We start from the raw sequence: 72,089 nt of genomic DNA on the forward strand, positions 1-72,089 counted from the left end.
CTAATCTTAAAAAACAAGTAGATCCCTCACTAGCGACACTCAAATAGTCAATAGTCAATTTACAATAAAAAAAAACTCCCAAAAAAACAAACACCCATAAAATTAAGAAACAACGACAACCACAAAAACCAACTTCATTAAAACTCATTTAGCCCAAAATCCTTAATTTCCCCAAAAAAGATCATCAAAAATCAAAACTTGATCAGAGCCCGATTCTGAAAATTAAAAACCCAGAAAAACCCTAAAATAAAATAATATTAACAAGATTAAACCCTAATTTACAGATATGACTAAAGAAGAAAACAAAAACAAAAATGAATGAAAAACTTAACCTCAAAAAGTGGATTAGCAATCTGGGTTCTTTCAAGAGTATCCATTACAACAGAACCTTTTTCTTTTTCTTCCAATTATTTTCACTTTTTCTTTTACACTAATTTATTTTTATTTTTTTGTGTGGCTAAAAAAATATAATAAGTAGTAAAGAATAGAAATATAGATTTGTTTAAAAAGGAGCGCGGCAACAAAAAATTGTTTTTCCTTTCATTTTAGACAATTTACAGAAATGGTCCTTTGGTTTACATCAAAATTTCATCTATAGTGCTTAACCTTTTAAAACTACATTGAACAACCCTACTTTGGAAACTAGTTGCACACATAGTCCCTCCTTTAAACGTCCGTCTAAAAAGAAAGATAAAACTATACATTTCCAAAACTATACATAACCAAACCCGGTATCTAAAAATCCAAAATCCAATCTCATTTTATCAGGATATTAAAATATCATGGATTCGAATTCAGATTCGGATAGTAACTTTTAAATTTTTTGGATATTTCAAATATCCGAAAATATCTAGAAAGTCCAATTCTATATGTCTACTAAAAGTATTTTAAGAACTTCATATTATAAAATGTTATTTCTAAGATCATAACTCACAAATTTGATAACTTATACAAATATATCTAATTTTATATAAATATAAAACTATAAATCTTAAGATCTTGAGGTAAAAAATAATTAATCATAATAATAATAATAATAATAATAATAATAATAATAATAATAATGTAAGAAGTTTAATAATGATAACAAAATAATGTTCATTAAATGAATGTTATATAACATGATAATAATAATAAATAATAATAATAATAATAACTAGAGGTGTGGGAGCTCAGATAGTATCGCGGCGCTCCACTAATTTCTTGTAAATTCTATAAAAATTTAATAAAAGTGTTATTTTATAATAATAATAATAATAATAATAATAATAATAATAGATGTATTTTTTAGAATATAAAATTTTAAATTTCTGACTATACTTGAAAACTTGATAAGCTAGACGTATAAAATTTTAAGTTCCAAATTTCAATATTTAAATAGATATTAATTGACATTTATTAAATTTAATTTTCAACTAATATGATTAAGATAAGATTAGTTGAAATATATTTAATTGTAAATTATATGAGAATTACTAGAAAATAAGTAATCAAAAATTTTAGTTAGCAAAAAAATAATAATGACATTTTAAATAATATCGGATTAGATATTTAAATAACGTATTTGGATACAAATAATTTTGAACACCCCTATATTTGTGTAGGTGGAAGGACATTAATACCCCTCAAGTGCATCTCACATGGGAAATTTAACGACACAAATTAATGATTTTGTTAGTGAGGGACCGCCGTTGCAACTGAAACATATCTTCAGGGACCACGGTTGCTAAAAAATCAAGAGAGGGACTGTCGTTGCAAAAAGTGACAAACCACGGGGACCATTCTTGTATTTAACTCTAATTGCTTAGAATGAACGCGTTGCTTAAGAATAAACGCGGGATTTGTTTGTTGCTTACAATTTACACCCAAAATCTGGGCGCTAACGCTAAATAAAAACCCGATTGAGCAGTTGTTGCTTAGAATCTCTAAACGACAAAACCCTAAATCTAATCTTCTTATTATTGTTACCTCAACGAAGAAAAAAAACCCCCTAAAACTATCTTTCTGTAGTATTATCATCATCATCATCATCATCAATAAAAAAAAATCAATTATTATTATACATACGTAATATATATAGATGGAGATCATCTTGAGAAAATTACACCCGCGGCGATTAAATGAGGTATATGTTGCAGCAGGGGCACCCTCTGATCATCTTGATGATGATCAGAGTTGTCTTCCTCCTGCTCTTTCACTTTCACCGTTAAGGATACATACTGATGATGATGATGAGGAGGAGCAGCAGCAGCCCACAACTCTCAGGACGAAAACAAGAAGAAGACGACGTCGGATAACATATCAGCCGCGGCCGCCCACTTACGATAAGCGTGAGTGGAAAAAATTGATCCAAACCCTCATGAGTTTCCGTTAATTCAGGGAAGTTTAAACTTTTTTTTTTTTTTTAAGCTATAAGTTTAGATGTCTTCCCATTAAAGTTTGAACCTTTGTATTAAAAAATACTTTTTTTTTTCTCTCAAAAAGTTGGCCTTCTAATTTGTTGTGTATATATATATATATACAAATTACTTTAGTTATTTTAGTTCCTTGTTGTTATTAATTTGTTGTGAGTGTGAGATGTGTGGAATTGCTTTTTTAAGCTTTCTCCATTACATTTGGGAAGTTATTAATTTGTTATTTCAAAGTAATCTGCAAATTTTGGGTGTGATTTTAAGTGATATTAGCTTATGGAAATGGATCGAGTCTGGGTCGGCGGGCAACTTGGGTAAAAAGTAGAAACGGCTAAGGACTATAATTTTCTGTTTGTTTTGCTTTGGTTGAAACTGAAAGTAGATAATGAAACTATGGTTGAAGGTATGATTTGCATAAAACTGCTGGTTGTTCTTGTATTCAGGTTGAAATATATTATGTTTCTCTCTGGATTTTTTAGGTACGTTTTACAGCAAAGGGACAGAGGTTTCCGAGGTTTATATGGATAGTGTGGTTAAAATTTTCGCCGTGGATGAAAATTTTGAGAGGCCGAAGGTTGGTCTAATGACTAATGGTAATGCCTGGTTTTGGAATCGGAGGAAGTGTGATTCAGTGTCGGGTTTACCTGATTGGAAAGTTTAGATCTTTTCATGACTTATGTCTTCCCTGTGTTGTTAATTTAGTTAAAGTTTAGATATCAAAGTTTAGTTAATTTAGGAAGTATAGATATTAAACTTTAGATATTAAAGTTTAGATCTTTTCATGACTTATGTCTTCCTTGTGTTGTTAATTTAGTTAAAGTTTAGGTATTAAAGTTTAGATATCAAAGTTTAGTTAATTTAGGAAGTATAGATATTAAACTTTAGATATTAAAGTTTAGATCTTTTCATGATTTATGTCTTCCTTGTGTTGTTAATTTAGTTAATATAGTTCCTTGTTGTTAAGCATCCCTGTGTTGCATTTTTTCGGTGTTTTAGTATGCAATTACTTGATAAATATTTGTAATGCAATTGCTTTTTTGTTGTTTTTTTTATATGGATACTGTTTCAATGATCATCTTTAGGCACATTATATGTTTTCCTTAGATTATATACCACAAAGCCAATGTGGAGTTAGCCCACTTGGTAGAGGCTCTTGCCTTGTCAGTAGAAGTCCAGGGTGCAGTCCTGGCATAGATGTACTTAGAAATTATTTGGGTTAGTTTAGGAGTAGGGAGTAGAAATGGTGTAACGTTTAGCCATTAAAAAAAAAAATTAGATACGCAAAAGTTGGATATGGAGTTATGGACTATAAATTTCAGGCTACAGTGGAATAAAATTTGAAACACTAGTCAATAGTCATTTTATTAAGCACTGTTAGTGTATGGAGAATACTACTCATTTTTGTAGATTGAACTGGTAGACGAGAATCTGAGACAAAATTTGTTTGCTGGGGCACTGAACATGTTTGATCGCAGTCTCGGGCAAAAGTTTTTAGGCCATGTGTGGTGGTTGCACTTCTTAAATACCCTCTAAGACGCCAGTGATACTTAGTATGTGAATAGAAAATCAGTTGGTAAACCGATTTTTTCTTTTGTTATAGCACGGCTGAGAAAAATGATGTACCATGGTGTCTTATGACAAAGGAAATTTTGGAATCAGATGTTTACAAGGAAATGGGGAGCACTTTGAATCTGTCTATAGTATACCCTGACTGTAAGTTTCTTTTTTCGTTATCTGAGTTTCGTTCTATTCATGTATTGTTTTCATTTTATTGTACATTATGCTTTATGAAAATTTCATGGTATATTAGTGATACCAATTTTTGATTTTTGGAAGAACTATGATACATTTGAGGTTGTTATTTACTGAAATTTTACAGAAGAGTATGGTATATCAGTGAGTCCTCACCATTATTTTAGTACCTTGTACATAATTAATATGTTGCCTATGATTACAAAAAGAATGATATTACAAGTTCAATCTAGATCTTTGGAGGTTGTAGGCATTAAACTTGTATAAATTTCAACCCATTTGACCTATTTGACCTCTTCACCTTGAGACCTGTTTTGTTTGACTTGATTTCGATAAAATAAAACCATGATAAAGTAATCAACACATTCAGAAGTAACTGTGTCAATAGCCATCCTGAACCTGTGGGAGGATTGAATTGTTTTAATGACTCTATGTTATTCATATGTCAACCACGACATTATATATATAACGGTTGCTCTTTTCAAACAGATTATCTCAATCCTCTCCATGCATATGATGAAGGCAATCTGTCTTGGCTGGTAAACATTCTTTTGTAAATCTGCAACTTTTACAACATAAGAAAGTCTTCTCAACGTTGAAATAAGATTTTAGCATTCTTACTATTGGCCCTGTTTATAACAAGTACTTTTGCAAATGTACAAATACTCTGTGGAATACTCATGTAACCAAGAGTTTTCAGGGTTTAATTCTATTTTTGAGATATCAAAGAGTTATTACAAGATTGTTTGTGGAAAAGGAAAGAGAAATCTATCTATAACTATCTACATCGACTAACTAGACCCTTATTTTTTGCAATTTAGGCTGCTGCAGAAGCAGAGGCTGCGACTTTAACAATTGCAAAACGGGCACTACCTGATGCGTCTTCAATCAATGAGGCAATGGAAATTATTCGTGGAAATTGGCTCAATGCTATGGAGCAACATCATCAGCAGTATTCTGGAAACTTAAGCCACCTCCATTTGTTTTTAGATTTGTGAAAGAGAAGACTTGTTCATATCAAGATGTAGAATCAGTTAATAAATGTGGCCGTTATATTTTGCAACTAATTCAGGGAAGTCTTTTAAACTTTTTTTATTTTAGATATTAAAGTTTAGATCTTTTCATGACTCAAGTCTTCCCATTAAAGTTTGAAACTTAATATTAAAAAATACTATTTTTTCTCTCAAAAAGTTAGCCTTCTAATTTGTTGTATAAAATAATAATAAATATTGTAATGCAATTGTTGTGAGTGTGAGATGTGTGGAATTGCTTTTTTAAGCTTTCTCCATTACATGTGGGAAGTTATTAATTTGTTATTTCAAAGTAATCTGCAAATTTTGGGTGTGTTTTTAAGTGATATTAGCTTATGGAAATGGATCGAGTCTGCAAATACGGGTCGGCGGGCAACTTGGCTAAAAAGTAGAAATGGCCAGCACACGCTAAGGACTATAATTTTCTGTTTGGTTTGCTTTGGTTGAAACTGAAAGTAGCTAATGAAAGTACGGTTGAAGGTATGATTTGCATAAAACTGCTGGTTCTTGTATTCAGGTTGAAAAGTATTATGTTTACTGGGCGAATCCAGTTACCAGTCTCTGGATTTATTAGGTACGTTTTACAGCGTCTGATATCTTTATTCTTACTTGCAGTTGGATCATGTATCTAACTTAAAGTCAGCTTACATCCGTCTCCAGTCCGCACATACTCCTTACGACCCTGACAAGATCCAAGCTGCCGATAAGCTTGTCATTTCTGAGCTTAAGAATCTCTCTGAACTCAAACATTTTTACAGAGAGAATAATCCAAGACCCACTTACATATCTCCTCAAGATTCTCGTTTGGCTGCTGAAATTCAAGAGCAACAGAGTCTTTTGAAGACGTATGAAGTCATGGTAAAGAAATTTTAGTCAGAAGTCCACAATAAAGATTCTGAAATAGTTCAGTTACAGCAGCATATTCAAGAGGCAACTCTAAAACGTGCTTAACTCGAAAAGAATTTAAAACTGCGGGGTCTATCGTCATCTTCTAAAGCGTCTGAGGGATCCGTTGATGAAAATGAAGCATGTTCTACAGATTTGACCCCTGAGCTCTGCAAGTCAGCCGTCGAGGTTGCTTCTAAAGTCATTCATGATTTTTCCTAACCATTAATAAACATGATGAAGGCTGCTGGTTGGGACCTTGATGCAGCTGCTAACTCGATCGAACCGGATATTGTTTATGCAAAACGGGCTCACAAGAATTATGCATTCGAATACCATATCTGCCAAAAAATGTTTAGTGGGTTTCAACAAGAATACTTTGGTCTGAAATCAGAAGATGATGCCAAAACAAGTAAAGAAAGCTTTTTTCAGCAGCATCTTTCTCTACGGGAAATGGATCCACTTGATTCTGTTGGGCAAAACCCCGATTCAGATTTTGGAAATTTTGCAGGAGCAAGTACATACTTGTGGTCCATCCAAAAATGGAAGCTTCGTTTTTTGGTAATCTGGATCACAGAAACTACATAATGGGAGGTGGCCATCCAAGGACACCATATTATTAAGCTTTTCTGAAGTTAGCAAAAGCAATCTGGCTTTTGCACCGTTTGGCTCATGCTTTTGAACCCGTAATCAAGGTTTTTCAAGTGTGCAAGGGTAGGCAATTTAAAGGAATATGAAATGCTAAAAGCAGTAAATGAAAAGTTTCATATAAATGTTTGTTTTATCTTTTAAAGTTTTAAAAGTAAATCGTCTTTCCAAAAATGACCAGCTTTACATTCTGAACATGGGACTGTTAACAATCAGAATGTGCTTATCGTGTATCTCTTTTTGTGTTATCTTATTTTCTTATTTTAATATGTATTTGGTGTTTATATTCTTTTTTACAGGTCCCTTTTTTCACATAAATGGATGATGAGCTGTTAGATCTAGGTTCTATAAATTTGTACTTATATGATGATTGAGTATGTTTTCTAAACTTTGTTCTTGAATTAGTCACAACTTATGGGATGATCAGTCTTGAGAGTGTGCTCGCCAATGAGCCTTTTACAGTGAAAAGAGGGAAGAGTAATTGGGTGGGTCAAACCACAGGTATGATTCTGTCCGTGCGTTTGGTTGGCATGTAATGGACTGGAATTGCAATTGGAATGAAGATAATTAGTTATTACTATAAGTACATAACAGTTCCACTCAAAACTCATTGTATATATTATGGCATGCAGGCGGTCAAATACACTGTTTTAAACATGCGACCAGTGGCAAAACGACTACTAACAACGATGCAAGAGAGGAATAATTCTAGATTTTGTGTTGTGCATAGGAGATGACGGTTCACACACACACACACACACACATATATATAAGTGTCAGTTTTAGATGTAAACTCTGATTTTAGAGAAATTAGGTCGGCTATACTTGGGTTAAGGGGCAGAGGAGTTGGTTGCTTCATTGTGGTTTGTGTAAAGTTTTAATCTATGTGTTATGTCATTTGGTTACTCTGATTTCTTTTTAAGTATTGTAACTATGTCTCTTGGCAGGAAGAGCTTTCGATGTTGAAAGAAGAAGCCGAGCATTTGCAATAAAAGGTATTGTGTTTTGGAGGTCAACTCAAGTTCTATCATACATATTGAGATAAAGGTTATTTTCAGTCATATTGATCATTTATATTTATGTACACAACCAGGTGGCAAACAAAAGTGGTCGAGTGGGTTGGGTAATTGATCAAAAAATGAGTTTTAAGTATGTGTCAGAAACAGGAGGGTTGAGTTGACTGTATTCGATGATTTTTACAACAACACATGAGGTTGTAAGGGTTGTTACATATTTCTAACTATACATGTCACATGTGCTTCAACAAAATATATGGTTATAAAAATGTAATCTTTTGTGATAGTTCTGTTGTTATATAAGAATTTTGTAGAAAGGTTTTAATAAAATTCTTTGTAGGAAAACTTTTCTATAGAAAACTTTTAGGTCATAACAGAAATTTATATAAAAATAATCAATACATCATATATGCTTACAAGGTTGTAATGACGTGTTAAGTATCTCTGTGCAGCTTGTCTATGCCCATAATTTATTTGACTTGGTTCTTGGGTTTTTTTTGAAAGAGCAGTGATGGATGATAGACGTGTTTCTGCAAGTGTTTATATAAACCAGGACATTGGTTGAAAGGTAAAACAAATGATGACTTTGAAGATTTGTATCTAATTGTTGGAGGTGATTTTATCCCATTTACTTGTGTATGTATTGATTTGGATTGTATTTATTAAAGGAATTATATAAATAAAAGGAAAAACGTTTGAATCAAGACACAAAGTTGATCGTGTCCGACAACAAAGGTACGAGTCATTAACTGAGCAAGTATTTCAAGGTTGGTGTTCTTTTCTACATAATTAGAGATGGCAAGTGGGTAGGTCATGGAGTGGGTTCCAACAGGTCATTTTTGAGATAGGTTGCTTTAGGTCGGATTTGGGCTGGGGCTGAGTCTGGGTCAGAAACATTATTTGACCCCAAGATTGGTCAAAGTTTACTTCAAAGATTTCACTATTTTGATGGGTTAATAAACATTTTTTATCACTATTTTGATTGGTCAAATTATTACTTCAAAGTCTTCATATATAACCTAAAGGTATGAACTCGACAAGAAGGCATATGAGAGGCTTTAGATAACCCGCTTATATGTGTTATCATACTTGCTCACAAGTCATAACACTTAACAATGGTAACATAGAGCATAAACTTTTCATACCGTGTATGTCACAGAGGTGTTTCATTAAAAGTATAAAAGAGCAGGTAACACACCCAACTTTGGAGGCTAAGCAGTGAACTAACTTAACTTACTGTTAGTTCTATGCTGTTATATTATCATATGTAATTCACTGTTATACTCCGGATTATCCTTCTTATAAACTGTGTCTGGGTTCTGCTACAAAGAGAATTAACATGTCTTTGAGGGCATTAGTATTATTTGTATTTAAAACTTAACTCCCAAATGGGCCCTTAAAGGAGCATATAGTTGTAACATTAAATTAAATTACATATGGAATGAAATGGATACCTATTTTGGATGATTAGCTCAGTCACGAGCTTGGTAGTTCTATGCTATAGCTCTATTTTGAATCTTTAGTTTATTTCAAAGGTGATTCTTTTGACTCTATAAGGTACAAGATGCATACATATTGCTTTTTTCTTCGTTTTTACTTTCTCAAAGTTAGAAGGTTGTGATTAATAAACGTTGGTCATTGGGATTTTCCGCCGACCATCTTGATAGCTTGTTGCTTGGTCTGAAGCTTAATGTAATATTATCTTAGGAGGTTAATTGAGGTGACATATGCTAAGGTCTCAATTGGCTGCGTGACTTGAACCTTTGGTTTGTTAAAGTAAAACTAAGAGTGTATTATTGAGTTTTTTTTAAAAGAAAAGAAAGGAGAAGATTGGATAGAGGAAGAAAGGATAGAAGATTAGATTTATAAAAGACATTCTTGAGTTTGAAAGGAAAGTGAAAGAAAAATAATCGGAACAATCGCCGGAAACCTGCAACCACCGCCGGAAACTTGCAACTACCGCTGGAAACCTCAACCACCGCCGGAAACCACCCTTTTCACCTGCAACCACCCCTTCCACGCAACCACCAACGGAAACCTGCAACCACCACCTGCAACAACCACCGGAAACCTGCAACCACCCTCTGCAACGCAACCACCACTGGAAACCTGCAACCACCACCTGCAACCACCACTTCCACGAGTTTCTTTCCAAATCAGGCCAAAATGGCCAGAAAACTTTTGGGGAAAAAACCCTTGATTTTTCCTTCCTTCACTTTCTTTTCTTTTGGAAAAAAAACTCAAGAATGTAAAAAGGTGATTTTTCTTTGAAAAAAAAAACTCAAGAATGCAGCCTAAGTGAATGAATCTAAAATTTACCGTGTAAATTCTCATAAATCATTTATTAAAAATCTACTTTTAGTTATTTATTTAATTAATGATTGATTATAATGTATTATCATTTCGTATATTAGATCCATAATTTTATGCACATTATATGTTTTAGATATTGGAGCTTAGGAGCGAACGCTTAGCTGCGATGTTTTGATACGAGGGTTTAGATGCGGGGCTTAAATAGGGCTGTAAATGAACCGAACAGTTCATGAACATTTCATGAACCGTTCGACGGGAAGTTCGTTCGTGTTCGTTCGTTTAGTTAAACGAACGAACATGAACACAAAAATTCATTCGTTTAGTTAAACGAACGAATATGAACACAACCTCCGTTCGTTCATTTGTGTTCGTGAACGTTCGATAATATGTTCGTGAACATCCGTTCGTTTATGTTCGTGAACATTTCATTTTGCTATATATATTAATATTAATATTAATATTAACATTAATATCTAATTATTTATATAATTAAAGAAAAATTAAATATAACTCTAATAATGGGTTCAAAGTTGTAGCTTTTAACTTTGTTTTTTTTGGAAATGAGAGGATATAAATCTTTTTTTTAAAAGATAAATGAAGTAGCTTCATATCATAAGTAGGAAAGTTTCGTAAATCTTTTAGCCGATCAAATATTTTGTAACCTTGAATATGAAGTCTAATATTTCTAACTATATGTTTGTAAATATTACTAGTTATATGTTTGTTCATTCGTGTTCGTTTATGTTCGTGAACATTCGTTCATGAACACTAATGAACGAACATGAACAAACCATTATGTTCGTTTATTTGTTCGTGAACACAACATTATGTTCGTTTATCCGTTCGTGAACTGTTCGTTAAGTGAAACGAACGAATATGAACAAGCTCTCGTTTGTGTTCGTTCGGTTCGTTTACAACCCTAGGCTTAGATGGGCGGTTCAGATTCAAGGGCTTAGATGTGGGTGTTGTCTGATATACTTTGTAATTTGATGTGAATTAATAAAATAAGTTGACCTATTTTGCCAATGTAAGATAAAACTCATCTTGAATTGATTTCTTTTAAGTGTTAGGATCAAAGTCGTGACCTCTATTTTAATTATTTAAACTAGATTTTAGGTCTGTGTCTAATACACGGGGCTTACAACGTTATTAATATTGGATGTTAATTTATTATAGTTTAAACTTTAATATAGTAAAAGTAACTTCCAATGCCGTCTTTTACGGGTTGGGTCCCAATATCATCTTCGACGGTGTATGGGGAGGTTGAGATGTAGACAACCTTACCCCTACCAAAAGTAAAGAGATTGCTTTCATGTTCTACCATAAGTAGAAAAGGACCTCCAGCCTTGCTGGGCATGAGGACCGAACCCTTGACCTCTGTCTCCAGAGACAAGATCTCCAACCACGAATCCAACCAAGTTGAATCTTAAATTTTAATATAGTATTTTGAGTATTAAAAAATTGATAATATTTTTTAAAAATATGTTCATCAAAGTTGTTTACTTTGAATATTACAAAATATAATTTGTCTATCAAAGTTGTAAATTATGACATATTTAGCGATATATGAACATTAAAAATATCATAATAAGTCACTATCATCTCTCTATATAACTAAGAGAGGATATGAAAATGCTTATGTGGCAACTTTTTTTGAATGACATGTAGGATTTTTACTTATTTGTCAAATTGTTATAATTTTTGTTTATTTTTAGTTTATTTTGAAATTTAAGTTTAATGTATTTTAATATTAATAATTGAGTTTTCATTTTTATAAAACAGTAATATTTTTTATTCCCTAAAATTTAGTTGAGTTCTTAATTATTCTTCGTGATCTAAGTCGTAACTTTTTTGGTTTCCTGTCATTTGATATGATTTAATACTATAAGTAATTAATAAATTACTCTATTATATCATCCTATTTATTTTTGTATTCACTTTACAAAGCTAACTTTCATTAAATTATCCCAAGTGAGATTGGGTAATTATCAACTATAGTTATCTAATTAATAGTAATAATCTTTTGCATGATTGTTGTTTTTTTATACATTTGTTTAATAATATTACCCATATTACTCGAATATTTGAAGATAATGTTGTCATGGTCCTGTAATTTTCTTGGTTTTAATTTGTGAAGTTTCACTTATAATTATACATTAGTTATTATTTTATTGGATAAATATTAGCTATTATTATATTGGATATATATTAGTTATTATCATTTATTTATTTATCATATTAAAATTATTGGGTCTAAAGTGTAAATTTTTGATGAAAAACAAAAAAATGTAAATTAAAGTCAAAATTGAAAACAAAAGTCAACTTTAAAATTCGAAAATTGTGATTGGTCGATAAGTTATTAGAGCAACTGTGTTTTAGTATAATAAAAGATTGTAGAACGATGCAAAGCTTGATTTGTATATATAAACGTATGATTGTTTCTTTTACTCCAATTAATGGCCATGAACTCTAAAACCAAAATGATAAATGTTTTAATATTTTAAGTTGTTTTGATTTTGCTAAAACAATAAATGTTTTTACTCAAACGTTAACTATTTTTACCTTCTCAAAAATACTAGAACAACTAAAAGTGTCAAACTTTAGATTAAAAAGTACTAATTTTTGTCTCAAAAAGTTAATTGGCCTTCTAATCTAGTTATTTTCACTGGTTGCCATGACCGACTCAACTTATGCAAAATCAGCTGTTCAAACTTTCATAGCTATCTTACACCAATCTTGTATGCCTTAGAAATATGTCCAGGGTTCATAACTTTAAATCAATGTTATGGCATTTATGACATATATACATTAATACATGTAGATAACAAAGACCAATTTGTATAGGTTCAGATTAAATCAGATCTAGACCATGATTTACCTCAACATCATCTTAGCAAATTACAACCGTTATTGGTAAAACCACATGCAAATGAGTTACAACAAACACATGAAATCCGTGAAAGCCAGATGCAAAGAATAAGGTAGAACCATAACTACTATCCAAAACGGGGCTGGTTCTAACAACCCAGATTTCTATAACACTTGAAATCGAATCCTTTCTATCTATAGATACTAGCTTTATGCAGATAGTTTCCAGTAGATAGTTGCAGCATATCATGGCGACTTGGCCCGAACACAAAACTTACTTATGCTGAAACATCGCGAATGGTTGAGCTGACCTACAAACACTTAAGCTTTTTGTTATTGACTTTTGTAGACAAGTAACATGTTAACGTCCTTGATGAAATCTATCCAATTACAACTACTAATATCTAATACATATTAGAACCAAGTCACCAACTTACTTAGATGAGTTGTTGGTCATTGATGTGTTTTAGGGTAGGCCATAAAAGGGTTATACTTGAAACCCAAAGTCTTGAGTTCAAGTCTTGACAAGGAGATTTTTTTACTTCAAAGGGTTAAATAACTGTGGACCAGGTTAAGAAATATATAGAACTTTTGACATTCGCGAGTAAAAGTTCTACTAATTAATGTATGTCAGTAAAGTGTCTCCTGAGATTTTATAATTCAATTTCATTTTAATTAGTCAAGTCTTTAGAGTTTACAAATTTGTCCATTATCAGAGGTATATATAACCCAAGTGGAACTGATTAGCCATTACATGGGTCGAAATTACAACTTATGTGCATGATGTCGTGGGTGAACTTGTATTTCAGCAAGCATACAAAAATTGTTAACATATTCAAAAAGTGTAAGAATTGTAACTGAAAGCGGCCAACATAGTGGCCTCTGAAAATCATGAACTATTTTATTAGCGAAACTATCTGTTTTTATAATTATTATTATTATTATGATAGAATTACACTAACATTTGAACAAGTGGTTCTAGATACACTTTCAAAAATTGAAGTCAAAATACTAGCTAGGCATTATTATTATTATTATTATTATTATTATTATTATTATTATTATTATTATTATTATTATTATTATTATTATTATTATTATTATTGAAACTTTAAAAAAAAAATTTACAAGAAATTATCAAATGAGAATCTGATAACATCTTTAAAAAATTCAAAAATATTATCGATCGAAGAGATAGAATAACTTAAAACAACACCCCCTCGATCAGTTGATGTGATTGTTGTACCGAACATTTGCCAATAATAAACATAGTGAAATTTCTTTGAACTTTTCTTGTCATGGACCATTGGCAGTCCCACTCCTGGGTGTTAGAAAATAACCAAACCCAAATAACCCGATCCAACCCGAATGGGTTTGGGTGAAATGGGTTGGGTTATTCGATTTACGGGTCGTCATTTGGGTTAACCCGAATAACCCAAAGCTTAATCGGTTTGGGTTACGGATAAAAATTCAATAATTTGGGTCAACCCAAATAACCCGAATAAGATGTTTGTTTCTTTTATATATACTAATATATAACACATCAAATTTGTTTAAAGTATATATTCTTGAATATTAACGATAAAACAACTATCTTTTCATTCAAGAATTCAAAAAACGCAAAATTATATGTGTTTCAACCGTTTTGGATATAAAAGTTTGTTAATCTAAATAAATATCAATATTATTTAAGTTTTTGAAATTGAATTTACATTGTTGCAATGTTGCATAACTAACAAATCTTTTTAAGTTACACGTAAATTCATCAATCACGTTTATATGGGTCACCCAAAACCCGACCCAAAAAAACCCGAACCTGAACAACCCAAACCCATATAACCAAAAGCTTATTTGGTTTGGGTTACGGGTTGATTTATAATTTTTCAAAACCCGAATAACCCGACCCAAATAACCCGAAACCCAAATAACCCGACCCATCAACACCCAGGCTGGATAATCTACCAAATTCTACTTAAGTATTATAAAAGGACTATCATTATTGATTATTTTATTTATTTGATAGCGACGAGGTAATAGTAATTGGTAAAAAAATTTTGACTACTATCTACCAATACACATGTCTACACGTACAAGTCTTTGAAGGTGAAGATTAATGTTTATATGGACAGTTTTTAATCATAAAATAAGAATTATCTTTCTTAGAAAACAGTGTTTATTTATACAAGTAATTACAATATGTTGATGCAAAGTTAGCTCACTTGATAGAGGTATTTATTTTTTTGGGTAAAAGCAAAGGTTAGATTTTTGGCAGTAGTTTAGTATTATTTGATCTAATTTAATGGAATATTTGTCTTTAACAAAAAGTAACTACAATATGTTCTGTATTAAACATGTATTAGTACAAAAGTCATAGACATGAAGTAGTGTTATTATCTATGTAAAAAATATTTATTTAAACATACATTTTATCTCGACAACACACTTAATTATTATAAAGACAAATGGGCCTTTTGTTAATTAAGATAAATGAATCGAACGAAAGTACTAAAAAGTTCACCAAAATAGATATGAATCTAAAAAAGTGTTCATATGTCAATTATATGTTTGATTACTTAATCACCATGACATCTACACAAATAATTTAATCTTTGATGATTTGTCATACACAAGAAAGACTTTCAAAGAAATTTCACAAGTAGACTTTTGGTAACCGTTATGTAAGTTATAATATATTCAACCATCCTTCCTTTCCTTTTATATATTCTTTCATACATACATACAAGAATACAAGATACATATAAACTCCACTTATTCAAAGCAAAGTATATAGTAACTAACCAAAATACAAAAAGGTGCATGAAGATCGCTATAGTTCCTAAACTTCTATCACTCTTTGCTTACATTTCGTTCCAAAGTCATCAAGAAAAACTTGAGCTCTTTCCAAAACCTACAAATGAGATAAAACATGACTACGTTTTGTTAATGCTTTTTGCAATTACCTTATTCATTGTGGCCGTATTCTTGAGAGGGTCTTCAAAGCAATATTCAAATGATCAAGGTAAAGATTGTCATTATTGTCATTCCATTACCTCTATATTAGAAGAACTATACCCGTTATCTTATAACGTTGATGAAGATCAAATGATACTACATGAAACTCATAGTCTCATGAAGAATCATATTGTAAATGAAGATGACCAAGAATTCGTCCCTCGTCTAGTTCATTTAAAATTAATTGAGGGTGCAACCGAGAGCCATGAATTTGGTAATCATAAAGACTTAGTGTCTCATTCGGTTGAAGTGAAGCTAGTTGACGGTGCCATTAGGAAAGATGAAGAGAATCATGAAGAGTTTCATGGGTATGATGGTTATGACGAGGATAACGACGATGAAGGTGATGAAGATGATGTTGATAGTGATATGGCAGACGACCATGTTAATAATTGTGATGATCTCGCAACTAGAATTGAAGAATTTATAGCCATGAACGTTAGGAAATGGAAGGAGGAGATGCTTAATGACAGGTTTCTTTACTTAGAATACTAGATTGGTATGGTACGTTTAAAAGTATGATACTTTGTATATATGTATATATGTACTATATTTTCTCTTCGTTTTCCCTTTGTTTTTATGTAGGGATTTTAAGGGAAAGTAACATATATGTTGAATGTCTTGTTAGATGTTTTTCATAATTCAAGATGTTTGAATGTAAAGTAGAAATAGCGATATCTAGGAAAAACAATGTATCAGTTGAATAAAATTAGTGCTTATGTATTTGTTATAAGTTAAAATTATGTTTGTAAAACAATCAGTCAGTGTTTAACATCATATGACACTTCATCATATAATGGTGAAGCCCCGCACATACTCTAAATTACGAGATGTAGACTATGAACCGTTACCGATGATACAAGAAAAAAACCGATAAACTTGTTACTCCAAAAAATCGAACCCAAAGTCTATGAAAAAAAACCAAAGATGAATCTACTAGCTGAGCTCTGTTCATTTACTAAGTTAAACCATATGCTTGATTCTTTATCCAGTCATCTCATAAAGATGGTGCAACACACACACTCAAGTGCTGAACATTTTCATTAGTACTATCAATCTATTACTCATATAAGACGTTCTGATAGGCCTCTACGGTGTCTTCATTGTGCCAAGAAGTTGTCCCGATCAAGACATTTTATGGGGGATATGGCCTAAGGGTGTTATTTGGATAGATTACACATATAGATCTCGGGTTGTTCAGATCAGATTATTCAGATTCCAGTTAGGTTATCTCCAATCAGGGTGCCCTTGGATATCCTTTGCTGTTGCAACTTGTCCAAAACTAAGGTTTTTTTTGAAAGATACCTTTACATGTCCTTATTTGTCATTACCTAATATATTTTTGTTTTTAGTTGGAGGTAAAAGGATATGTAAGGATATTTGTATGGTTGAAAATAAAATTATAGAATTTGAAGGATTTATAAGGATGTATAAGGATTTGTAATAATATGAAGTGGCAACTCAAGGACGCCCTTAGGCGTCCTTGTCCTTAGCATTGGAGATAGCCTTATCATGAATTCATCCAAGATTTAAACCATATAAGCTAGGTTTGGATCATTTGGCCGGATTTCAACCTGTTGTAAATTCATCCAAAATTAAGACCAAATAACCTTTGAGTTGTTCGGATTCGATCAAATATAAGATGATGTAGATTTAATGCAGATAACAATAATAAGACCCAATCCCTAAGTAGGGCATGAGAGAGGTGAGCTGTAGACAGTCTTATCTTTACCCAAAGGTAGAGAGGCTGCTTCCATAAGGACTTCCGGTCACAAAGAGGTGAAAGTTGAAAAGTGTAAAGAGTTTAGTTATCATACTTGTCGGTCGGCGATAGCAAAGAAGGAAATACTTGTCTATTGAGTATCACCTGACTCCATTTAAAATAACATAAAAGTGTACAAACATAATCAACCTAACCTACTGAAAGAAACCCCAACATTGGATATGGAAAACAACCATGCATACATAAATATAAAAATGGGGCAACCATGCAAGAAAGCTAACTGGGACTAAACAACCTATGAAAGTAAGTACTAAGGCTGCCTAGCTAGACTAATCCTACTCCTCACATATACTCTCAAAAACGCCTACACTAATCCTAATCCTCTAAAACCTCTCTCAATGGTCATGTCCCCCGACAGACAAAGCATTTTAGGGACAACCTAGCTAGCGTAACCTCCTCCTCGGTTTAGGCTTACCTCTACTCAAGACCAAAACCAATACGGAGGTCACAGAAATTAAAGTCTAAATAAAAAGTATACAGAAATCTAATCTCATATGTCTTTCACCCCTTGTCCACGTCCTCCGCCAAGAACCTCCTTTGGAGCATTCGGTAAATATAGCTTTCAAACTTCTCATAAGTGATATTTTCACTTAATTTTACATTCCTTGCCAAGGTAGATCAACCATACAAGTTTTATTTGTTTAAGGAATTCTAATCTTATTTTTGTAATCTTATATTATACCTACCTAGATATAAATAAATATACTTATATATAATGATATATACTCTATTTTCTTTTGGAAACACATAGTGGATAAATGGCTATCACCCTCAACTTTGGTGTGTCTTGATAACGCCTTAAAGGGTTTGCTCTCCCACGTCGGTTTTATGCATATTTCGCAGTCTAATTTTGATAATTACAACTGTAAAGGCTCATAAACAGTTATAACTTTGCTCGTAAACCTATTGTAAGCACTAAGCAGCCTATAGAAAAAATTATGTGTAACAGTTTTTAAAAATGTAACACCCCACCGTTGGCGGAAACATGAGGTGTTATGAAAAGTACAATACGACATGGAATTACATAGATACTACTAAATGAAATAGAATATAATAAATATATTTCCAAAACATGAGTTCAAAGTCATAATAATGCTAGATCAGCTTAATACAATAAGTCCAAAAAACGGGATAGTACAAGGCATGTAGCCTTAAAGTCTGACAATAAGCAATGGAGCATAATCTCCGAAGTCCAGTGCTAGCATAAAAGTCTTTATCCCTGATTAGCCTGAGTACCTGAAAAGTATATATACTAAAACGTGTCAACATAAAGGTTGGTGAGTTCGTAGGTTTTAGTCAAAAAGTCTAGTCAAGAAGGAAGTCTTTTGTCGATTCCTTTAAGTCGAAACAAGTATTTGTTCAATATATAATGAGCAAAGTTACACCATATAAGTCAAAGTACTCAAGTCTCAAGTTCAAGTCTCAAGGTCCGGGCTTACGGTACCTGCCTCAATGCACACAAAAGTCACGAGACTCAAAGTCTCAAAGTCCGGTCTTATGGTACTTGCCTCAGTCCAAATCAGTCTCAAAGTCTGGTCTTACGGTATATGCCTTAGTCCAAGTCTCCAATGCACACAATAAGCACGCCATAAAGCACAACTAACAAACACATAATCACACATATACAAACAAGATCAAGCACGTCATATGACATAAGTAACTCTATACGTACCGGCTCAATATTGAACATAAACAAAAATCAACAAAACTGTTTGAAAAATAAGTATACTTTCCACCCCAAAAACTTGTAAAAAGAGGGGTTACGAAACTCACCTAAAGCAGCACAAGCACAAATACCCTAGATGAATGAACACGAACATGAACATTCAAGTACCTCTGAAACACATACACTATCTGTCCAAAAGTCCTACACTGTCCACAAGTCAACCAGTAAGTACTTATTTAATTGTACACGTCTATGTCCTATACTAGTGTCTTAAGAAATGCCATTATGTCTTGTATATTGTCGTATTATATATATACAATAGATTTGTTGTACTTGTAAACACTTGAAATGTCGATGACTTAAAATCTTGTCTTTGACCACTGAAACAAAGAACTTGTACATACGTATATATATATATATATCAGAGAGTTTAACTTATAAAGAATTTAGTCGAAAAAGTTTAAGTTTTAGAGGATTTAGTCTTTAAGAGGTTTTAATGAAATTCGGAGAATTTAAGTAGAGAGTATATTTTAGAGAGTTTATAAGTTCTTCGTAACTTAATTATGACATAGAGTTTATATATGTCAGAGTACTTAATCTTTCAAAGAACTTAACTTATTTTGAAGAACTTAGGCAGAGAACTTAATATTTAGAGAGTTTATGGATACTTTTTAAATTCAACGAAACCAACTTTTATGACAAAGAGTTTATATATTATGTGAAACCAAGAGAGAGAGTTTATATATTCTACGAAAAGGATTTTTAGAGAATTTATAAGCCCTATGAAGTTAAGGCGAAAGTTTATAAATGTTGTGAACTTAATTTTTATAACAAAGAGTTTATAACTTCTGGAGGCACGGAGAGTTTATTTTAGAGAACTTGTTACTTACAGAGAGTTTAGTCTTACAAAGAGTTTAATATTTTTCTGAAATCGACACATGACACTGTGAAGAATTTATGCCACCAAATTTTATTTAACTCTTTGTTCAAAGAGTTTGTCGACCAAGTATTTGCACCGAATTACACAGAACTAAGAAAAGAACAGAGTTTGGAACAAAAAGAGTTTCCACAGAGTTTAACTAAAACCCTAATTCGGCCGTAACTAACACTGTATTCTTGAGTTTTTTAGAAGGAGGATAAGAAAAGAAAGGATAAGAAAAAAACTACTTTTTTCATTCTTGAGTTTTTTCATATAAGAAAAGGAAAGAAATGATAGTAAAACTTTGAGGTTTTTTGTTCCAAAGTTTTCCAGCCAAATATGGTCGAATTTGGATGGAAAACTTCACATCCAAATATAAAAGTACTAATCTGCCCTTCTGCTGCAAGTGATGGAGATATATCTGAAGGAGCACGGCTAGTTGTTATGGCAGATGTAGAACAGGCTAGTTTGTTTCTTCTTTTTATGTTTGCAATCAGGATGCTAAAGAGTTATGAAAACAGGAATTTGGAATCAATTATTGTTCCTTTTTTTGTACTTGCGAGAAGAATTAAAGCAGACGAAAATGGTGGGTTTTTTTAGGTGAATAGTGAGAAGATGACAGGAAGTTGTAATGAGAAGATGGTGGAACATACATGGTGGGGTCTATGAAATAGTTTATCCATTCATCATGTATTATTGATCTGAGATGAATAAATGAAATTGAGAATAATTATTATAAATGAATCGAGGCTTTTTATAATGATTTTGTGTGTATATATAAATATAATAAATATAAGGAAATAATTGTAAAATTATATGTTTTATCCTTTCTTTTCCTCTTTGTATATCTTAAACTCAAGAATATCTTTTTAAGGATAAGTTTTTCCCTTTCTTTCTCTATCCAATCTAATCTTTTCTTTTCTTTCTATTTCTAACTCGAGAATGAAGCCTAAAAGTAACAATGGAATACAGCCCTTGATCGACGTTGACCAGCGAGTATGTGACCCACTGTGACTAGATCCAACACATAACACAATCCAAATCGAAAATAGAAGAAGAAAGAACGAAGAATGGCCAGTTGACCGACGTTGACCAAAACCCTAGGTCAAGAACACGAACAGATTTTAAAGAAACAAAGAAGAAGGAGACGATTACAAGACTCAAACACATGAATCCTTCACTGATCTGCTCGTTTTGTGCTAGTAAATCACTTATTGATTCGGATTTTTTGATTTTCGGGTGTATATGTTTATATAGGTATATATATATAAGCATGAAATCACATGAAAACGATTTAGGATAGAAACCCATGAATTATCTTACCAAAACTTGAAATATAGATGATGATTCTTAAAGGAAATTTGGTTTTGAGAGGGAAGAAAGGGGAGGGGCGGCAGCCAAAGAAAGAGAGAAGAGAGAGAGGGTTTGTGAGAAATGGGAATAGGAATGGCAATGGGTCGGGTTCGGGGCGGATAGTGTCAAACCCGAACCCGATAAGGAATATGCGACCTGAACCCGACCCGATATCCATCAGGTACCTTATCGGGGACCCCGTCGAGGGTAAAATAATACCCCAAAACCCGAAACCCGACCCGATAAAAATAGTTATTTTTCAATAATAATTACCAAAATCTTGTTTAATTTGAGAAATGATTTTACATACTTTTAATGTTTTGAGAAATGGATATACAAGTGTGGAATGTAAATACAAATTAGTTGATATAAGTGTGAAACATTGTAATTACAAAGGTGAAATATAAATTCAAAACTAATCACTAATAAGTATATATATATAGAGGTATTGATGTCGGGTATTCTCGTCGGGTCGGTTTTTTTTTTGCCATCCCTAAATGGGAAGGAAAAAGGGGGAAGAATCAGGGTTTTGATGTCCCTCCTAGCTTTGACCGAGTTTGACCACTCATTGACCTTCCGACATCTCATTTGACTCGACATTTATAAAAGACCCGTAACTCGTAGATTTATTTTATCGACATAAATGTTTGTAACTTTTAAATGGCTTTCTAACGAATATAAACATGACTTTTTTTGTTTAATAAATCTTTAATTGATTAAATTTTTAGTATTTCACTTAATTTGGCATTTTCATAACACAACTAGTATTCCTCCCATTCTCAAGTCCACACACAACCTTTTCAAAGTCTAAATGCTCATAAAACCCGAAAAGTACATCAATCCATATATCCCATGATAAAGCCTTAAGATCTAACGAATACATAAAAGAAACAAACTAAAATGAACGGAAAAATACTTTGGGAAAATATGCTCAGATTACGGTTTTAAAAAAAAACACATTTTGTCTGTATAACTTAAGCTAAAACTGGATATATGCTGACATGGCATAAGCCGTTTTCTAATTTAAATAAAAAAAGGAAAAAAAAAGATTAATTACAATTTTTATGGATGTTGATTTAATATTAGTGAAGCGATAGGTGAAAGTCTTCATTATTTACAAACTTTTTTATGTTTATAAATCGCCCAAATCAAGGAACTGAACTTGTTGCATATATTGATTTTTGATATGTATAGACAGAAATCTCTACCAACTAGCTTGATATTATAGTGTTAGTAATTTGTATTGTTTAAATTAATATATGAAATAGACATATAGACTTTAACACTTGATTGATATATTGTTGTCGGGGGACTTAGATTAAATATCCAACAAAATGTTCGATTCTGATGTAGTATATACTTTCGGTAAAGTGGGTGCACTTTCTATTAGCTTTGACTTTCCAAATTTTAATATACCATCTTATCATACGACCTTTATAATACGATTTACTATTGACGACGACTTCTTAAATCCATTCTCGAAGTCACATAAAGTTCTAGAAGAATACTGAAATACTTGGAAATTGATGTGCTTATACAGACGAGTTTCCGTAATTTTGTACTTCTATTTTTGCGAGACAATAATGAAAATGATTTTTATGAATTTATCAATAGCTTCTTCAGAAATTGAAAATGCATATAGATGTTTTTGGTATTACATTATTTAACAAACAAAAAAGGGCGGTCTTTTTTCATTATTATTTTATAAAAGTACTTGAAAAGAGTTAATGAGTTGGTGACTCATTGGTAAAGTCTTTGACCTTGGGGAAATCCATGAGGGTTCAAATTTCACTTCCTACATTTGTATAAGTGGATTATTAGGGGGGGGGGGGGGTTGAGAGTCCTGAGTTTCATCTCAGGCATGCGTTTGCCCAATTGAATGTCACTATGGTGTCTCGAATGTTAACTGCTAACTATTAACAAGTAACTCGCTTTTAAAAAAAAGGGAGATTTTCAGATATGTCCTATTTTAAAGACATAATTACATATATGTCCAAAGCATGCTTTAAAAGCATTATATTTATGCATTAAAAACTTACACCTAAGGCATATATGTAATTATGTCTTTAAAATGTGATATATATGAAATTTTCCAAAAACAAGAATATATATACTTTGAAAAGAAATTAAAGAGTCGTTCGAAATGTGGGACTTTTTAATTAGAAAGTGAAATTATGTTTTCACTGAAAAAGCTTATGAGGAAAAAGTCATATATTGTATTATTTCAATTAAAGATCGTCTCTAACGGTTTGGTCTATTAAAAAAAATGTTAGACTTTCAAACAAATTAACGTTTATTAACAAAAATTACAAATTCTTATGAACCAAACAAAACAAGAAGAGAATAAAAAAGGTAAACAAAAAGAAAATTGATTTTTATTGATGATACATAAGTTTAATTTGTAAATTTTATTATTAAATAGTTGTTTGTAAATATAACATTTATTGAAAGGAAAAAAGAAAAAAAAAAAAGAGTTAGGTGATAATACGTTGGTGTTTCGGCATTAACAATCCGTTGACTATACGTTTCGGTCGGTCGATTTTTGGCTTTCAATTTAGGTTTTTTTTGTAGCACACAAAAGAAAATAATTAGAACTTACTTTTTTGAAAAAGCACACGGACTTGACTCAAAGTTGACAACAGATTTGACTAGGCACGGACTTAAGTAAAACCGTGCGGACTTTGCACCCGTTGAAGCAGATAAACTTTAAGGTGGTGTTTGTTAATGTTTTAATAGAAAAATTCATGACTTAATTAAAAAACTTAATCCATTAAGTCATTAAAAGTGTTTATTTTTATGACTTATAAACATAAAACAACTATATTGATTTAATCCATACAGACATTATTTATTCATTCAGTCACTTAATGGTTAAAAAAACAAACTAGCCCTAAGTCAATTTTTGACACAAACTCATTACTAAATTACCAAAATGTGCAAAATTAAACATATAAATCTGTCGGATAAATAAAACATAGCCACTGCTTATTCTGTTAACAAAACCATGCACTATATGAGTCAATGACTCGAATGGATAAAGTAAGTCTTATAGCATCTTTTTGAAACCAACATACACTTGCACATTTATACATATTTACAAATTACAACTGACTGTAAACACTGGAAAGTAACCATACTTACAACTAAGAGACCCGATATATCAATTTCAACCAAAAGGGCACTTTGGACCATAAAACGGGCAATGGTATCAAAACCATCAAGTCATTTTTCAAATACCACAAACTACCTCAAAAGTATCTTTTTTATTAACTAGTCAAACTTCAAGGGATGCCTTATCCTCAACTTGCACTTGGTTCTCCTATAAGAACCTATAAGAATTTAAGTTACATCATCATCATATTATATAATTCTCATATATATAAGCAGCCTTTTAATACTAATTATCGCCAACATACATTTTAGCCTCACTGAGCAAAAAGGTCCACCTTTCCTGGGCCTACAAAGTACAAACGCCAGGGCTCATAACAAATATGAAGTACTCACTTTGACCAAAGTTTTCAAATCATTAAAAGGATTAGTACTAGAGTCTATGATTAGTTTAGTTTAAGAAAACACTCTTTTATTTTCATATTTGTCTTTTTAGAAATCATGGAAAACAGAATACATGTTCAAATCATATTTTTTTAAAAATGTCTTCCATAAAAACAGAAAATACCATTTTCCACTAGTCTAAAAATGTCTTCCCATTTTCCATTTTTTAGATTTTGAAAATCTTAAATTGTTTTCATTTTCTAGTTTTGAATGCGTTTTTAAAATTTTCATTTGTTTCTGAAGATAGAAAACTTTTTTCATTTTTTTAGAAATTTAAAATAAAAGACTGAAAAATATTTTCCACATCCAAACGCACTCATTAATTCTCAAAGCTATTTGATCCCCCTTTTCAAATTTGTCTCTTTTGAATTCGGCAATCTTTCATGTACTTTTATTATAATTAGCTTAGATGAATTTGGGAATCTTTTATATATTATTATTATTAGGCATTAGCTTAAGTGAATTACTTCTAAGTACTTTCCTCGGAAAAAGAAATGAAGATGAAAATATGAAAGTTGAAAGAGATTAGAAGCTGTAGGTGTCTTTGAGCTATAGCTTAATGTTGTAACATCATCTTTTTGTATGAGGTATTGAGTTCAAATCTTAAAGACATAGAAATTAAGTCCTTTTATAAGGGCTTGACTTAGATATACCCAGGTTCAAGTCTGAGGGCAGGGTTTACCCCTATTAATCGTTGTGCCTTTGGACGAATTAGTAGGGGGTTTTCCCCCATCGGGTATTCTTCGAGGGAGCTCTTTAGCGCGGACCCATTTAAGACAACATATGCTAGATCACCCGCTGTCAAATCATGACACGAAGTTTTCAGCAAAATTCACCTTTTATTAAGAAAAAAAAAGAGAAGAAAAAAAAAGCTGTAGGTGAAATCGTAAGTGGGTGTGATTATTTTACATTTTAGTCATGACTCACGAACCATGCCATTTGATTCCTTATATAAGGCCACGTATTTGTGGGCTTTTAACACAACAAAAAGCCACGTCCCAAAATCATTTCATTTGTTTTTTTTAAATGACGAATCTCGCTTGAAATTCGTGTTATGATTCGATAACGAGAGATTTAGTATACGTTATTTTAACCGGGTCTGTGCTAGAGAGCTCCCTTGAAATATAATACCCTATTTGGGGAAAATTCCCTATTAATTTGCCCTAATACACCACGATTAATAAAGGTAAATCTTGTCCTTTAAATTTGAACCTAAAAATATTCAAGTCAAATATATGAGAGACTTTTTATATCCACACCAAAATTTAAACAAAAGACATGAGATATCCTTTCAATCACTAAGGTAATTAATTACTAATTATTGTATACATAAGGTGCTTAAGTTGGACAATATTTTTGTATTATGATGATAAGAAGAAAACAAGATTAATATTTACAAAATTTTAAAAAAGTATATCATATCCCTTTAAATAATGTAAAGTACAATTTTTAATCTACCAATTCTTAAACGATTTTACCTCGTACGTCCTTAGTTAACAAATATTAAACTATATTTAAGAAACTTATTTTTTTTATAAATGAATTTTACCTCATACGCGTATATATGATGTGTGTTAATCGCACAACGAAAGGGTTCCGCACTAAGCAGATCTTAAATAGTCTTTCTCACCATATCATCTCCTTATTGAAAAAATACCATCAAGAAGAACCTACCATGGCTCAAACTCAACACTTTAGAATAAATTTATTCAGGGCCCACATAACAGGTTAGTGAAACTTATCTAAGACGTAGATGCATTGTCTGACAATCCTTAAACTATGTATATTCCATCATCAGACTATAAAGTCTTGCCGACCGACATTAGAAAACAATTACTCGATGCATCATCACATGCAGGTTTATAAGACCAATAAAAAAAAAAAAATTAAAAAGAAATTTAACTGAGGTCACGATTATTATTTTAAGAATATAAAAAACCTGTTAAGTACAATTTCCCTAGCTATATATGTTGTATTCAATTCATTCATAATCTAGCTATCAGAAGGCCGGGTATGTATCGAGTAGGAAGAAAATTAATTAAGTGAGCTGAGTTTTGATTAATTATTTTTTTAATTATAGCTAGATAGATGGATTTGAAAATGGGAGTTGATGGAATAAGTTATTATGTGGGAATAATGTTGGGAATAATGTTGATAATGAAATGGGGGTTGAAAAGTGTGAATATTTGGATTTATGAGAGAAATTTGGGGAAGAAGAGGGAGTGTTTGCCACCAGGTGATTTTGGTTGGCCTTTTGTCGGAAATATGTGGTCTTTCCTTCGAGCTTTCAAGTCCAACGATCCGGATTCTTTCATTTTTTCTCTTGTTCAACGGTAAGTAGTTTAAGTAGTTCATGGATCTTAATTTCTTTAACATTTTCATTCATGCAAATTTAAACTTCTTAACATTGTCTAAAAGAGCATGTTGATTGACGAAGTGTCGAAGTACACTTTTATTTGAATTTATCATCATGAGTCCTTTAAGGGACGGGGATCGGAGGTAGCGCCTCTGGTAGCGGGGTCCAAGGGGGCAGAGCACATGGGGTACAAAATCTCAAAAATTCAATTTTTGGAACTTGAGGAACTAGTTTTGCCAACTTTGAAAATCTTGTACATTAACGGTCGTTTGGACAGTTTATGAGCCTGAAACGCTTAAATATATCTGTGATAATCGTTCTGGCTTCTTCTTCATTCTGGTTCACGCTCTCAATCATACGATCTAGAGGTTTAGAATTTTTGTGTGTATAATTGAGAGCATGAACCAGAATGAAGGGAAAAAAAAAACAAAATGATCTATCAACGATATATTTAAGCATTTTAGTCCCATTAATTGTCTAAAGGACAGTTAAGTTACAAGGCTTTCAAAGTTGGCAAAATTCTTTCCCTCAAGTTCCGTATTTAAGTAAAGGAATGAAATTTTTACTTTAGTGGAACAAGAGAGTCCTTTATTGACTAAAATGTACTCAAATTAATTGAAATATTTCGTGACCGTTTCCAAACCTTTGCTATTGCTACCCCCATAAGATTCAAATCTTGATAATCATAAGAGATTATGTAACTTATACATTCGTTATTAGGCATTTTTTGTTATTGTTATTTCAAGTTTTGAATATTTCGCTCTTAAAACTAATCAACCAATCTAAGCCTTATTAAATTGTTATGTCTTTTTGAATTTAGTTCTTTTGATTATGTTTGATTTCTTTAATGTACTGTATTTACAAATTATTTTTTATGCAATGATCATTTATGTAATGATCATTTATGTGTTTTTTTAATGAAATCAAACATAGTTTCGGGCCGAAAGGAATCTACAAATCATTTATGTTTGGCAATCCTAGCATCATCATCACGACTCCTGAAGAGTGCCGGAGAGTACTATGTGATGAGGACGCGTTCAAGCCAGGATGGCCCACTTCAACAAACGAACTCATGGGAAGAAAATCTTTCAGCAGACTTTCCAACAAAGATCACAAAAGGCTTCGAAAGTTGACTGCATCCCCAATTAACGGTCATGAATCTTTGTCTATATACATGAAGCACATTGAAACTAATGTTGTTTTGTCATTGGAAAAATGGTCAAAAATGGGACGAATTGAGTTACTTACTGTTCTTCGAAAGCTAACTTTTGAAGTCATCATGGACATTTTCATAAGCTCGGAGAGCGAACACCTAATGGATGGGTTGGAGAAAGAGTATAAAACACTTAATTATGGTGTTAGATCAATGGCAATCAATATACCCGGTTTTGTGTACTATGAAGCACTTAAAGTTGGTTTTCTTACAGCTATATATATTGTATCATGTTTTGTTTTTTTAACAATTTTAACATTGATGGTTACAAATTTATAGGCACGAAAGAAACTGGTGGCAATTTTACAACCGATTGTTAGAGAACGTAGAAATAAACGAGAGGCAACTCAAGGGATGTCCACGAAGGACATGCTTGACGCTCTCGTGGACACAGAAGATGAGAATGGAAAACGACTAGATGATGAAGATATCATTGATACATTAATCATGTATTTGAACGCGGGTCATGAATCTTCAGCACACCTCACTATGTGGGCAACTATCCTTCTTCAAGGACACCCTGAGTATTTCCAAATCGCCAAGGTAATAACTATACAGAGTATCAAAATTAGTAGACTTATCACTAATTATGATTTAGGAACTCATTTTTATTTATATGCTTGTTGCACATTTTGTAATATTAGACTAATAATGCTTATGGTTAATAGGAAGAACAAGAAAGGATAGTAAAAAATATGCCACCAGGACAGAAGGGTTTGACCCTAGAAGAGTTTAGGCAGATGAAGTATCTTTCACAGGTGATTGATGAAACACTGCGTTTAGTAACGTTTTCAACCACGACATTTCGTGAAGCCACAAAAGACATTGATATCAAAGGTTGACCGACCTGTATTCACCGTGCTAGTTAGATATTTAAATTACATAGATTTGCTATTAGCTTTAATTAGTTTCACTAAACTCTTAATTATGGTTTATAGGATACATCATTCCTAAAGGATGGAAAGTGTTGCTTTGGTATAGGAGTATACACCATAATCCTGAAATTTATCCCCAACCCAAAGAATTTAATCCTTCAAGATGGGATGTAAGTCGCTTCTGACTTTTTACCAATATGGCCTTATGATTTTTTCAAATTTCACTAACTTGAACATGTTGGTGGTCAGGATCTTGTACCAAAAGCAGGAACTTTTCTTCCATTTGGAGCAGGAACGAGACATTGTCCAGGGAACGACCTTGCAAAGTTAGAGATCGCCATCTTCCTACACCATTTTCTTCTTAGTTATAAGTAAGTTTTCATACAAACCAAGTGATAATTCTGTTTTATACGTCATAATTCTGTTTGTATCGTCTTGCATATCAGTTAAATGATGTATCAACATAACATTTTACTTCTACTTAACAAGAACTATATTTGTTTGTGTTACAGACTCGAAAGGGAAAATCCAGATTGCCAAGTGATGTACCTACCGCATTCAAGGCCTATAGACAATTGTGTTGGAAGAATTATTAAAGTTTCTGGATAATAAAACCATAGCTTCAACCTTCATATCAAAAAAAACAAGCTATAAAACAGCATTCGTATCGAAATCTCATTATACCCTTCAATTTCAAAGTTAAATTTTTATCAACACAGCTTCAATTAGATTTTTGTTTCTTATTCATTGTGAAGTTACATAAGCTTTTACCGTCGTTAGCGAGGAATAAGTAGAAAAATTATCAGTTGCTCATACTTTTTAATTATATGAATGAGGTTTATACTACGGATGAGCGAAAAATCTCAAATTACGATCCCGTCCTGATACCGTTACGAAAAACAGAGGTTGTTTTAGGAAGAGGGCAAGAGGTCTCAATTGCAAATTAACAACACTACTTCTACCACCCAAAATTAAAACAGTTCATTTATATTTGAGTTATAAGGACACATGTTTGACGGTATGTAAAATGAGTTTACCAAAACCATCGAATTTATGAAGCATCTGCCGCACCTTAAAACATAATGAGAACCAGAATCAAACTTCAAGAAAATGGAATCATTCAGAAACTCTAACGAATTAAAACCCAATATTACGTACAGTAAATAAAGTTTACCTAATAAGTTCGCTTTTACATAATGTCGAACATTTTTCCTTATAACTCAAGAAAAAATGAATAGTCGTGTACATGTAGAGTTTACATATATAGTACTAGATCTAACATGGCCTTCAATATTGACAAAAATGATGTGTTCAAATATTAGTTGAGTTTTCTAAGTTCTTATATGTTTTTTTAGAACGGCTCGGATATATACATATACATATATGCAATAAAACTAACTTTCGCCAAGATATCGAAAACCATATAGAATACTCACAACAAATAAATAGGACTAATGTGCCAAAGGGTCCAAAATAAGCTAAGTTCTTATATGTTAGTTGAGTTTTTTAAGTCCTTGTACGTTTTCTTTTGTTATCTGTTTTCCTTTTTTCTTCTCTAGACGGACGTGCTCCCCTTAGAAAAATTGTTGACTTGGTCCATGCCAAACAATAGAGTCCTTGATCCCCAACTCCCTGTATAATTTGAGTACTATCAATATCACAAATAGCAAACAATTACCAAGTAAAACTACTTAACAAAATAGCCTAGCAAAGTCAACACTAGTGAGCAGATTTACACTAGTTAGGGGGTGTTTGGTAGGAGGGAATCATAGAGAATGGAAATGTAATAGAGAATGAAAATAGTGAGAAAGAGAATGTGTATTTGGAAAGAGAATGGATTTCGTTGTTTGTTAGTCACAGAGAATGAATATATAAAAAAATAAAATTTTAAATAATAATGCATTTATTACATATAACATCTTGAAAAGAAAAATAAAAAAAAAATTCTCCATTCTCACCTATTCTCTATAATTTGTAGAGAATTGGGAGAATGAAATTGATTCTCACTTCTCCTTTCTCATTCTCTTTCTTCAATGTTAACAAACAGGAAAAGTTTTTCTCATTCTCTTTCTCCTCTTTCTATTCCACCATAACAAACACCCCCTTAATGTCTTTCTAGTAATTTGATGTACAATCAAACACCAAAAAAAAACTTATGAACTTCACAATTGAGTAAGTAGATAACTGGAAGATCTTTAGCATGTGAATTAAAAGATTATCAAATGCAAATGATTCGAGCTGGACAAGTAACATTTGCAACTAGTCAACTACTGATAACAACCGAGCAATATAACTGATAAATACCGAGCACAAATCAATGAAGTAAAAATCACCGAGCTTAAATCATTGAGACTAAACCACTGAGCCTAATAACTCTGAGCCCATTTATTCCGAGCACAAAGAAAAATGCGAGCTAAGACACTGACGTGCTAGTATTTACTATTTAGACCAAAAAACCTAACTATGAGCACACTATAAACGTATGAGACTATATCACAAACACTAATATATTTTCTTTTATTTTTAAATTAAATTGATACAAGAAATATAATAATCTTCTTACCTTGGGTGGGTGGTTCATTGTATAGATCATAGTCTAGAAAGATCTTATGATTGTAATCTCGTTGTATAGCAACGATAACTCCTCCTTTACGTTCACATGGCGGATATGGACAGAAAAGTACATCCCTTATGGATACCAGCAGTTGAAGGATATTCGTAGAGTCAAGATCCACATAGCGTCTCTCAAAGCTGCGTGTATTATGTGTTATTGATGTAATGTAGTTTTAATAAATTGTTAGTATTAGACCGCATATTCCAATAACAAAGATACCGATAACAGATGCAATAATCATTAACCAATTGATTTGGTTAGTCTTCACACACAGTCCATCAAAAGTAAAAAAAGGAGAGCAAGGTAGCCTGAGTAGATTAGAGAACATTGGGCAATTCCAGTAGGCAAGTAATTCCAAGGGTGGAATCTTGCTCTCCAATATAAAGTAAGCATGCAAATGGTCAATGTGAGATACATGAACTCAAAAACTGCAGCGGTTATCTTTAATCTAGCATGCATGCACTTCGGCCTTCTGAACCTCGGGTGGCCTTGGCACCACGTATATACAGTGGTGAAAACAGACACCTGGACTAGGGTAATACTGCAAAAGATTTTGATCCAAGTTTTCATGTTTTGCCGGTCCTCAACACACTGAGAGCCATCATAAAAGAAAAGGAGAAAGAACGACGGCAGTGTTGGTGAACGGTGGCAGTGGTGTTGAACGTGAACAAAATCGTGCTATCAGAGAAAAAGATTCAGCGGAAGAGGAGATATACTTTTCAATCGATTCACTTAGTCGATTGAACCTCCAAGAACACAGATCTGAAACAACACAATCGATTCTCTCAATTAATCGCAGCCAGAAACCCTAATTATTATTATTATTTTGATTAAAATAAAAAATTTAGAGTTATTAATCTCTGACCAGAAATTTCACCAGATCTAAACAATTAACCTTCAGAGAATGAAGATTAAACCCGAAATCACCCAAAAAACCTTACAGAAACCCTTCCCCCAATTTTCTAAAAAACTAGGGTTTTCTTGAATGGATCGGTCGGAAAAATCTGAACGGTGATCAAATGATTAAACCTGGCTTTCAATACCATGAACAAAATCTGAATCAATAGATTAATCTCAATTTATAGAATTACAAGTTACACTTAACTACCTTGAATTATTACATTCGACTACCTCTAAATCTAAACTAATACATAATGCGATCTAATAGAAACTTTAAAACTTGAAATTCAAACAAAAACCAAAATTTACTTCAAAGATAATTTAAAATAAAGATTTTACCCCTTCAAATTCTGAATAAGTGAATATATCATTTCCGAGAACACCAATTCCAACATCAAATCAATTAGGGGAAGGTATGCAAAATAGGTGGGAGGCTGGCCAAACACACATCGCATTGCATTTTTGATCGAATGTTATTGGAGGGGCGGAGCAGGAGAAGGTTTTTCAGCGGCTTCTTGAGTGAAAATTGTCAGTAACCCTATTATTATTACTATATTTAAATTTGGATCTTTGGGCCTTTTTGGTTATGTAATAAGACTACCCGCAATGCAACATCCTGCATTTAACACATACATCCTAGTTATCACTGTCACATCAACTTTTTACTCATCCTTCCTACATGCATCCCCTCTCCTCTTTCTAACTACAACCCATCCTTTCCACATGCAACCTTTCTCTTCCACATCATCATTCTTTTTTATTTTAGATTAAAACTTTTATTTTGTAATCTTAAAAAATATTTAATAAATAAATGTAAAACTATATTTAAATAATAAACAATACAAAAACAAGATAAAATTAAATAAAAATTAAACTTGCATTACATTAAAAAAAAAATACATTTTCCTAAAAAAAAAGTAAAATACAAATATTCAAATTATAAGTAGAACTAAGATTAAAAATCAAAATAAAACTTAATGAAACCATAACCTAAAATTTGGGTTTTTACTCAGACAAATCTACTCTTCATTAGCTTGATTAGCTTGCTTAAGATTCTAAAGATGTTCCATTAGATCGTTGCGTAGTGCTATGTGAATATCTTTGCTTCGTAAGGATCTAAACCTCTGCAGATAGTGTGCAAACTCAGTGGGTGCACCTCCATTATAACTTGGTGGCTCAGGCTCATCTTCTTCACGGGACCAATTAGTTATCATATGACATTCATCTTCTACAATCATATTATGTAGAGTGATACATGCATGCATTATATCACCTAACACTGGTATGCTTGTAGATCTTCCAGGGCCTCGTATCATTGCCCACCTTGCTTGGAGGACACCAAATGCTCTTTCAACTAGACATTTTTTTTAAATATAGTTGTTAAGGGGGGAGGGAGCCAAAGGGGAGGGTTGAGGGAGATGGCGGCGAAATGGCGGCGAGATTCGGCTGCAACTGTGTAACACCCGTGAGTTGACCATTTAAGATTTCGAGTCAAAATAAATCTTTCAGTAAATACGACCTCGTAATTTTAGACTCAACCTCGTATTTTAAGTCGACATCGTAAATTAAGTGTACCATCGTATTTGGAGTTTAGCCTCGTAATTGTGTCGGCCTCGTATTTTTGGTGTTAGCCTCGTATTCCCGTGTCTGCCTCGTATTTGGACGCCTAGTAATATGGTCTTGTATTGAATCTCCTAAATAAACCCAACCTATAAATACTCTCATTCTCCACAAATTCTCATTTTCCACCACCTTAACCTTCTAACAAAAACACACACACACTTTTGCTACCCCATAAATCAAGCTTTAATGAAATCCAACCTTAATTTTGTTTAGATTTAGTGTCAAAAACTGTTTTTCTACCTTCTAAGCATCATCATAAATATCTATTTTGGGCAGATTTAATGTAAGAATCAAAACCTTTTTTATGCTCTTCTTTTTGTATTTTTCGTTTTTTTTTAATACACACACTACACCCCCAAGTATCAAACTTTTTACGTCCAAAACGTTTAGAATCATATACTACATCTTTTGTCAAAGTTTCGTGTCATTTCGTTAACAAAATCTTGAGATATAAGAGTTTTTGTACACTTTTTATAAACTTTGTTCAAATGGGTTTTCGGGTTTAAGTCCGTTTTTTGAGTTTCCGAATTTAGGATTGTTTTCCCATCATATTAGGGAGTCTAAAAGTACAATCTGATGATTAAAAAGCCTTTCAGATCGAAAGAAACGATTAGGGTTTACTAGAATGAATTTTGGGGAAGAACAGCCCAGTTTGCGACCCCGTCAAAATGCGACCTCGTATTCCCATTTGCGACCTTGTATTTGATTTGTGACCTCATATTTCAAATGTGACCTCGTATTTCAGTTTGCGACCTCGTATTTTAAATGTGACCTCGTATTTTAAATGTGACATCGTATTTCAGTTTGTGACCTCTTATTTCAAATGTGACCTCGTATTTGGAAATACTACCCTAGATTTACTAGCCTCTTAATTTTAGCCTCTTATTTTAGCCTCTCAATTGCAATTTTGTCCTTTAGTGAAAATAAGACCCCAAATTCAATTTAAGACCTCAAGATTAATTTAAGACCCCGAATTTCAATTGAGACCTCAGACTTCGATTACTACCCCGGTTTGGTCAACCTTGGTCAACTTTGGTCGGTTTAGTCAACTTTGGTCAACTTTAGTCGATTTGGTCAACGTTAGTCGATTTGGTCAACTTAGTCAAACTTGTAATTTGGTCAACCTTGGTCAAACTTATAAAAAAATTGGTTTAAATCAAACTAGTACGCTTTTGGACAAGATAGTCAACACTTGGTGGCGTTATGAGCACGTTTACCTATAATGAACACATACTTAATTGTGATAACTTGAAACAGATTGTTGCGTGTCGGTTACTTGCTTACTGATATCTTGCGTAGCATAATCTTGTTGCTAGCATTCAAGTGAGCTTCGTAGTCCCCTTTTACATGCTTTCTCGGGGCTGAAAGGATACAAAGTATTTTCTTGTAAATCTGTAATTATTTGATATTATATTGTGACAACCTATTTTTACTACACGATTAATAACCTATTGTGGATACATTTTGATAACATATTGTATATACATTTTGATAATGTGATTTGGATACATATATGATTTAATGACTTGGATACCTATTGATTTACATTATGGAAACATTTGGATGCATTAGATACATGTTATTGAGCACGGTTGGTTGTTGAACCGTAAGTCCCTTCCTTTGTTAGCACGGCTGGTTGTTGAACCATAAGTCCCTTCATAGACAACCTTAGCCTGGTACCGTAAGTGCTGTCAACCTTGATAAGTCCATGGCAACCTTATGATTATGTCAACCACGATAAGTCCATGGCAACATTGTGATTATGGCAACCTGGTGATTATGGCAACATTGAGTATACATTAAATGCATCAAGTTAACCTAACAACCTAGACTACAACTCTATGAACTCACCAACCATTGTGTTGACGCTTTTAAGTATCCTTTCAGGTGCACGTGTTAGAGGTGGATGAGGAGAGTAGCATGAAGCCTTTATAGCAGACTTTGGACTCTAGGATTCCTTGTTGTTGTTATATCATCTTATGTTCTCTTTGTACTAGTATGGCATTATGCCTAACCTTTGATCCCATGCGTGGGAGTTGGATTATGTTTTATTTGTGTTTGGATTTATGTTAAATGTTTGTGATAATCTCTGATAAGACTATGTATTTGTGGATTCATTTAGTTTTCCTATGTAATATCCATGACGCGTGTACTATGTGTTGCATCCCGAGTTTTCCGCCTTAGTCAGGGTGTGACAAACTGGAGCGAGATAGCGGCGAGCTGGGTGGGGCGAGCTGGGAACTCACAGCGAGTTGAAGGGGAAAGGGACTGGAAGTAGCAAGTCATCAAAGTTGGGGATGACCGTTGGAGGACCAAAAAGGGGAAGAGAGAAAGAGCTAGGGACCAGATTGTAATTATGCTAAAAGTTTTTTTTTTCTTTATATATTGCCCATTTAAACTTTCAAAAACACAACACACACTCCATATTTAAAACTACTTAAATCATCATACACTAATTTAAAATTACTTAACATTACAACATAATTTAAAAACATAAGAACATAAATTTGAAACATTACAACATATTAAACACTCATTTTTTTTGTTCATAAACTGCTTCGACATTTATGATCAAATGGTTCAAGTTGACGACCGCATCAGCAAGTTCTTCCATAGCACTTTTAATCTTGTCGATCTTACCCTGCAAATAAGTAAAGTATTGACATTCAAGATCAGTACAATGCCCGGTTTGGATATAATCGATTTGTTCTCGACACCATTTCCTCTTCGCCTTTAGTTTTCGACCAACTGCAACAAGATCCTCTTTGAACATTCGGTGGTCGAGGATATCGGCCATGATACTGTCATTCACTTTATCGACAATCATTGGTGGTTTTCGGTTAGGGGCATTTGATGAAGAAGCCATTTCAGATATATAGAAGTTTGAATTTTGATCTGAAATCTTTAATAAGGTCCCAATATTTATAAGTAGACTATAAAGACGCTCCTCCAACATTCAAAATTCAAAATATTTACACCATTAGTCCCTCTAACGTTTAAATTCAAAATATTTACACTTTCAGTCCCTCAAACGTCCAAAAATTTAAAATCATTTACACTTATAGTCCCTGAACGGCTACCTGGATTGTCACACTATAAATATAAACCTAAAACACAATTCAGATTCATCACAGTTCTAAACTTCATTCTTCTACAAACTCACTCACTCTTTCTAACCAAATGGCGTCCTCATCATCAAAAAAGAATGTTCACCGACCTCGTCTGACCGAAGACGAGATGAAAATATGAATCATGGTCGATATCAAAGAGGACACCCTTCTTCAAACTGAACTCTCTGGGGTCCTGGGTTACCTACGAAAGAAAAGGCGACAATGCGAGCAACATGTTAAGGCAATAGAAGCACCAGGCCGCAAGGTCTCGAAACACGAAGAGACATATTTTGCAAGATGAGGCCAAAAGGATCAGAAGGGTGGTCGATGATGTTTTTAAGGCCGGTCACACGTTGGGTGACCAATATACTTGGGCCGAATCGTACTATGATAATTCCGGAGAAGACAAAACAACAGATGAAGTCAAATGCCCGCAACACGACAAGTGGTGGCTCAATGAACGCGCTTTTCGTGGATTAGGAAAAATGACAATCAAAGATGATGACGATGAAGATTAGTTATGTTTTTTTAAGTTATGCATTGTGTGTTTTTATTACGTGCGTGTGTGTTTTTTACTTTTAAAATGTAATGTGTTTTAAGTGTTATGTAATGTATTTTGTTAATAATAAAAGATATAAATTAAAAAGTGTTAGTTACGTAAAGTTTATAATGTCAAAGATAAATTAATAAAATGTGAAGAAAAGGTTGGGAGTTTCAGTTGCCAATAAAAAAAAAGTTGAAAAAAGGTTGGAGGGTTGAAATGAGATAGAGTAATTTGATTGGTTATTTGAAGGGAGATGAAAAGGCTAGTTGGTTCGGCTCCCTCCCCCCTTAAAAAGAAATTTTCAAAAAAATTAAAAAGATAGTGGAGCATAAAGCCGTTTTTTTAATGGCACCAGTGGCTTTTTTTTACTCATAAAATATTAATAATTTTTTTAATAAATGGTCTCACCCTTGGTTGCACTTCCGGACATACATGCCACCAACTAGCTTATCCACTCTATTGCATCCTTTTTAAATGCACTTGTCACATCACCACATGCAGCCTCTCCAAAATAAGCGTTGGAGGCAGTCTAACTGATATGTATGTGGCTTATACTTAAAGCCCAAATAGAGAATACCAAGCTCATAGAAAAGTGTAAAGCTTATTTTAGGCATCGGTATTATACATGAAAACGAGTCAGAGACCAGAACCGATCTCATAAAATTTTATCGAGTCAGGCCGAACACTAAAGAAAAATATAGGTGTTTTACGTACAACCAGAATCAAACACCAATAAATGTGAGTGAGTTAAATATATAAACATTTGGATTGAAAGTAAGCTATTTTGAGTTGTGTCGGTTTTTGGGCGTGAGCACATAGTCACACCCTATCGTTATTAATACATCACATTTTAATCACACAGAACTTTTTGTTTTCGTTGGTACTTCTCATTTAATTAGTATCTAAAACAATCAAACTATTACTGTAATAATAACTTTTCAAAAAAAAAAAACTTTTCTAACATGGAATATGTTAGCTATAGTAATTAGTAAGTAATTCTTGCAATTGCAATGTAGTTTCCAATCCTACCCTTTTGATCATATATTAAAATTTAAAAAATTAAGAAATTATTGTAAGCGTAGATCTAACAAATCTAGAGATACAAACCATTCCCGTGTGTATTTTTAATGGGAAAATTACCTTAATGGTCAAATTTGAAGAGCTATATCCAAAAATGGACAACTACAAAAATATTTACTATAGCAGTCAAGACATCTTTACTATCTACCAAAATTAGTAAGAAACACTAATTGTCAATTAAATAATACCAAAGTTATTATCGGGTCTCATGTATGTATTACTTTTCATTTTCTTCCTCCAAAACAACTTTTTTTACAAAGTTTTATGTCTATTTTTGTTGGTTCCATTGTGTTCTCTATTTTTTATTTAACAAAGTTTTTTTTTTCTGTCTTGTACTTTTCTTTTTTTTTTACTAATAATTACATCTAGTCGAAAAACTTACATAATTAAAACAAGTTCATATATTGATTAGTATCTTATATAATCCTTATTATTTATTTCTATCATGTATACTTTCGTTAATCCGTAAAAAAACTCTCATTTATTTTATTTACAGTTTCAACCAAAAATGACTTATTTAAAAAAGAAAAAAACAATTTAGGTATCTCTTGTTTGTACTTTGTAGTGATACAAGAAAAAACTTAAAGGATTTAAAAGACACTATATATAAATTAATTGGAAGAATCATGAGAACCTTTTAATTATAACTTGGTGTTCATATGTGAATAGTTTATGTGAACAAATTCATGCACATATGAACATGTCAAGTTATAACTAATATTACCTATGTTTATATATGAATGATTATCAAATGAACCTTACCCTATATAAATCAAAGCTAGTATCCCATTTGATGACATTTGTCACATTTTGATTGGTTATTTTCATTTCTTACTAAACATATTAGGTGATAAGAAACTAATGACCAAATATGTAATTTTTTGTGTAGATATTCATAATTCGACATATACCCTCCTAATTGACTATTTATGTAATTTTTTGTTTTTAAAATGCTTGCACTTGAAAGTGATCCTTTATATATACACTTAAAAAAATACAAATCACGTACATCATATATACGTGCGTCGGGTGTGTGTCTATATATAAATGTATGATGTATCCTTACCTTAGTAAACGATATTAACTGCCACATGAAGCAAAAATACAAAAAAGTTAAGAAAGCAGTTTATGACTATCGTTGGAGTGTCTACACTCCTATCTTTCTTGTCTAAATTTTTGTCTTTTTTCTTTTCTCGTCAATACCGAAAACTTCTTCTTGTCTTCAACATATTCACATTTGAGGCAAAAGACGCAAAATCAAACTATTTCATGGTTTTGTTTTTGATATGTAGCTTTTTCATTATTGCACGCATTTTCTCTAGACCTTCTTCACAATTGTCAAATGACAAAGAAGAATTTGAAAATCATTTCAAGTCATTTTTGTCCATATTAGAGCTACATCCATTATCATATAAAGTTGATGAAGAATTATCACATAAAATATATCGTGGCAATGATATCGTCGTAAAGGAAGACAAACACGATTTTGTTCCTCGTTTAGTTCATCTCGAATTAATCAAGGGTGCTATTGGGAAGCATGAGGATTACGATCCCTCGTTTAACTTATTCAATGGTGTTGAACTAGTTAAATAAGGATGCTAGCTAAGTAGCAAGAGCACCGAAGATGGGTATGATGAAGATCGAGGTCAGATATATAAACCGATATGGTGTCACTAACAATGAAGCTAGATGATCGGTGACGATCAATGAGAATGATGAATAAAAGATTAATTTAGTAGCCAAAAGCTAGCATATCAAGAAATGGAAAAGGAGCTAGATGCTAAAAGGAGAAATTGTTGTTGATACATATTAATATTTGTTATGATATTACATTCCTTTGATTGCCTTTGGGTCGTTTTTGTGTAGGGAATTTACAAGAGAAATACATACATGTTTTTGTATTATTAGATGTTTTGGTTATGTAGATACTATATTCAAATTTGAAATTGTGTGTTTGAATGTTGTATCACTCGACACAAAGCTAGCTTTGTAAACAACAATGATCAATTTATCTAATCATTTGTTAATGTAAGGTCCTCGTCTCATGGGCATGTTTACGAGTAATGCTTATACCACTCCCAATAAATGCTTATACCACTGTTATTTCTTTTGTTATTTCATTTCATCGTTATTTTATCACTTTTAAAATTAATTTCCAATTGACACATTAATATCAACAATGCACAATATATGGTCATACTATTTAATAAATTAAAAAGAACTAGTCGCCCGGATATAAGGAGCTAGGGCCCACCAAGCTCGTTGATTGCTTATGCATTAAGCAACAATGAGAACGGCTTTTGTAAGGGGTCTTTACACCACCTATGTAAACCACCAAACGTGTTTTACGATATTATACAGTACAACGCTGTAAAAAACATTTGGTAGTGTATAATTAAAAATAGGTGGTGTAGAGATCATCACCCGAAAACGGCGAGACGTGGCCTATGGAGTCAATTTTAGACGAAAAGCGATGAGCAAACTGATGAACTTTCGGATCTCTCTTAGGGACCGGTTAAATATTTAGGGGCATAATCTATTACATACGGGGTAATTTTTAATGAAAAATCAGTATTATAGTATCTTGATTTAAAGATTTCTAAGAAGTTTGTCCAAAATGTTGAAGCGACAAAAGATGCGACTATTTCATTTCGCCAAATGAAGTGTTCAAAAATAGAGTTGTTTGGTGTATAGAAAACTATAAACCTTATATACTTATTTCTGTTTTGTTATCTATGATTAATTTGAAGAAAATAGCTAAAGGGAATATTGACTAGAGGAGGAAGAGGGTTGTATAAGAGATCGTTCTTTTTTCTTTTTTTTTTTTTTCTTTTTCTATAAATTGAATGGATGAAAACTTCACTGCGTTTACTTTGATGTGGACTACTGGACATCATATTAAAGATTTAAAAATTTTGTCTAATGTTTTATGTCTACAATTAAATAATTCAGTTTTAGTTAATATTGCTAAGTTTACATATTTAAATTCCTTACAAACTATACTAAAAACGTATATACTAATTAAGAACTGTCATTAACATAAATAAAAAAAATTAAACAATCTATATCAAAAGTTTACCCCTAAATTTTTTTAGTCGACAACATTAGTTAATTTTAATTAATTAAATTAAGTCACATGTTTTATTTGATAATTTAGAGAAATTGAGAGTTTTAATTGGTCAATTGAGGTTTGGTCAGTTGCCTTTTAGTATATATAAAGATAAAGATTTAGGTGGTTGGAGGCTTGGAGCCGACTCCTCTGGAAACAAAGGTCAAGAGTTCGATCTTCATACTCAAACAGTTGGAAGTCTTTTCAATCTTTGATAGAACCTGAAAGCAGCATCTACCTTCGGTAGGGGTAAAACTGTTTACATCTCAACCTCCTTATACACCATTGAACATGACATTGAAACTTAAAACCCGTAATAAACAACATTGAGTTAATTTAGTAAATTGGTTAACTGGTTAGAGATATATAATTACAATAGAGATAAATATAATTATTATATTACATGTTATAATTCTACATAAACACAACTATTAAATAAGTTCTACTTTTTAATATTTAAAAAAAAATAATGTCCGATAATAAGAACCTCATCTAGATTGATTATATATAATTTAATAACTTCTTTAGTTTTGAAAAAGCTACTAATATATTTTCAAGTTTCATAATATTAGTTTTGTTTTTACAGTTCAACTGGGTGGCCTTATGATTTCTGTTACGTTTAGAAACTTATGGTTGATATATGTGATGTGACTTTATTTTAATATTGTTAAATATGAATATCTTTGGCTCCAAAGACACATCTTAATAATTTTTGTAAAAAAAAAGTAATGGAGGAACCTTAACTTCGGTATTATAATTGGATATTTATCGACTCACCACATATAAATCACATGATGCGGGTATAATACCTCCATCCTAAACCCCACATGATCTGGTTACCCCGAATGATCGAATCCGTGTATTTAAACTTCACATGTGGGCCTAGGTGTTTTTCTTACCAATAAGCTAACCTAATATCTTATGTATTACGACTATTGTATATATATATATATGTGTGTGTATATATATATTATGCAGCTACAACGAATGTCATCTACAAAAAAGTATTCCAAAAGATGAAAGAGGATATATGAATTTCTTTACCATTTAATTAGTATTGAGTATTTACATTTGAGTATCTCAATTTTTTAAATTATCATTTCACATCTTAATTTATAAGTCTTTTTGTCTTGCATATATTATTTATGACAATTTAATAAAACCCGTGTATCTGACACGGGTCTAAAATCTAATATTGTTACTGAAAGTCAATAAAATTCTATATTATTCTATATTACAGACTGGTTTGCATTGACAAGGAACCGATCTTAATTTGATAAGAAAAGATCGTCTTATCAAATACAAAGTTGTAATATAATAGTACATACATACGTACACAAACATGATGGTATATGTTTCGTATGGCAGAAGGGTGTTCACTAATCACTAGTTGTCAGTTTCATACATCAGCATAAACTTGTCTTTCTCTGACTATAATCGTTGCGTCTTATTACTCTTTTAAAACTTCAACAATTGTTGTGGTCATCTTCATCTTGAAGGGGTCAATAGTAATTCAGTCAAGCCGCGATAATGGTCATGATATAACAGATGTAAAAAATGATGCTAATGATACCCCAATTTGCAGCCAAGAATCATGTGTATGAAAACAAAACAGAACTCGCCTAACCTGACCGACCCACAGAAGTCCTAAACAATTGGTCGAACAAAAGCGCCAAAGAAACAAAAGCTTGCTGGATCAAAAATGATACTCGTACCATCTACCTGATACAACAGAGCGATAAACTAGTGTGCCTAGCCAAAAACTGATGCACAAAATATTAGTATACCGATAATGGGGAAAATTATCAAAACTTTCAGCTAAAAGATATATTCAAATGTTAATTTGCAAACATAAGCTTCACAAAATGTTAATTACAATGTCATTTTTTCATCTAGCAACACATGAATTGAAGTCCCAAACTTGGATGCAATTCACCGTTCAGATAACTCATTATTCACAAATAATCATTTTAGATTCATAAACAAATATCATTGATAATGATATATCAATAAATGAGAGAACTGGTAAAACAATTCAAAATTATAATATCATATTCGCAGGGTGAGGTCAAGTTAAGAATTAAGATGATAAATGTATCCAACCAATACAAATTACCTCATTCTTAATACATAAAGCTCATTTAATCAGATATTCCTTTCTATTCAATTAATGGACAGTATTTGACTTATTATTATTTTAACTAGTTGCATAAAAAATAAAATGAAAAAACTCTTCGAGGAATGTCAGTTTGCGTTGTCCACGTTATGTCATTCTGCTTTCTAACCAGATCACAATAACAGGTTAAAGTCATTAACGCCGAGAAGTCTATCTCCATGCAATTAAAGAATACTCGAGAATCACTAATATAAATCGTCATGTGTAAAAAGGCATACCTGCTAAGCGATGAGTTTCAAACCACGCTATTCGGAAATTGATAAAAATTACTCTGGTCAAAACTCAAACAATACCAAATTAACATCTTATGTGGATAGCAAAGAACTTGAGCCACAAGGGAGTATGGGTATCTGCCTCATCAGTCAGAGCTCACAATGGAAACATACCTCCAACATTTCTAGTCAAGAATGGTGATGGCATAGTGTGTCATGACATCACATAGCTATTATAAATGCAAATGGCCAAATGTGCCACTATAGGGGGAGGGGGTGGGGGGGGTGGCTAGGGGTTCAGATACTAATAAGATGCTATTCTACTTCCTGAAAAGAAGAATGACATGAGGATGATCATATACTGGGTGAAGTACAAAGTTGTAACATGTTTCTGGTCAGTATAAACTTTCCAAAATGAAGTTCCTTTAATGTTATAGAGTGGAGTAGTGGACTGTCTTTCAATGAGCCAAAAATTCTGACCTCGATAAAAATTATATGCAAAAATAATGTAAAATTAGGTTATATAATAAGTATGTCTAGGTTTGGACACACCAAACCACCCAATGAGAGCTTGCGAGTCGGTTAATTAAAAAGTTCGTCTAGCCTGAGCCAAGGTGAGACAGCTAGCCTGACCATCTAAGCCTGGCTCAACCCTGCTATGACTTAGACTCAGTTATCTTGTGAGCATCAATCAGCCTATACGTGCCATGATGCAATTTTTATCTTTTTAGTCTCACTAGTCTTCATTCCATGTAAATTTGTAATTTTACTTTCTTCTTAAAGCATTATAAATTATTAAAGAGGTTTATTTGTAAGCATATACAAACCAAGTCAAGGCCCCAAGCCTGTGCAAGCTCATACAAACCGCCCTATATATGACAAGCCTAAACGGCTAAACCTGAAGTTTTAGGTCTGGCATAATTTTTATAAGCCAATACTTGGCTATACAAATTGCAGTTAAATCAGGTCATACACATTCTGTCACTAAACATTACTTAACATTCTAACCCTGCCAGATTCATATCCTTCAGTCCAGCGACATAGAAAGAACGCTCTAATGTAACTTAATATGCTTGAATAATGATATCAAACCAGAAAATTCAGCTATCTAAAAGTATAATTAAACTTCTTTTTGAGAAACTGCAGCATAACTTAGCATGTAAAATTTAATAACTAAATCATACCAGCAAACCAACTTTACAGATACATCTCATGTATGAGGGCATTTGGTTTAGCTTATTTGAATTTCGCTTATGGTTGATAAGCCAGATACAAATAAGCCAAAATTGTTAAGTCAAACACCCCCATAGTAAAACTGTAAAAGAAGTAAGAAAACATACCTTCAAGAAATATTATAAATAAATGAAATCACAGGTAGAGCATGTAGACAGCATCATTAAGTGCCATTGTGTCCCTCCAATGGGAAACCCGCTACACATTGATTTCATCCCTGAGAGATGAGATCTGTCATACAAACGATATATGAAATTTCTACTCAGACATACATAACTGTCAATGGATTTGGGGAACATGTACAAGATACCACAAAAGATGAATGAATGTTCTACAAGACCACTCCATTGACTGGTGACCAAATCCATAATATGAAATTCTTTTGTTTCTTAGTAGAGAGTAACAAAGGTATTTTTAGGTAAAGAGTAACACAGGTTATTACATTATTAAAAGCTAAAAGATTGCCCGTCATTATCGATAAGCCAAAAGTTTATAGTTAGCGCTAATGTCACCAGTTCAAAACCCTCATCCTAAGATGATTCATGAAATTTCTACTATCAGCTAAATCCAGAGATCAAAAATTAAAATGACTATATGTTTATTAGTGAAAATTTAAGACTTTATATTAATACCTAACTTTTGGTAGAATAAACACCATGTTATGATTTCAATCTGTATAAACCTTGATTAATTTTGTATCTTTGAAAGGTCTGCAGACCACAAAAGTCAATGAGGCAATAGCTCTTGTTTGCAGTCTAGTGTTTATATAGACATAAATTCTTCAGATAAATATGTAATCATAAATTGAGCAATGCAAACAAGAAACACAGAATTTTTTATGAGCATTTCATGTCTAAAAACATTTACTTAAGATAAACATATCATAACTTGACTCACACATCAATATCAATTCCAAGGTAGCAGAAAGGTAATGAATCTTAAATCCAAGACAAACCAAGACTCGATGATGTCCCAAACAAGATGAACATGCACAATTGCACATAGAGGAAACTGCAAAATGTAGTTAATGATTTCAACATAAATCATACTAAACGTCTTAATATACTATATAACACAAATACGACTATACAAGCTTAATGATTGTTACAACAATGTAACAGAACATACTTGTAGGGGCGGTAAACTTTATCAAAATTTATGAAGCAATGAAAGAATCAATCATAGGAGTCAAACAATTTCAATTATAATCTTAATGATTGGATATTTTGCTTTTCATATTTTTGATGAGAAAATGCGTAAGATGAATTATGACAATGAAATTTGCAGGAAATAACCACACTTTATACGGTTAGTTAAGAAGAATAAAATCATCCAGCCATATTATGCATAGGCCATTTGGTAACTAACCATATGCAGAGAGTCATAGATGAAACAGAAGTGTACTCAACTGTAAATTAACACATGAAGGCAATTGATAGTAAAAGCCACATACTGGAAGTAGCAAATCAAGAGGAAAAACCGAAGACTTAAAATGGAGAGAATCATAATTTCATTGATGTACTAAAATGAAGTCCTACATTTATCAGTTCACAACACGACTGACATAGTCACAAAGATTATAGAAGTATGTGCAAAGAAGCCATTGACAATGGCTATACTTTACCAGATCATTCTTCTGTGTACACAAATATACACCTAATATAAATCAAATTAGTAATCTACACAATCTCCTCATGTCTGAACCCATTGCTGTCACAATCCATTCCTGGGTCTAGACCACAAGGGGAATCATACCATTTAGGATTATCAGGGTAAAAATTGTCAACCTCCAAATCAACAAGGCTATCTGTCTCTGTTTCGTCATTCCTCACAGGCTTTATTAGTTTTGAATCTTCGTAATCGATTATACTATTTTTGTTAAATTCATTACATTTCAACCATTTTCCAGGTTTACAAGTGTCATCCACAAGATCTTTCTCATTCCCGCAATGAACGCCGATTTGATCCCATGAACCAACATCTCCAAATGTCCGTTCAAAACTGTCATCGTTATCTTCAATCAAATCAGCATTTTGACCACCGCCCCAATCCACTAACTCATTCTCCAAGATCATCCCCCCTGATTTTGACCCACATTCTCCTACACTTCTAACTTTATTGATGAGGTCATGTAGCTCTTGAGACACTGAGCTCAATAGCTCAGGTTGAATTTTCCCAATTTTCCCTTCAAGAAGCCCAACTTCATGCTTCAGTTCTTTTATTTGTCGCAAAACCGAATGCTGCATATCCCCCTCATCATTCCCAACAAAGTTATCATTATCAACTTCATCACTCGTTCCATAAACTATATCTTCATCCATCAAGTACCCGCCTTTATACCCAACAACTCTATGCATAATCCTCGCATTCCCATCCAATGGCCCAGGTTCATGACCCGTATGCACAGCATACAACTTAAACACCGCCATCCCCTCTTCTTGATAAACAAAACTTTTATCTTTCTCATTATAATTAACGATTGGCAGAATCGCCCTTATCCTAAACCTACACCCACATCTCTTCGATGCATAAGGTTCCCTTTTCAAAATCTTTGCTTTTTTTGGTTCCCCTGCTCGATGACAAGCATAATCCTTAACCTCAGCCATAAACGGCTTATATCTAATATACTTCTGCCTAATACACAACACAACCTTATGTTTAGCAGCCAACTGCCGCAACTTACTAGGCACATCTTTCGCAGGGACATCAAATGTATCGGTATACTCAAACCTACGTCTTTTTGACCTCCCTAAACCCGACCCATTAGAATCATTACAAACAGAACAAGCAGCAACACAAGCCCGGATATACGATTCAGGAATCCCATATAACTTACCACCTACGGTCCAAACTTTCTTAATCCTATCAATAGTTTCTTTCAATCCTAAATGTTTCAAATCAGCATCACCATGAAAACTCATAACAATATCTTGCCATTGACTAATATACGAAACAAATTGACTACTCGAATTCGAATTACTATTATTATTATTATTATTCTTAAAACACAAAAACACATTACCATCGTGTCCTTTGTGGACAGTAAGTTTGTCCTGAATCCGTTTCCACCCTGTCAAAAAGGCCGTTTCTTCGTTCCGGTCCTTCCAAACGGACCGCCAGCTCGCAAGCACAGGGGGCGGCGTAGCCTCCCTAATCTCATCTGGGTTCGCGAGCCGGCGGTCCAAAATACATCGAATCATCAAAGAATGTGATTCGTTATTGAATGTATAATACTGGGATGATATATATGGGTCAGGATTGATAAATTGGGGTTTAGGGTTTCTAGGGTTTGGTGGGTCACCGGAAGTTTGAGTCACCGAAGGACCGGCGTCGGCATCGGAGGAAGTGGGGCTGCCGGAATCATCATCGTCGTCGTGAAAAAGGTTGAATTCCGATAAGGGTGGTAAGGTAAAGTGAAGGGCCGGAGATGGGGATTCCGGCATTGAAATCAACGGCTGAGATTCGTTGATGGGATCAAGATGATGATGGAACAAACCCACTTCAAGTTTGGTTGGTTTCATGATGAAAGTTTGAAACTTGATGGAAAACAAAGACTGTCAGAAAATTGTTCAGTCTGACATGAAAGAGGAATTTTCAAGAAATTTTGTTTCTCTTTTTGTGCAGAAATAAACAAAAGTTTGTGTCTTTAGCTTTGTGTATTATTTTATGGGTTTGATGATGTTTTTGTTGGGTGGGTGGGGTGATGTGTTAATTTTCTTTCTTTAATTGTGTGTATTTAGACTTGGAAGAAATTTGATGTGTGAAATCTGAAAAGGTGGAAGTTGTTTGACTTTTGACTTAGCGAAGACTAGCAATCTTTTAACTTTTAGTACTCGTATATGTTTTGTGTTTATCTTAGTAAAATAAATTTAGCGTTTAAAAGTTACATTTTGAAAAAACATATTGCAACCTGTTCTTTTAAAATTGTATTTTCTCTCTATGAAAAACATATATAATCAATAATTTTGCCAAACACCTTTTCTAATTATTCATGATATACAAACGTAATAATCAAATAATCAACTCAAAACACAATCACAAACACCCTCTAGATTAGATTTACACACTTCTCACATTTGTGAGGGTGGATCAATATGAGTTTTTTAAAAGTTTTGATTTCTAGACATACGTGTAATTTAGGAGTAGGAGTATAATAGAATGTCGCTCCAAAAAAAACACCCTCTAGATTAGATTTCACACGGTAAAATTACATTATTATTCGGTTTTCTAAGAGTGTTGGTAATGTATGAAAATTAGGTGTCGTGTGACGTACTCAGAAGTGGCATCACAAATGAACACTTTTTACTATTGACAACGTATGAAACTTCTCCATGCATATGTAGTGTAGTTAAAGATGCCATTTTTTTCTGTCTTTTTTTTTTCTGTATTTTGTTATTTGTGTGTTATGAAGGTATTGTGTGTTGTGTGGTATGGGTGAGAGATGAGTTGCCAACAAAATAGTAAAATGTGTTATGAGTGACGTAAAGCTGAGATAACATAAGAAGATTGGTTGAGAGTAATGGATAAAAAAAAATGGCAAAAGTTGGAATGCCAACACTGGATGCAAGGTCACATTCGTAAAAAATGTAATAGAATTTAATGGAATTTGAATTGAATTCTATTCAAAGTATGTTTGATTGGGAAAAAAAACCTTATTCATATGAATTATAAACATTCCTTTAAATGCTGAAATTTACGATCTTATGGGATAATGCAATTGGCAAAGAATTACATTCCACCACTGAGTTAAATCTTCAAAAGAAAATATATACCCGCTTACAAACTCACACAATATATACGCTTTCAATTTCTTTTCTATTTTTTTCATTTTCTATAACATATGAAGCACATCTCTACCTCTATTCATCTCCTCTACTATGATGTAAATTTCCAAAGACCTTATTTTATTAACCAACCCATATAATCTTTGATATTAATTCATATTATATCTTCTTTTTTTCTTACGTGGTTGATTTTTTTTACATCTTTTATTATTATATTATTTTAATATATTGTTTTTTTTTGCCATATATTATTGGCTAGACTACAGTAATTAAACTAAACAATTGATAAATTCTTTTGAATAATTTATGTTAATCCATTATATTTTTTCGATCTCTTTTTCCCTTCGTGCTAATTAAGGGGTTTTTTTCCAATTATATATGTTTTTCTTATGCATTAGGTGATGAATAGAATGTCACGTCTATGTGTAGTACTACGTCGGTGTGAGTAAAGAAAAAGGCAAATAGATGTTACATTTTGGGACCAAATTATGACCATAGTTGAATGGTTTTTTACTACAATATATATGTATGTTGATGGTCAAATACATATTTAGTAAATCACGTATCTGAAGCATTTCATCGAGTTTTAGTCGGTCCACAATGTTAGGTATGTTGGTTTTTTGGTTAAGGGTCTTTTGGTATTTTATCAAAATTTCATTTTCGTTGACAGATTTACAAACCAAATAGTAAAAGGAATGAAATTGCATTCCATTTCCCAACAACCAACGCGTTAAAATTAAATTTCATTTTTTGTGATTCCATTCTATTCTATCATAGACTTCAAAAATATTATACAAATCAAATGTGTCCTAAAGGATAACATTAAAGTCATCAATCATGTATAAAGGATGTAAAGAGTTTAATATAAAAACTTTTATGCCATTAATATAAATTAAGATTAAGATTTTAAATATATGCTAATACGTTATCATTGTAACTGTACTTTTCTTTTAATTTTTCTTTTAAGAGCAAAAATTTGATGATTCATTTCTATAAGTTTAAATATACTAAAAGATAAAACGTACATTTAAAATACTAGAAATGTGCTTATGCTATACTGCTATCACAAGGCTATCATCTTATAATTTTCTAACGAGGAAAGTCGTGGAAGAGAGATACACTCTTCGTTTTGCAGTAAAAAAATTTTTTATGAGGAATAAGTTTGTAGGGATACAAGTATTTTTTAGGTATATTGGTAATTGTATAATATGTATGAGTTTTTACAATTATTTTCCTTTCATAATCAATCTAAAATTGAGTGGAAAATTTGATAAGCAAAATGTATATGAACAAATTCCTTTCTCATCATTTTTCTTTTTTTTTTTTTCCTGCTAAAGTAGACTCAAGAACTCATTTTTATTTATTATTTTCCTTTCATTAATTTGAACTCAAAAACGAAGTGTCAATTTTGTCATTATAATTGTTGTTTTGATTGTTATTTTATGGGTATAGGTGGTTGGGAGAGTTTAAAAGGGAGTGAAGGAGACGAAATGTGAGATATACTTCTTTTTAGCTTAAGTATAGTAATATAGTATGTAATTTCCAACTCATTTTTGAATGAAAACTGACATAACGTGAAATTAACAAATTAATGGTAAATAATTTAGAATTTTGGTGTTGTAAATAATCAAACAAAACTTATAACTTAGAACATCGTATTTTCGTATCCCTGAATAGATTAACGAATTACCTTATAACTTTATTGATGTACTTTTGTCACTATCCTTACACAAAAGTTATAGTTTAATATCTAAAAATGAGGTATAATAACATTATGATCATTATTTTTTGCTAAAATAACTAGTTAATATCAATGATGAGTTGGTGGAGTACTGGAGTGGTTTGGAGTTCCCCTGATAACCTTCTCATGTTCGAATCTCCATTCCATCAACTTTGAGATATACATAGTCCTTCTATGAGGGCTTGGTTTGGGTATATCCAGGTTCAAGTCTGAGGGAGCAGAGTATACTCGTATTAATCGTTGTGCCTTCGGAGGATTATTAGGGGGTTTTTCCCCCATTGGGTATTTGAAATAAGCATTTCTACTTCGAGAGAACTCTCTAGCACGGACCCGGTTAAGATAACGTATGTTAGACCTCTCGCTGTCGAATCGCTACACGAAGTTTCAAGCGAAATTCACCTTTCAAAAAAAAATAATAACAATAAAATATATATATATATATATAATTGACATATAAGCTTAGTCAAACAAGATAAACTTTAATATCAATTTAATACCGTTAGAAATCATAGTTGTCGACTCATAAATCTCGACTCGACTCGAAATCTAATTTTTCGACTCGTGACTCGAAATGGGACTCAAATCTTAAGAGTCGGGATATTTGAAAATATGGTATTTTTATAATTATGTGCATGTTATAACGTGGAGAGAAGAATCGAGAGAGGAGAAGAGATAATCTTATTAATGAGAAAGCATTAGGATTACAACAAAGCCTTATATTTATAGGCTAACACATAGAAGGTTCTAGAGATATACATACAATCTAATATATAAGGTGAATATCCACCATAATATAAAATCATAATACTCCCCCTTGGATATTCACATTTTATTATACGCAAATATGGTGTTTGCTACCTCATTAAAAATCTTACCAAGAAAAACCCAGTGGGATAAAAACTCGGTGAAGGGAAAAAGTATGCAGCGCGTATAATACTCCCCCTCATTTGAATATCCGTCTTCAAAATATCGAATATCGATCTTGTATATAAATGAAAAAATAATCTGTCAAATATTGCTCGACCAAGTTCGATGAAGTTTAATTGTGTCACTGTCTTGTTGTCATATGTCGAGATTGACTCTACCGTTGTTTGAACTTGATCTATAAATACCGCACTATCTTCAAATGATACTATTGAATATTTCTTTCCAATATTAGGAACACATTCTTCTTAGGCATCTTCATTATTGATCTTTAACCATGATCATCTTCATAGCTTAATGATGTAGATGTTGATGATTGCTTAATCTTCATACAATGTGTAGTGTCACAGTTTATGAAAAACTAAATTGTTTGTGACTGTCCTTTGAGCGGATGAGACAAATATATAGCTTCAACATATCCAATCTTTGCAAGTGAACTTTTTTGATCAAATAGTTTCCTTTCGCATGGAACGAAGTATGTCTTCAGTTTCACCCGTTATTAGCTTGTTGATTCGGAGCCATGTATTGCTAACACATTTTTAGAAAATGCAATATCGGGGATATGTAATACTATGTGTAGCACTAATAAGATACACCAAAATCTCATTTTTCGAAAACCGGTAATAGCTTAATGAGTAAGCCTAGCCAATATTGAAGTTTTTTGACCTTTCGTCAATATACTTTCATAATGGACAAAAGTCTCATTCAATTTATGCTCGATTTTTCGAGATAATACAACACTAAGTTGTAGTATATCCATTTCTTCATGAGATTCAGTTATATGAATTTTTGACATCCATTCATTAATTATTTATAAATCTCCCCCTTGGATGTCCAATTTGCAAAATTATGCCTCGTTAAAACATAATGATGTCAATACTTAATTGATGATATTGCATGTAGGCAATTGTGCCATACACATACCTTGTTTTTCAATACAATGACATAATAATCTTAAAACCAATATCGTTCATAAGAACCATTCATATATATGTTGATCATTAAAAATATGATACATGCTCCAAGCATTTTATATCCATTTGAAACTTTAAGCCATTTGCAGGCTCTAATGATAGCAAGGAGATACAAATAACTATTTGTATATCACGGTATTCAAATATACCAATAATATGATCAACCATGGGAGAAATATATCGAGGTCTTTGCGAAAATCTATTGTAACATCAATTGCGCCATATACGTCAATATATCAATTTCTCATTTCGCTTTAGCACAAAGACCGATAAAGTATGCTACACATTCTTATACATGGACTTCCTGTCCAAAAACTTTGTGCACGATAAGAGGCTTTAAATATTCAGTAGCATTACGTATCTTAATTTTCGCATCTCATAGCATATATACTCTTATTTCGCACGCATAGTATTTAGCTTCATATAGCACATATAATTGTTGTCGACATCAATCTTATTTCGATTCCATTATTTTGATTTAATTCAATACTTGACATGATATATATTTGTAAGAGATCTCTTCATTATTCAAATATCATCGTTCTTTATGAACCATCATGTCTATTGTCTCTTTAAGACACATGTTTGGGTCTTTTTACCTCGATATGACCATCACATTTATTGCTCCTTTCTATTTTTGAGGCTTTTTATTTGGAATCGATATCCTTTTGTGCGTGCCATAGACTCATATAAGCCATCATTTTGAGATACGACCAATTTGGAGCATTGAAAACATTGTATATGGCTTTATTTGATTTAGTGAGCGTGTAAGTCAATTGCCAAACTCAAGTGAATCAATCACCATATGAACCTTATGTTCATGTTAGTAAACTCACACAATAATCATTATAAATTGTTTGATTTCTCCCCCTGAATAGATTTCTCTTTTGAAATACATATTTTTGCATTGTCATAGAATATATACCATATCCTAGAAAACAGGGAGAAACTTTTTTATTTTGTTGGCATGATGCAAGATCATATTGTATAAGGACTTTGCCCAAACATATAATTCAGAGTTTTGCTCTCATAATCATTTAATTTGCAGTAGACGCTTAATAAGCGCTTTAAAATTCACCACCATTTAGACGCAAACTTATTAGCTAAGCCATTTGAAGCAAACTTCATGTTGCGTTATTCATGATATTTGACCATTTAGACGATGCATCGCTTTTGAATAACTAAATGGTATATTAGATGTATAGGCCACATACATCCTCTTGTATCATCTTTAGACATAGGGAATTCGTTCCCACTTGGCTAGCAATTGGTGAATATTTGATATTTTCTAAGAGCTTATGAACTCATTACTTTGAAGATCTACGGATTCTCTTTTGCATCATAATGACTCGGGATGGTCTAACCGGTCATGACAAACAATAATAACAAAATCATGGTTCATAAACTTTTAGTTATGACCATATGTGATTCAAGTGCATTGTATAGTTCATATACAACGATGATACCAAAGTGTATCATTTACTCTCATATGTTGTTCCTTTTTGATCAAATTCTATTAACTATCGAAGTAGCTCTTTGGGAACCAACAATATGTCAATAATATGACAATCTTGAATACATATATAAATGTCTTTGAAGTGAAATAACGACATAATGTAAATAGTCGTTTTTCTTTAGTCACTAATAATTTGGTCACTCAATGTGACAACTCGTAGAAATCGATCATTGCTAGTGTCATCTCGTGTTCTTAAAAGAAACACCTTGATATTTGAATGTCCATGACCATGACACATATTGAGCATTCCGATCGCATGTAATTGCATTCACTTTAATGAATGAATACAACACCACTAGATGTATTTAGAAGTTTATCAAATTGCTTTCATATAAGCATCTATGTGATATTGCACTCTCTTATATTTTATAATTTTGAAACTTCATGTGCAACTAACTAAAGTGGCCGTTGTCACAGATTTTGATGTGCTCTCATATTGAGCTCTTATAATTGATCTTCGTGATTATATCACACCAATTTGGTGATCCTTTTCTTTAAGAAAATTGAATTTTTTCAAACTTGAAGTTTTCATATGACAATTCATCATAGTATTTTATGTCATTTTTTTTGACATAATCACGTGGATATTCATAATCAAACCAAACTTTTGATCCAACAAAATCAAAAGTTGTATATTCTTGTACAATAATTTATTGTAATGATTCCCAACGAAGAATCATTAAGAATTTTCGAACTACATGACGTAGTTTATTGAAATGACAAATAATGTCAAAAAAAATCGATAACCTATGGTTATTTATTCTTTGAATGTGTTCAAAGAATCACACAAGAACCTTTCGTTCTTTATTATATATGAACTACAAGTAGTAGTAATCAATGGCATATTCATATCATTCTCTACGGAGAATTTTGAAACAACTTCATGTCAAATAAACATAACTCTAGTTATGATATTTCTTTCAAATATTTGACATAATTGCATGGTATTCGATAACCATGTTGCGTAATAAACTGATGTTATTAGCAAATCATACAATTTTTGATCCAACAAAATCAAAAATAATTTTAGTCCATTTGACATAGCATGTAGTTATGATTCTCTATAAAGCATCATTAAGAGCTTTTGATTTGTAATAATTGTCAACTAACCATTGAGATTTCTCATAATTGCAACGGGTATTTCACCGTTAAATATTCAAGCGTTGACATGATTCCAACGAGTCTTTCATCGTTATGTATTTGCTTTTAAAATCCTCATGGAGGTGATGTTGGAGAAAAATCAATGATTTTTCATGCTCTTGCAAAGTGGTCTTATCCAACTTTAATTTGTGACTCCAAGATTATTTGGAGATTGATGAATTCGATATATCAATTATTTCCAACTTTGCAATATTTTTCCTTGTAACTACAATATACGAGAATATGTAGTTACTTGTAGCTCTTGCATAATAAACCTTAGTTTATTAGCTTCATATTGAATTCAATTGTCATTGTAAATACCATTGTTATTTACTTTTATGAGCTACAATTATTTATGCTTTGAATAAATTCAAAGAGTAGCAAAGAACTACATGATCTTTTAACATAACTTTGATCATGTTATTTTTGATTCAATCCAAAAAGATGAAACTTTTAAGTTTCTTATGCATAACCGTAGTTATGATTCACCTTAATGAATAACGAACAAATCAATTAGTGAGGAAACCTTGAAGTTTTTTATGCATAACCGTAGTTATGATTCACTGTCGTGAATAACGAAAAACCAATTAGTTCTTTTATTGCATAAATAATGTTATGAAATCATGAATTGCTTCAAGCAATCTTAAAAATTAATGAAAGGAAACCTTAAGTTTCTTATGCATAACGGTAGTACGTTATGATTCACTTTAGTTAATATCGAAAGAACAATTCATTCTTTTATGCATAACTGATATTATGAAATTGTATCTTGCTTCAAGCAATGTAAAAAAAAAACTATAAGTTCTTTACCTCGATCATTTAAATAACGATAATAATAATAATACAATACAATAATAAGCTTGAAATTTCAATCGATTATATGACTTTACCTCGTTTTACTATAACTTCGAAATCCAATTCATTGATAATGATATCATTAGTTTTCCAGGAAAAAAAAAACGTGACATTCAAAATCAATATCTAACATATGATATAATCATACGTAGCTTTAATACTCAATAATGATGATGACCATAAAAAAATCTATTTGTTTGAATACTATAAGTGACAGCCAAATAACTCGACTTCTAAATAAAGTAAAATTAAGTTATGAAGGAGTTTCGAACTTACAATGACTCATGAAAACGTGTTGGATGTAAGATTGACATATCAAAAAGACCTTTTGTCTGATAACATATAAAGTATGGGAAAACTAAATCTGAATTTAACCATGTGATGGTTTATTTGATATCCCTCAGAAAAAATAGTAAGCCGAAAAATATATTTAGAGAACGGATCAAGTTGACATAAACATATATAATCAAACATAGTAAAGTATATGGTTATACAAACCGAAAAATTGTCCAAGAAACATAATGTTATACTTCTTTATCGATTTTTATGGTAATAATTTTTCAATGTGTGCATAAAGCGTATTGTAAAAACAAAATATGAAGCATGAAGCCGATAAATTGTTTTCTTGCAGCAATTAATTTGTACTTCAAATGATAATTATCCAAATCAAACCACTTGTCGAATCAAAGATGATCGTAATTAATCAACTTCAGTCTCGTTAGTAGTCAATTCAGATAAATCATTCAAACATACATATCTATAACACAAATAATAGAATCATGAACAAAACATATATTTTCTTTTTAGGAATGAGAGTCACCCAAATCCAACTACTTGTCGAAATAAACAAGGTCGTAACCAAGTTCAAGCACTGTTAGTAGCGAATCCGGACAATCATAATTCAAAAAAAAAAAACTGCTTCATTCGATGACTATAACAAATATTAATAATCTTAAATATATATATATATATATATATCACTTCCTTCGATTGGTTACAAATAAAAATTTCAATCGCACAAAAGTTGGAAGATTGTAACAATGCGAGTTGCGAAAACAGATTACGATTTCAATATAATTATTCCCACATAATATAATTATAATATACATCTTAATAGTATATAAACAATAATAATATAATATGTAAATAGGATAGAAGTGAAGATTTACCTTTGACTCCTAAAAAGCAAACGTAAACTTTGTTTCTGGAAATCTATACCGCAAAAAATTATTAAACAAAATTGTCAGCCAATTAATGTTTTAAACTTGATATGATGTTCCAAAGGTTATGACTTCACTGATATATATGTTGATCGGCCGAATTAAATTTTTATGATTTAGAGGTTATCGTGTTGATAACGTGTTATAACGTAGAGAGAAGAATCGAGAGAGGAGAAGAGATAATCTTATTAATGAGAGAACATTAGGGTTACAACAAAGCCTTATATTTATAGGCTAACACATAGAAGGTTCTAGATATATACATACAATCTAATATGGAAGGTGAATATCCACCATAATATAAAATCATAATAGTGCAAGTATTTATTATAAACATATTGTAATGTATTAATGTATTAAGCTAAAAATAGAAGATACTATTGTAATCAAATCAAATTTAAAAGCATACAATAGAGTTATGTTTAAAAAAAAATATTTTGTGACTCACTCGACTCGTGACTTGGACATGGCTCGTACCGACTCGCACCACAAAACACGAGTCATGTTACGAGTCTAGAGTAAAACGAGTCATCCCATCGAGTCGGCTCATTTTCTCTTTGTTTTGACTCGACTCGTGACTCGTACGAATTTGACAACTATGTTTGAAATTAATAGAAAAGCAAGATAAAGTTACATTTAGTTTTGAAAAGAAACTGGTTATTTGTATATTTCAAATTATCAATTTATTAACATATTTCACGTATCACTTATTTTATCGTATTCATTCTAGGCATTTCAGCCATATTTCAACTTAGGCTTGATATTTTAATCAACATAAAGAGCATGAATGTTGTTTGGTAGACAGATCGAGGAACCCCATCCACAACCCTAGAGCAAGTACTAACGAAAATGGATAGCTAACACACGCCCACAACTATAAATCAACTTCGACATAATAGTTAAGGGCCGACAGTATCGTGTTTATGGTTGATGATAAATCTACCATATTTTTTGATTAATTTATCTGTCCAACTTTTGTAGTCTTTAATGCACACGTATGGTATATGAATCAAATGTGGTAATAATAATATCGTCTATATCAGGAAATCCGTTGTGAGAAAAAACATGGGTTAGAAACGATTTCATTTTAACTTGAATTTCATGGAATAAGAACTGGATCCCGATGTATCACACGTTAGTCAACTTATTAACCCTGTTTCACTTAGGTATTAGTCTCAATTTCTTAAATCTTAACTACTAAAATTATGTTGAAAATAGATAGTGTTGTTATTGTCAACATAAAAAAACAAATTTTGAAAGGTGAATTTATGATTTCGTGTCGCGATTCGATAGCGAGAGTGTAGCAACCGTCAAATTTTCAGGTCAACATTTAAATAAAAATCATTTAGTAAATTATATGGAACTGTGATTTGCAAATTTTCATGTTTATATATATATAAATCTATATGTGTATATGCCTTTCTAAAAATAAAAAAAAAATATGCAAAGATCATTATTTTTTCTTGTTACCCAAATCGGCCAAATGGCCTTGACCATAGAAACATACTCACATGTTGGCATAAAATAAGTTAAGAGAATTTAGTTAATGTGATATACAAATAGAGGTAGCCAATATAATTTTATGCCCATGATCAAAGTTTTGTCTAATATCAAACAAATATTAACTCATCATCTTCCTATATCCTTACATAACTATAGAAACTAGTAATGAACAACAAGAACCTTTTTCCTTATCATCCCTCTCTCGACATTCCATGTAGAGGGACAAACAAGATGGGCAATTGGTCATGTAGGTTCTTCAATTATAGGAAGCTAAGACCTTACCCTTTTATTTATTTATTTATTTATTTTTGTGATAATGTTGTACCCATCATCATGAAGTGAACCACTAATGAGACAAGTCAAAAAAGAAAACACAAAAATGATAGTCTCCTCCATACAACTTAGACTATCCATTTGTGACAAACCTCCAATAACCTCTTTCCTCTCCTAGAAATAAGAATTTTTCTATTATGAATGTATCAACACAACCTACACAACCTAGTAGCTAGGTAATTAAGAGACAAACCCTCCCCTTCCAATCCCCTCAATCCAACGAAGAGAACACCCATCCAAATGAGAAATGTTCCAAAATAGCTTTTCAACTCTAGCATGACATTCTCAAGTATAATCTGAAAGTTTGTAGACTTGACACCTCAATAGAATTGGTAATTATGGGGTAGGAGACAAACAGAAAGTGACAAAACCAATATCTCTGGTCATTGATCTTTCATGACCCAAGATCATAGTCTCTTTTTATATATAACCTCTTAATTTCACACCCAAAAGCACCAACTAAATCTTTGTCACTTAAGTACTTAAAACTTTCTTCATATTTCGTTCCTTCACTAATCAGAAGAATTCAGCATCAAAATACCACTAATATCATCACCATGGCCATAAAAGTTAACTAATATACGGTTATGTTCTCGGCTCCCTTAGCTACGGTTTAGTAACATAACACTACAAGGTTTCGAGTCTTACTAGAGGGATTTTCGCAGCTTAGGTAAATTCCGTAAGTACCTATGTATTTGCTCGAGTATTCTTGTGTTACTAAATCTGTCATTTTACTCGAACTAGTTTCTTTGTTCATCAGCATTACGTTTTCAGTCACCATAATTCAGGAGCTCGTTTCGCCTTAGCATCTTCCCTACACTTCGATTCTCTTGCTGTAAGTACGTCCCCTGAACTTAGAATGTTAAGAGCATTTGTCGAGTCTTTAAGACATGTCATTTCGTTGCCTTACCAACACCATCATGAGACTGTAAGAGCTAAGATGATACGAAATAGGAAGAGGAGTACGTGACATGCTTAGACTATCTGAATCAGCTCTATATATGTAACTATAAGAGCCTATATGTGTATACTAGTATAAAGACTCGAAACCATATATCGAGAAGTGCTAAAGTCCTTGTTATAAAAAGCCTCTGCATAAAACAACGGCTATACAAGTTTGGTGGACCAATGAAACAAATGTCTAGCACGTCACTTTACATGATGCTTAAAAACAAAACGAATTCCACGTATGGGTAGCCGAACTAATGATCAAGACTGTTAACTATAGTATTTCAATATTATAAATTCATGGAAGTAGTACTGTTATGAGTATGTATTGAAAGGACTCAAGAAGCATAAAAATATTCTTTTAAAACTTATTTACTAATATAAAAAGCAGGACCTTCATCAAGTAATATGACACATTTTGAACTCCATGTATTTTATAAATTACTACATATACGCATAACCTCACATATAACTATATATTTCTTATAAATGTACATCAGAAGACTTGAGTTTTAAAGGCATGAATGATTTAAATATAAATTAATTATATACTTACATGATGGACTAAGTAAGTGAAGTATATCAATGACCTTAAATATGCAAGTATTATAGACTTACTAATTTATGCTAAATTACATATTTTTAGTCTTGTTATAAATCTGTATAAAATTTGGAAATGGTATTGACTATAAGTTAAACAAGCAATAAACATTACAACATTAATGGAAATTATATGATCTCTCAATTAATAAATATCGCATGATTTATTTAGGGTGAAAATAATCCGGATATTCATTTTGCAATCACTATTTTCCTCATTATCAAGCTAAGGTGAGTTCATAGCCCCCTTTTAAATAATTTCATTTTGGGATGAGAATACATGTATAACTTTACTTGTTTTAAGATTGGACACAAGTACTTTGTTACTATATACTGCCTGAGTTGTTTCTCATCCTATCAAATCCCCTATTTCAATATCGTTAGTTATGGACTTAAGCGCGAGTAGTTGTGAATAGATCTATTGGGTTTGACACCCCCACCCGAGTTAGTAGCGCTAACTTGATCGACATGATCAACGGGTGTACAATTATTTGATCCATAGTACTTGAGGATGAAAGTACTACGCATGGGGTAACTATATCATCGTTAAGCTTCGGTATTGGGAGCTCAGTTGTATAGTACTATATATATTATGAAAACCTTGTGATCCATAAACTATGTTGATATGATAAACCTATGACTCACCAACTTTATGTTGACGTTTTAGCATGTATTTCTCAGGTAACTAGTATGTTGGATTTTCATTGAGCAAAGTAGGAAACTCGTATGGAATCGTTCAAGAGTCTGGCACTAATTAATAAAAATAAGCTCCTATGTAATTTGAAGTTAATATTACTGTAGAAGTTATGTTTTAAAGAGAATACTATTGTATTTAATAAATAAAAACGACACATTTAGTGGTCGTTCTCTGTACAATTTGTGTTATGATTTCGCTTTAGTCATAACTCGCCAAAAATGATTAGGCGGGGTGTGACAGGGAGGTTAATTCGTCTGAATGCACGATAATTAATAGGGGTAAATTCTGTCTCTTCATACTTGAATCTAGGTATACCCAAGTCAAGCACTTATAGAGAGAATTCATGTGTCCACCTCAAGGCTGAACACAAGACCTTTTATTTGAAGGAATGTCCTTTCAACTACTAAGCCAAAGCTTAAGTACTGGTCAACATTTAATAGGTGTTTTGATGGATGAAGGTGTAGTTTTACCAAATATCTTTCTGATCCAGAAACAGATAGCACTAAGCTTTCCAACAATCACGGTCGACTCTTTATAAAATTTGATTTATGAGTTTCTCGTTATCATCATCATTAGATATCTAGATGTATGCCTATGGCAAACCTTTTTAGGCCAACAAACCCAAATCCAAACGAGTATTTTGTTTAGACGAGGCGACAAACACCTACATTCAGCTCGTGTTTGTTTAAAGATGTGTGAATCATTAACTCCGTCATCAAATTTCAAGCACCTATCATTATGATTGCTAAAATCATCTAAACTTGTAAGTTGAAAATATTAACAATATCATTCTCAATGTAAAGAACTAGGTTATAGTTATATTCTTCACAATTTTCATGGCTAGAAATAAAATGTTGATACGCAAAAAAAAGGATTTAGATAATCTTAGAGGATCAATTGGAGGATGGAAAACCTGCAAAAAAATCACATTCATATGAGTAAAAATATCGTACACAGATCGACAAATAATGATGCCATGAAATGTTGTCGGTTAGACGATAACCTCGACTTATACATGTATGGAAGCTAGATAATGAAACAAGCTTGTAGCCAAAAATTACTAATACATAGAAACTGAGGCAACCCAAGAATTGATGTAAATTTTGTAGTTAATAGGCTTTTTGTCTCGTACATTATAATTTACTAAACTCGAATTTCGTGAGTTAGTTCCAGGTCAGAAGATCTTATTATTTGATTTTAAGTTACGTTCAATATGTAAATATGTAATCATGGGCCATATACATCAGCATTGTAGTAAATGTCCAAAGCAACACGAGTGCAATAACATCGTCAAAAACATTCATTCATTTTGATCAATGATATTAGGATTCAACAATATCATATCGAAGTTTTGGCGTAGATATTAAGCCATCTCGCTCATCATTGACGCTTCCTGACAGTATTTTGCCAGCTTCAAACCCCACTGTTGCAACTAACATTCCTCAAAAACTCTATAACTTCAATTCTGATCTTTATTAGGATAATACTAATCCATTTCTGGGAAACCACAAATGAAAACCACTACAGTTTTCAGAGATTCCACTAAAACTGCAGTACTCACCTCAATGTACATTTTAGTCGGAATGTGTTGCTCTCGATGAATCATCTAAAAAGCCGTTTAAAAAAATGAAAAGAAAAAGTACTAAAGATGAAAGTATGTTTTTATGCTTTATAGTTGATGAAATACTTGTACAAACATTTTACATAAAAAACAAAATACTTGTACAAACGAAGTGGGTAAAAATAACCCAGCAGAACAATGAAATGTTACATCATTGGTTTAAAGATCACAGTTTCGGATCTAGATTGTAGTCTCAAGGTTCTTGTAACTTGTATGCATGTAACCGACCTTGAAACAGTTTAAGAACTACCGACAGTAGATAATAACGAATGGCGTGGAAATAAAATAACTCAGATACTTGTTATTTTGGCATTTTAGAAGTGATTTATACAAAATGCTAATATCGAAAACTGTAGTGTCTAGGACAGAAGGGTGAAGTAGTAACTTCACATAAACATTACCTCATCCAGAGATCCTTAATCACATATTACGCCAGCTGTTCTGCCTCTTCGCCTCAAAGGATGAACCATCATTAAGCATGTCTTGAGCATCCGTTTCCATTCCAAGCTTTGAGAGAGCTAGAGCTTGCATGTAAAAAGCAGTTGGCCACTCAGGTAAGCATACCTGAGCTTGCATGGCATCCCTCAATGCAAGTTCTGGTTGTCCAAGCATCAAGTAGGAAAGGGCCCTCCTCACAAAGATAGTACCCGAAGGGACTGACATCATCGAAACCAACTGCAGTTTAAGACAATGGTCTGGATTAGCATAAAATCCAGGTAGAGTTACAACATTATGTATGTAGACTGTAGATGTTCCAACAAAGAAAAGATTGATTCAGGTTAATATATCTCACTAATGGGTAAAATGGGCAAAAAAAATGTTAACTAAACTGGCAAACAGGCAAAACTCAGCTCAAAATAGTACTTTGAGTGCATAAAACTTAATTTCTTCTTACACGTTAAGTTATTATTGAAACTATTCAACTGTTGTAATCAAATTTAATGCACTATTCATTTATAAAATAACAAAAAGTAGACGAAGTATTAAAAGTCAGCCTCACTCAACCTGTACCATAAAACTCATTACCATATTTTGTAAAATTATGCGATGGTGAACTAAGGTTTCTTCAGTTCCTGGACTTCAATTGCCGAATGATTACAAGGATAGGCAGTACAGGTTTAACATATATGTAACTAACAAAATGAAGAGAAAATACCTTTGAATAGTATTCAATTGAACCATTGAAATCTTTGTCCCTAAAAGCGATATCTCCAAACTTCTTCGTGTTTAGCATATCTTGCACTTGCTGGGTCCATTCTTGAAATGATAGCTTCAAAAACATACCAATAACCCAAACAAATTCAATTACAATGAAAAGAAAAAGGGACACACATGATAAATATCACCATTTGACAAGTCAAATATTAATATGAATGCTACCAGTTGACCCTAAAACTTGGGCATAATGTTAGAACAAATAAGAATTAAGCACACCTCATTTTCAGCCCCCTCTTCATCTCTATATCCTGTTTTTAGCAAAATGTCATGTACTGCAGTAAGGTCCATTCGTGCACATGCCTTGCCAAGAGGAGAAAGTAATGTTGGAACGACGACTGGTGTTTTTGTCAAACCCATTAGCACATGAGATGCAACCTATAGACTCAGAAACCAAGTAAACAGCTATGTCAGCAAAAGCAAAAGTCAAATGTGGTAGAATGGGCGGGTTGGACAATGGTTCAAAAAGAATTTTAAGTTTTGAACCCATTTGACCTGTTCAACCCACTTGAACCGTCCCCCCATAAGCTAAAATATTTGTTTGACCCATTTGATAAATAAAAAGAGTCCATATCAACCAAGCCCTACATAAACAGGTCAAAATCACTAACTGTAAAAAGAATTATGCTGGAACATTGACTTTTCATAAAGAGCAAGGGTTTTACTTTTACCTCCTTCTGCTTTTGAAGGGGTGCCACTGCTGTAAGAAGAAATTTGACGTCAGGGCGATCTCTGCCCTCATATTGAAGACACTTTGAAGCAAGTTCCACCATCACAGTTGCATCTTCATCGGCATACTGTCCTTCTAAAGATGAATCCATCAACAGTAAAACGTTTTTCCCCCGTATTAAATCCAATGCCTGGGGAAAAAAAACAGACAACAAAATGTCTCAATGATAATACATAAGATAACGTTGTATGACAATGAGCTGGGAAATCTGACAGAGAATAAAAGAATGCATGCATTACATGGCTTGGAGGGATATGCTTTCCACTTAAAAGGTCCAGCAGGACAGTTCCATAACTGTAAATCACACTCTCTGGAATTACCCTGCCTGCAACAGGTTAGAACATATGCCATTGACGTTAATACTTACAAGAATAGCATCCGCGCAATTCGCGGCGGTTGATGGTTTCTCAAAAACATTTAAATTCTAGTGTAAATCAAATTTAAATATAACTTATAAACTTTGGTTTGTAGATGAAGATAGGGGTGATGGTGTACAGAATTTGACTTACGGATAAACGGTTTAACGGAGGAGGTTTTCCCCGTTCAGGTTACCTGAAGAGGGCGAGTCTTTGACTCATATGTACACAGTTAACCAGGGTATCTCCATGACCTTTCGAAATCCTTTCACTAGCCACCCCTAAGAGAACCTAAGGAGGTCGGAACCTAAGACCTCGTATAAGAACATTAAGATACCTGACTACAAGGCCACCTTAATGAGTTTGACTTATGGATACTTGTACCATTGGTTGCAGTGATTACTGAAATTCTAAAGACTTAACCAGATTAATATCCCAGATAAAATGGCAGAAGGCAGCTCTACCAAACACTTTGACCACCAAACCACGTAACAATGACTAGGGGAGAGTATCGAACTGGAAGTTACAGACTTACAGCCAAACAATATTCTCGTTTCATCTAGCTAAATTGCCAATCGAAGTTATCCTAATCATTTGTATCAGATCAAATTCTAACTTTTACATGTAAATCCAGTTACTTCTAAATTCTAATACAAAAATAAGCCACTGTTTCTATTTTTTGCATTACCCCTTTTATATTCCTTTTGTTCCTTGTGGGACTAAAGCCAAAAAGCTCTTAGGTTAAGGTCACCTCGATACTACTACAACAATGACCTGTTTGGAACCTAACTAACTTTGAAGCCATGTAAAAGCCAAAAAGCTCTTAGGTTAAGGTCACCTCATATGTAATTTCTATGCCTTCTGAAAAGCCTATTCCTGATCCCCAAGAGGCTATACATACCTTGTATAAGTTGATCAAAGGCAAAGTATAATAAGAAAAATATGTTAATATATACTTTTTGACTTGTGCCTGTGTGAAGTACAAAAGAATGGTAAGGAGGAAAAATTAGTACTTAGGACTTGATGTCTTTTGCATTTTTAAGTTGATCAAAGGCAAAGTATAACAAGAAAAATATGTTAATATATACTTTTTGACTTGTGCCTGTGTGAAGTACAAAAGAATGGTAAGGAGGAAAAATTAGTACTTAGGACTTGATGTCTTTTGCATTTTTAATTAACGACAGATTTAGTTGGAGGTATGAAGAAAAACACTCATTGAAATAAGACTTCGGTTGTTACACATGCAAGACATGTCATAGGACTTTAATAGTGATCAAGCATGTAAATAGAATAGAAGCCAAGTCTTTCAACACAGAAACACATACAGTTCATAGAAGCATATTCCGAATTTCTATTAAGTATACCTGTGCGCAAAAACTCGGGAGGAGTGTAGGCAAGATTAGTGCTGTAGCTCTTCCCATCTCGACTGTTTTTCATCAAACCAAAACTAGATAAACGTGGGTCACCATCCTGTACACAACCACCGGTTAAAGTTTAACAAAGATCAAGCATGACAAGGCTAGGGTTTTCATTATTTTGTCCTGTATAGCTATGCAAAAATAAAGAAAACAAAATGGCATTTCATTAGATTTTAAACATATAGCTTCATTAAATTTTACCAGAAATGAAGGTTGTTATTACACATGTACCTCATCAAAGAGAACCCTATATGCATTCAGATCATGGTAGATTTTTCGATTTTCAGCATTGCAATGATCGAGTGCTTGTGCAATATGGTATGCAACTCTAACACGCATTTCCCATGGCAAAGGCTGTTTATCCCCTATAAAACAATCAGAACCTATTAATCAACAAAGAAATGTCCACATTACAGCTGAAAGATCATACATCATCCAGAACTACATAAAGAAACTAAATATAAATTAAACTTACTAAAAACACACAATTATAAAAATTTGTATCTTGATGTATACATAATAGTCTAAAGCAATAAGACTAAGATAATCAAATAGAATGATTAAAAAAAGAACTTGAAATCATACAGTGAAATAGATGCTTTGAGAGTGTATCGTTGGGCATATACTCAGCCACCAAAAGGCGCTCATCTCCCTCGGCACAACAGCCAATTAGATTCACTAGTCTATTATGCCGAACCTTACCAACTCCAGCAGCTTCTGCCTATAAAAAAATCAATAAAAATACGTATCAATACAAAAACATAAACCACCAAAACAGATCATGGAAAAAACCAAAAACAAAGAAAGCCGGCTAAGTAAACAGTAACCAGAGATCTTCAATGTCGATACAAGGTCCATATTTAAACATCCAAAGTGAGTCATCCTTTGGCTCAAGATTTTTTTTCAGATTGTTAAGTCTTTTATGAGATTTTTACAACTTGGGGTTTATTACCTAATCCTTCTGGATTGTGATATCAATTTGGTATTCCGGATATACAACAACTGGTGTACGCTTAACAATGCAACACCTTCTTTCTGTCTGTGTTTTATTTGTTAATCTTTAAAAATTAATTCAAGTATTTTCTAATTCTACAAAGAAATGTAAAAAAAACATAGAATAAGATTGGTAAATTATGAATCTCTAAGATAGGCCCTCCTGTGGTAAAACAAGCAATTCCTCAAAATGAAGAAACACATACAAGTAAAAGATACAGAATTGTGAAAAAATCAATTCCCAATATATTTTCAACAACCTCATGGAGTGGGTGGGGTATGGCTTTCAGTCAAAGTAACCTTCCAAAAGCTCAAAATAGCAACTTCTTTGGTAAATTTAAAATCACTTCACATAAAAAAAATATCTAAATCACCCGCGGTTTCACTGAAAACAAAAAAATTCAAGTCCAAGATCAATGTTTGCCAAACCTACATCTCTTATACAAACTTTAAGAAACAAAATGTAATCTTAAGCAAATAAAGATTCCATCTAGTTCACTTTAACTTGAAAGGAAATTTAATTAGAAAGGGCTGTCCTTACAAAAAAGCTATCCTATTCCCTAAAGTGGCAACTTTATAAGTAAATACAACTTAATTTATTACACTTTTTTCGTTCAATCAGAAAAGGAAAAAAATTTGAAACTACACAGAAATAATCATATCACTTTCCTACATCACCTTTTCCTTAACAAATCCACAATTATATGTTCCCTACAAGAGCCTAAAGCATACCAAACTGAAAATTGAGAATCATAACAAACAAAACAATCCCAAAAGTTATAAATGCATACCACAAATTGTTGTGGATCAGGCCAAGAAAGCTTCGAGAACCTTTTAATGGCAACAACTTTATTGTTTTTAAGTTTTCCTCTATAAACCACATTTGGCGCTTTCTCTCCGCTTTCGGAAACTATAAGTTCACTACTAAACCCATTTGTCGCAGCTCGAAGCTCAGTAAGCTCAAACTCTTTAAATGTAGGCACTGTTTGTTCTTGATCCTGTTGACCTGTTCCTTGCTCTGCATCACCTTTTTTCCATCAAATTCATAACCCAAAAAACACACAACATATAATTCAAAATCAATACATAAAAATGCCACCAAAAAGGAGCTACAATAACCTAACAAGAATGTGTAAAGTACTTAACTTTGTTACATATAACACTTGTATCTATAGAAAAAATTAAGCCCACATAGTAAAAAAGTGCAGAATGTAACAATAGTCTACAAATTTGTTGCATATTCAAGAAACAAATAAATTGACTAATGGAATCTTGTAATGCATAAAGTACTTAACTTTATTAGATATAAAGCTTGTATCTATAGAATGAAAAAAGACCCACATAATAAAAAGATGTAATAAGTAAAAGTAATGAGTGTCAAGTTACAAAGTTAGCAAATTTGTTACAAGTACAAAAGAATAAGTACATACAGTAAATGTAATGTGTGATGTAGTTAAACTTATTAGATATAAAAAGCTGTATGTATAGTAAAACTTTTGAAGTACCTGGATCTGGTTTGGATTCAGGGACTTGATCTGGGGATTGAACATTGGCAGTTTTGGACTGAAAACAGCCCATTTTTTTTAAGGTCTTATTTTAACATAAACTTTTTATGAGGGAAATAGTTTGTGTGTGAAGTTAGTGTGAGTTTGGTGAATGTAAAACCTAGAAATATTGTTGAAGATGATGTTGTTTGAGTGTGTGTTTTGAGTGTGTGAAATACAGGTGGAGAGAGATGTTTATGATTGGGTGGAAGTGGAAGATGAAAAGAAAGAGAAAGTAGGGGACTGGAGAAGTCACATGATAAGTCTATGATATGAGCACGTGATCAGCACAGGGTCAACTTTTTTGTTGACTCCTTTGGTGTGTATGTTTATTTTCGTAGATAACCGACAATGTTGATGCTAGTAGTAATAAATGATGAGGTTGTCTAATAGGCTGTTAATAGCAGATGGTTATCTGCTGTTTCACCTCACATTTAGGGAGGGGCTAAGTTTTTATTTTATCACCTGAGAAAATTAATGTGAGGGCAGCGGCTGATGTTTGCAGTATATAATATTTTCCCATAAATAATATATGTGTCAAGTGTCGAGTTTATGTTATGGACTAGCCGAGCAACGTTTGGTTTTGTAACTTTGTTTGACGAAACGCGACCAATTTGTTTGAGAAGGAAATTGAATTTGTATGGTTTTTTTACAATCAAAACACTTCGTGCTCGAAAGTTAATCTAAAAATTGTTGATATAGTCTTAGGTCATGTATCTAAAG

The 72,089-nt window shown here is 32.5% G+C and overlaps 5 protein-coding genes and 1 pseudogene across 10 annotated transcripts; 3 read left to right on the forward strand and 3 right to left on the reverse strand.

The window, feature by feature from the left end:
- The first annotated feature begins 1,913 nt into the window (after positions 1–1,913).
- LOC122594994 lies at positions 1,914–5,406 on the forward strand. Of its 3 annotated transcripts, none has more exons than XM_043767273.1 (4): positions 2,540–2,985; positions 4,012–4,124; positions 4,653–4,702; positions 4,985–5,406. In XM_043767273.1, the coding sequence occupies exons 1-4, from the start codon at positions 2,963–2,965 to the stop codon at positions 5,159–5,161; spliced, it is 363 nt and encodes a 120-aa protein (XP_043623208.1). In that variant the 5' UTR covers positions 2,540–2,962; the 3' UTR covers positions 5,162–5,406. The 3 variants fall into 3 exon arrangements, with proteins under 3 accessions (XP_043623207.1, XP_043623208.1, XP_043623209.1); XM_043767274.1 differs by having other exon boundaries at positions 2,540–3,004; positions 4,985–5,404; XM_043767272.1 differs by lacking the exons at positions 4,012–4,124; positions 4,653–4,702; positions 4,985–5,406 and adding an exon at positions 1,914–2,330 and having other exon boundaries at positions 2,891–3,197.
- An 8-nt stretch (positions 5,407–5,414) lies between these two features.
- LOC122594993 lies at positions 5,415–9,205 on the forward strand (annotated as a pseudogene).
- An 18,104-nt stretch (positions 9,206–27,309) lies between these two features.
- Positions 27,310–30,028, forward strand: LOC122598468 (ent-kaurenoic acid oxidase 1-like). Its single transcript, XM_043771062.1, has 6 exons — positions 27,310–27,542; positions 28,499–28,976; positions 29,058–29,321; positions 29,447–29,615; positions 29,717–29,823; positions 29,903–30,028. The coding sequence occupies exons 1-6, from the start codon at positions 27,310–27,312 to the stop codon at positions 30,026–30,028; spliced, it is 1,377 nt and encodes a 458-aa protein (XP_043626997.1).
- Positions 30,029–31,063: 1,035 nt separating this feature from the next.
- LOC122598321 lies at positions 31,064–33,704 on the reverse strand. 3 transcript variants are annotated; one of them, XR_006323584.1, is made up of 4 exons: positions 33,507–33,704; positions 32,487–33,029; positions 32,217–32,404; positions 31,064–31,285 (listed from the first exon to the last, which is right to left on the reverse strand). XR_006323584.1 is itself a non-coding variant. In XM_043770915.1 (3 exons), exons 1-3 carry the CDS (start codon positions 33,620–33,622, stop codon positions 31,209–31,211), a joined length of 381 nt encoding a protein of 126 aa, XP_043626850.1. In that variant the 5' UTR covers positions 33,623–33,704; the 3' UTR covers positions 31,064–31,208. The 3 variants fall into 3 exon arrangements, 1 of the variants encoding a protein (XP_043626850.1); XR_006323583.1 differs by having other exon boundaries at positions 32,217–33,029; XM_043770915.1 differs by lacking the exon at positions 32,487–33,029.
- A 14,043-nt stretch (positions 33,705–47,747) lies between these two features.
- Positions 47,748–49,965, reverse strand: LOC122596251. Its single transcript, XM_043768800.1, has one exon. It carries the CDS (start codon positions 49,773–49,775, stop codon positions 47,934–47,936), a length of 1,842 nt encoding a protein of 613 aa, XP_043624735.1. The 5' UTR covers positions 49,776–49,965; the 3' UTR covers positions 47,748–47,933.
- A 15,403-nt stretch (positions 49,966–65,368) lies between these two features.
- On the reverse strand, positions 65,369–71,593 carry LOC122595854 (serine/threonine-protein kinase BSK2). Of its 2 annotated transcripts, none has more exons than XM_043768314.1 (10): positions 71,328–71,593; positions 70,614–70,840; positions 69,415–69,550; positions 69,061–69,194; positions 68,776–68,881; positions 67,295–67,380; positions 66,997–67,185; positions 66,545–66,703; positions 66,267–66,380; positions 65,369–65,785 (listed from the first exon to the last, which is right to left on the reverse strand). In XM_043768314.1, the coding sequence occupies exons 1-10, from the start codon at positions 71,398–71,400 to the stop codon at positions 65,531–65,533; spliced, it is 1,479 nt and encodes a 492-aa protein (XP_043624249.1). In that variant the 5' UTR covers positions 71,401–71,593; the 3' UTR covers positions 65,369–65,530. The 2 variants fall into 2 exon arrangements, with proteins under 2 accessions (XP_043624249.1, XP_043624248.1); XM_043768313.1 differs by having other exon boundaries at positions 70,614–70,849.
- Between the last annotated feature and the right edge of the window lie 496 nt (positions 71,594–72,089).

Source organism: Erigeron canadensis, chromosome 4 (assembly GCF_010389155.1).
Source record: "Erigeron canadensis isolate Cc75 chromosome 4, C_canadensis_v1, whole genome shotgun sequence".
NCBI classification, from domain to species: Eukaryota; Viridiplantae; Streptophyta; class Magnoliopsida; order Asterales; family Asteraceae; genus Erigeron; species Erigeron canadensis.

Bases quoted from the DNA above. Each gene is read 5' to 3' on its own strand.
- LOC122598468 (XM_043771062.1), top strand. From the start codon at position 27,310: ATGGGAGTTGATGGAATAAGTTATTATGTGGGAATAATGTTGGGAATA. The intron at 27,543-28,498 runs GTAAGTAGTTTA...AATCAAACATAG, and splicing joins ATTTTTTCTCTTGTTCAACG to TTTCGGGCCGAAAGGAATCT. The intron at 28,977-29,057 runs GTTGGTTTTCTT...ACAAATTTATAG, and splicing joins TGTACTATGAAGCACTTAAA to GCACGAAAGAAACTGGTGGC.
- LOC122598321 (XM_043770915.1), bottom strand. From the start codon at position 33,622: ATGCGATGTGTGTTTGGCCAGCCTCCCACCTATTTTGCATACCTTCCC. The intron at 32,405-33,506 runs GTAAAATCTTTA...TAATACACGCAG, and splicing joins CTTATTCAGAATTTGAAGGG to CTTTGAGAGACGCTATGTGG. The intron at 31,286-32,216 runs GTAAGAAGATTA...CAAATTATACAG, and splicing joins CAATGAACCACCCACCCAAG to GGAGTTGGGGATCAAGGACT.
- LOC122595854 (XM_043768313.1), bottom strand. From the start codon at position 71,400: ATGGGCTGTTTTCAGTCCAAAACTGCCAATGTTCAATCCCCAGATCAA. The intron at 68,882-69,060 runs GTACATGTGTAA...GGTTGTGTACAG, and splicing joins ATAGGGTTCTCTTTGATGAG to GATGGTGACCCACGTTTATC. The intron at 65,786-66,266 runs GTATTTTCTCTT...CTTAAACTGCAG, and splicing joins CAATTGAATACTATTCAAAG to TTGGTTTCGATGATGTCAGT.
- LOC122594994 (XM_043767272.1), top strand. From the start codon at position 2,081: ATGGAGATCATCTTGAGAAAATTACACCCGCGGCGATTAAATGAGGTA. The intron at 2,331-2,890 runs GTGAGTGGAAAA...TGGATTTTTTAG, and splicing joins GCCGCCCACTTACGATAAGC to GTACGTTTTACAGCAAAGGG.
- LOC122596251 (XM_043768800.1), bottom strand. From the start codon at position 49,775: ATGAAACCAACCAAACTTGAAGTGGGTTTGTTCCATCATCATCTTGAT.